Consider the following 68,940-nt stretch of genomic DNA (forward strand, 5'->3'; position numbering starts at 1 on the left):
CTTTCATGCCGCATCGCCGATGCTCTGGGTCTCTTTCAGATGTATTCCCTTTCGGAACGGTCCTGCATCTTTCAAAATAAAGCCCCGGTCGCTTGTAAATAAAATGGTTTGTTCATTTGTTTTCTGCTTTGCTCGGCTGAACTCCATTCGCCCGGCGGCAATCAAACAGACGGCCGAAACACGTCTGTGCACGAGCACTGCAAGGTTTTACGATGTTCTTACGCTGATTTTTGGTACAAGCTGCTAAAAGGGAAGATTGTTAGCGGTCTGCGAATCTTCCAGCGATCACCGTCAAGCATCAACTCGATGAATCACTCTGCTTGGGGCTTTGATCAACACAGTTTTATCATTCCGTTTTACCGGATCGAAAGAAAAGCAGTTTCGTCTCTCGGAGCCATGCAGTCAAACGCGTGGTCTCTCAGCGGGATTCTCCGCACTCGATGTTCCATATGCTGATGAACGAAGTTCCGTGGAGCTCATCTATTCCTGCCGATTAGTGTTTTCGTATATCGGGCTCAAATCGGTGAAGGGGGTGCGTTCATAGATACCGGGAAGGTGGGACGACGCTGGAAATGTTCCGTAGACCGAGTGGCGGCACGCCAGTCTTGGAAGATCGAAGCTCAAGGCTCTGCTCTTTATTGGAACGGAGAAAGGACGTACAGGAGAGCAGATGGGACGGAGACGAGCGAGAAGGGAAGAAATACGAAGTCCATGTGACGAGTTCTTTGGAATCTAGCCAGCCATGGCCTGGCACGACGTATTGATCAGATGCATTGGCGCTCGGCTTCTCCCGTCTGTCGATTTGTGGCTTGCTCGCTAAGTCCTGTGCTCGTTCGTGCTCTCGCAGTCGGCATGCAACGAGTTCTCCATTGCGCGGCACTCGCTGTCTTATCTGTCGGCGAAGAGGGAGAAGTATGGAGAAGGAAATGAGAAAAGTGCGTGACATCCGCTAGGAGTCAGCGACAATGCCAAAGGCACAATTCAGTGGAAGAGAGCTCCTAGATCAGGGGTTTCGGTTGCGAGAAATCGAGCGAGACCCCTTAGCGCCTCAAAAGCTTTTCGAACCATGTGGTTCCGGAGAGACAAATTCCAGTCTCCAAGCTTTCGGAGGACATATAAGTACATCATCTCACTATTCTGGATGGCTGGAAAGAAACATTCAGGCACTCTCACGGGTCGATTGAAGATGATCTCCTCAACGCGATATTTTGCTGAAGAATGGGAATCCGCTCGTCGTTACGGAGACGGCTTCCCGTTGTCGCTTTGAGGATGATGCGCTGCTGCAGAGAATAGACGCCCTCCACGAGGAGGGGGAGCCGAGGTGGTCGTAGCCATGCTCGGCGGAATTGAATGATAGGAAACACTGAAGCACTCCCTCTCTGGTAGCCGCAGACTCTACTTGGCCCCAAGATCAGCATAATCCCGAACCGCAGCAATGTTGTACTCGTGAGTCGTGCCTTCGACCGTCACTCTTGAGTGAACTTCGCTTGAACGAGAACAAATACGAATTTTGTTTGTTAGAGTTAATTTCGACGCTTTGTTTTTAGTCACAGTCGAGGCTGCTGCCCACTTCCTGTCTCCTTGTTCTATTTAAACACTTCATGAATGAAGAGAAAAAACGTTTCGTCGGCCGGGTGCGGCATCTCGATGACGTTCTCAAACATTGGATTGTGAATCAGGATGCTAGGGGTTCGATATATCCCGGACCTTCTCTGATCTGGAGTCGTGGACGCGCTAAGCCGTTTCAGGCGGGCTTGACTCTTGATGTGAGATAATTTCAAAATCATCAAACCGCTGTGCTCGCTGTTCTCCACGGCCGTATGACCGGCCTCAATCGAAACTAGTAACTTCCTCGACGATAATTATAGTGGTGATTATAATCATTCGATGAATCTTTTCGACAGTCACCCCCTTATCTTCCACCTTGTCGAGTCGGTGTAGTGCTCGGTACGGATACCTCATGGATGTTCCGTTAGGCACACCGGTTTCATCAGGGGAGACCACAAAGTGATAGAAATAACTGGCACCCAGTCCGGGTTCACACTACGCATGCAGCGCTCCAGTGACGCCCCTGGGGTTCCCCTCATCTGCTTTCGACGAGCAGAAGCAATCATTGCATCAGAATGATGGAAGGAGTCATCATCCATTCCCGAAAGCAGGCTGACCACAGTTTCCAGCTTCGGAATCGCTACACGGAATGTCGACCTGAGTAGAAAATCGGAAGTATTATCAGAGAAGAGCGGAGCCCTCATTCGGTGGTTATGATGAACATCTGATCATACCTCCGAGCATTCAATCAACTACATTTTGAATCTGGAGAAAAGCATGGATTCCGTCTCGACAAGATGGCAATCCGGCGGAAGGTCGACTTCAGAGAGGGACTACATTTTTCTGAGGCCCTTGAAATTTCGGGCATTCTTTCTGATCTTAATTTCTGACCGAATTTCCGATTCGGCTCATGCCTCGGCTGTGGAATCGAGATGCGGAACGTAACTTCTCAGGTCTCAGAGGAAGATTCCCTCAGCTTGACCAATCAAAACGTAACGGTCACAATTACAAGGCCCCGATACCATTTTCGAGAGAGAAGCTATAATAGGCCGAAACGATTGATTCGTCTTCTCAACCGATGGCTCTCGGCGAAACGCATCAGATGAAACTTGAATGGATCTCATCAGGCCAGCCGTTCTCCTGGAATCCTCCTGGAACCGCCTCGAAACCGCGGTTCTAAGGCGGATTATAGCGCTTCTCTGGTCATCAGATACCTTCAAAACCGCAAATTGCAAAGCCTAGTTGAGAGTCGACGATTGGAAGAAGCAGGAAGGGCCCCCAAAGAATTCTAAAACACGATCTTATCTAACGTTTCTCGCACCGTAGTCGCGGAAATACAAATTAAGCCGACTTGGGTGAGAAGGATGAAAGTTCTGCGGAGAACTCGGTGCCCACTCTCCCGGAGCTTAGCGAGTTGTTTCATTCTGTGGGAGTTATCTGCCGGAGGCTATCGTCTTCGACTATACCAAATCACAGTCCGTGGTGATCCTTGATATCGGCATTTTCAAATCGTTGATCTGATCGTCATCTGAAAACTCAGACGAACCTGGACGGATCACTGCCTGGAAACCGCTAGGTCGCCACTGACAGGGACTGCGTTCACCACGTTTTGTACGACGATGCGCCGTTCTACGAGCCGCCTCTCTGATCGTGGCGAACAACACTATTGACGCTTTAGTCAGGGAACATTTAGCTATCGGCGCGGTGATGTGAGAACAGTTCATAAATATAGAATAAAAAGTGTGATATGCGCGGTGACTTGAGAACAATCAATGTGTAGAAAATAAGAAGAAATGGGGGCGATTATTCGGTCGGGGAGGTGCTACCACGGAATCTCAAGAGGATTTCTCCGGCTTTCGAAGAGAGGCTCCGTGTGAGAATGAAAATGTGCGCTACATATGCTCACTCAAGCTTTAAGCGATAGTCATCATTTGGAGAATGAAGACGACGGGGTGCAGAATCACCCGCGACGGATGCATCAGTAGGTATATAAGTGAGCCTCGCACACGACCTAGAGCGGAGATTCTAAAGGAGCCGAGCTTGAGATTTTCTGGGGCATCCAAAAGATCTCCATGAGCCATAGATTGTCATTCTCATGTGAGCGACAATGATTCTGAGCGCTGACGGGTGAGTCCCCTACGAGAAGCAAAAACAGGAGAAAAAAGCCCAGCTTCAGCTCTTGAAACTACCAACACCATTTCCGAATTTCGGCCTGGCGAGAACCTTCCACTCTGGTTTTCTGGCCAGAAAAGTCTAACGGCGGGAATCCGTATGAGTTTTACGGAGAAGCAAAAAACGCGGCCCCGTTGCGTCCCGTTCCCTTCGTCGGCTTCGTCTAATAAAAGCCAAGATCCAACACGGAGTAGGAATCGGTTACAGGAAGGTTGGAGGATACGGCCTCGGTTACGGTCACGGCTACCACGGGAAAGTGTTCTGTGCCTGATTGAAGTCAATAAATGAGAACAAATTGTCTCATTGAAACAATTTCTCTTACGATTAGTAATTGCTCGTCTCATGTGAGCTTGGGGGTCCAGAACTCAAGACCATGAATAGATTGAGACGCTGTACTCAATTTATTCATCTTCATACCGGTAAAAATTACTCCCAAACAAACACCAGCGGAAATCTATTCTCGCAAATTAGTATATTACTATCATCTCGTTACATTAGAATCCCGCGATTTACATAATTAGTAATTAATTACATATCGACAAAAATGGGTTCTCCGAGGAGCGGCAGTTTTGGTTGCACCCCGTCGTCGAGTTCCTCTTTTTCTCGTTCGATGTGCGCGGACCAGACGAAGAACTCCCGATGGGAAACCCACGCGTCTGACGAACTACATCCTCCTATTCCCGTGAGAAGTCTAATCACTGAAGACGAAGGCTTCTCCATCATGAGTCGGACCTATAGCTGATTAAGAGTGGGATTCGGCTCACTCCTCACAGGGCGTACATTCTTACCAGTATGAGTCGACCCTCGATCATTATCAAAAGATTTTTTCCAAACGTAATAATCGCCATGACTGGAGGTACGGTATGTATTTAGAACGGAAAGGTACAAATTAACATGTATATGTATCTCTCCAAGAATCTCTCTCAAAATTGCATGGATACGGAGACTTACACTCTGTGAGTGATACCGTCGTTGCCTTTCGATTATCCGTCTATCAATTGGTTACTCTACAGCTTGCCTAATGAGATCGAGACAGGGCTTCAGGAGCTTCTCAAGAGGCATCTCGCCGTCGTTGTTCAAAATTATATCCCAACTTATGTACTCATCCAGAGCGCACTCAGTCTCCTGGTCATCTACTCCACTGACATACTCCCAGCCTCGCTGTCTCCGCACAGAATCGTCTGCGACGATTCTACAAAGCGCGGTTCGTCCAGGAAATTTTTTCACAAAATACTCGATGTCGGTCGGTCGCCTGGCATCGCTCACGATCCAGATGGGGACTTTGTCAGCCTGATACTTTTCTACGGCCAATTCACAGAAGAACGCCGGGTTTATCTGGCGTTGTTTCTCACCCCACGCGACCATATCGGAGCGATACTTTTCTTTGTACTCTGAGGCATCCAGGAGCCGTGAGAAGTCGAGCCCGTGCTCTTTGGCGTAAGCTTCCTTCAACGGTCCAGAGAGTCTGATGATGACCGCTGAGCTCTCCGGAGCTGATCTGAGCAGTACATCTGTGAGATGATCTTTCCCAGATTTTCGCTTGCCGCTGAACACCAGCACGAGCTTCGGAGCCGTCATTGCGACCAAGGGAACGGTCCGCGAACTTTGAACGCCTGGCAATCATGTGATGTACGGTTGAGGAGAATCGGGAACATTTGCTGACGTTGTATTGAGCGTTAGGCGCTTCCCTATTGATGACTTTCCGCGAAAGTTCATAACCTTCCTCCTCGCCAGAAAACATCATCTGCTCCACGAACCGCTCGCGCACCACCACCACGCATGGCTGAGATCGGCTGAAAGGAAGGAACTTCATCTTGGTATGGAATCATTGGAGCGAGGCAGGCACGTGGACTGCGGTCATAATCATTCCGTGGTATATGATTTCAATTCAGAAGCTGGATGCGAGTTTGAGAACTCTGAGCCTTTTTAGAGAATTGATCGTGGAGCTTCTCTGACGGATTGAAATAGAAATCCTGCGACTGTTCCCAGAAGTCGAATGAACGTTGCTCCATGTGCGCTTCACTCTCCATCTGACCAGAGTGTGCGGCAGTGTACGCAGTTTCTACACGTCCGACCGGTCCGCACAATACGCGCGAAATACGTTCGATCACTGTTCAAAACAATGACTCGGTCGTCTAGAGATCTCTGTATACCGTCAAGTACGAAGTACTCTATAGAGAAGTCCAGAGCACTCATTACCAGATCGGAAGTCGGGTACACGATGAACTGCATGAAGTTTTCGATCGCGTTCGACGTCACGAGAACTCCCATGTGTTCACTCGAGATTCGCTACCGGTCTGACATCGTTCGAATGAACTCCACAGGACCTCTACGAAAAAGCGCTCGACGGAGGCCGGTGTCACGGTTTAAGAGATGTGAATTCCGGCTCTCACGGCTGTACTGTTTGGAAAGTTCTCCCTCGAGAAATGGAACTTAAAGCGGAGTAGCAATTCACCGAGGCATTCCTCCACAGTCTACATCGACCGGAGCGAACGGTTCCGATGATCTCTGACTTCTTCCCCGCTTGGCAAGAGGCGGTAATTTCAGCGAGAGTCGCGCTTCAACTGTGATCTTCAATCCATCGGGCGACGATAAATCGGCGGCATACCTTGGAGAATATTTGCGGCCTGGCAGAGAATGAAGTTTTCCCCCACTGAATCGCTGCGGGGGAAATTCCACCCTACGGACATTGCGATTCGGCCTGTGTGACCTAATACGAATATTGTCCACTTTGTCGATAGCTTCGGCCGAATCGTGTTGCCGATAGAACGGGGGTTTTTGACAACTCAAAGAGGCAAAGACACAGACAGATCATCTCCGACGCGAAATTCATGAGCATGTCGCTTTATGGGGAACAGTGTAATCGCATTCGTTGAGAGCTCTAATACAGACCATGACGAAGAGTCGAACAACAAGCGATTGATGCCCGGATTTCTGCTCCTCGAGTTACAGAATATCATGTTTAGAAGCTCTCATGCGTGCAGAATGGCATACTGACTCAGGGACGTCAATTGCTCAGATCTTTGATGAGTCCAGCATCAGGCCCGGCTCACCGTGATCAAGAATCATGACCAGTAGCGTACCCAGTGGAAGGGGCCGAAGTGGCTATGCCCCCCCCCCCAAGTTTTTCGTACCCTATGCTAAGGAATAGGCCGCGGAGACGCGCGACATCATTTTCAGGTCTTGCCCCCCAACCCAAACTCCACGAGGCCCATCCCAGGGAAAAAGCTGGGCTCGCGTCTGATAATGGCTCTCGATAAGTAGGGGCAATATCAATGATAATAATTTTCAGTCCTTTCCGCAGATCCGGTTCTTTCCAAAGTAGTGAAACGTTCGAAATTCAGTTGGTCGTCTGCCGACAAGGAAGATCCTGTTGCGTCCTTTCGCGGTTCTTGCCGATGCTTTGCGCTGTTCGAAAGGCGTTGTTCTGTCTGGGGAGCGGGCGGTGGTCCCAGCCTCCCTCAGAGGAGTCATCCTATAAAAACTGCAAAAGACCCATCCCGGTATTCGGAAGATGAAAGCTCTCGCTCATTCGCTATTCTCCTAGCCGGGTATGACAGCAGACATCGGAAGTTGTGTCGAAGCTTGTCATCGGTGTCTCCAAATCCGCCCCTCTTAAAGTATCTCTTAGGCTTTTCCGCCGACGGCCATGGTCCAGGGTGCATCTAGACTTCGGTGAACCTCGGAATGGAAAGGCTTTCATAGTGGTCGTCGTCAGCGATTCAAAGTTCATAGATGCTCAGTGGATGCCCTTTCTGATATTGGAGGCTCTAGTCGGAAGCATGCAGCGGAAGCATGCACGCCGACAGGACTCTGATGCCGCGCCTCGGGAAGATATGAGATTCTTCAAATTACGGCCCATTGACGGGAGGTCTTGCTTTAACTCGCTGGAGCGAACCTGCTGCGACAATCTCTTTGACCAAGAGCTTCGCGAATTGCTGTAATTTATCTGGAAACCTATCCTCGTTGGACACGTTGGTGGGTCCGGTAGAATCCTTAGTAGATCTCGAAGTTTGTGTCACGTCACCTGAGCCTTCAGAACAACCCCCTCCCTGAGGGATGCCATCCAGGATTCTTAGAATCTCGGCGGACGGGACATTCACACGAAGTTCCCCTGCAGAAATCATATCTTCCGTTGTCTTTTTCGGAAGCTTACTCCTGACAAGAGTACTGAGCTCCATTTCGGGTGATTTTTCCAGAGTGGTCCACAATTCGTCACCATTGTAACGGATCGACCCCTCGAAACTACGATGAATGAAGACCAGAGCTTCGAAACTCAGGCAATATGCCCGAAATGCCTATAACGCCTGAGGTGCCTGAAGAGCCTGATGTGCCTTTTCTTGGCCTGAGAGGCCTTTTCTTGGCCTGAAATGCCTATTCGGGCCTAAGATGCCTATTCGTGCCTGAAATGTCTCTTTTTCTGCTCAGAATGCCTATTTTTGCTGCCTGGGACATATTTTTTCGCCTGATATCATTCCGTCCTGCTCAGAGGTCCATTCCGGCTGGAAATGTCGTGTATCGACTCGAAGGCTCCTATCTCGCTGCTGTCAATTTGTCATAATTCACATCCGTGAAAACTCCTCTCTGAGGCAGCCTCGCCCGGACAGAAGTGATCCCATCTTCGGACGTTCGTCTATCTCAGCTCGGAAATTCGAGCCAATTCAGAATTACCCACTCGGATGCAGATATTCGAGTCGAGAACTCCATCGAGAATCACTCTAGAGTCTAGGGAATATGCTGTCACATTCCTTGTTTTCCACGCCAGCCCAATGCGACACATCGAGTTCCCCGTCTGATTTTCTAAATCATTGATCATTCGGCTCCCGACGTTGACCGAGTACGCTGAGTGTCAGAAGCAATTAGAAGAATCCACTCCTACCCGAAATGCCGAGAAGTGCTGTTGAAGTGCAATATGTCACTGATTTCGGACCCGACTGCTTCAGCACCGATGGAGAAGTCTTGACATGTGAAGTGTGCGGGAAACCCGTTAACGCGACAAAGAAGTACTACGTGCAGCAGCACATCAACGGCTCGGGACACGCGCGTCGTCTCGAAGCCAGGCAGAGTCTCATCGAAGAACGAAGTTTGTCATTGAGTCTATCACAAAGAGAGAGCGGCTTTAGCTTCGATCTGTGCCGAATGATGGTCGAATCCAACATTCCCCTCTTCAAAGTCCAGCACTCGTCATTCGCAAACTTCATGCAAAAGTACTGCAAGAATGAGGTTCCCAATCACACGACCTTGCGGAAGACGTATCTCGTTAAGCTTTATCAAGAAACCATCGAGAAGATCAGGTCTTCCATCGGACAAGACAGGATCTGGATCTCAATTGATGAGACCACTGATGTGAAGGGTCAATTCGTCGTGAACACCGTCATCGGTTGTCTCAATGCACAGAGGCCGTCGTTTCCGTTCCTGATCAATTCCGAGATCGTGGACAGAACTAACCATACGACCGTTGCGCAAGCATTCATGAATGCTCTTGTTATCTTATGGCCTGACGGCGTGCACCACGACCGGGTGTTGCTCTGCGTCAGCGACGCTGCTTCCTATATGAAAAAAGCCGGGGAGGCTCTCAGGGTTCTATTTCCGAAGCTAATTCATGTTACGTGCCTCGCTCATGGTATTCACCGACTGTGTGAGGAGATCCGCGGCCTGTTTCCGAGAGTGGACAGCCTCATCGCGAACGTCAAGAAAGTGTTTCTGAAAGCTCCAGCCAGAATTCACACCTTCCGATCCATTGCTCCAAACGTAGCCCTACCTCCAGAGCCAGTGATTACTCGCTGGGGGACCTGGCTCACGGCGGCCCTATATTATGCAACGCACTTCGAAGTCGTTCGTGAGGTCGTCAACCAGCTCGACAGCTCGGGAGCGGTAGCGATTGCTGAATCCCAAAACATCATGCGCGACTCCAGACTCCCGTCGGATTTGGCGTTTATTGCAACTAACTTCGCGAATTTCCCGGTATTCATCAAAATGCTCGAGGACACGTCGCAGCCACTCCACGATACGGTGTCCTTGCTTAGAGACATAGAGCGTTGCGTTGGAGCCATCGCTGGGTCAAGAGCGTCTCCGATAAAAGAGAAGTTCCAACGAATCCTACATTCAAATCCGGGTTTGAGCATCATGTGCGAGATCGAGAGTTCGCACCAGGGCGGCCATATCAGCTTGACGGATTTCTCGATAGAGGAGCTAGCAAGTTTCAGATACGCTCCGATAGTGAGTGTAGATGTCGAAAGGTCATTCTCGACTTATAAAAACCTCCTATCAGATCGGAGACACTCTCTGACAGTTGAAAACGCGAAATTCCATTTGATCACGATGTGTAACAATTTCGGACGGGACTCTTAATCGATCCGTAACGATGATCAATACTAATATGTGCGGTCACGAGGGAATAAACGAGAGTCTTCCTATAATCTGAAAAGATTCGCGATTCCAGTTTTCCCAATACGAATGTTCTCCGAATGCTCTCGTCGGGATCCCTGATGTCTATCCTGTCCTCTGATCATACTTCCGATTCCCGTTTCGCCTATACTTTGCCGAAGTTCCCCACTGTTTCGCGAGCCTCCTCTTCCTAAACAGCGCCTATATCGAATGCCTCTTCTGCAAGATCGAATGCCTTTTCTGCCTGATTTCCGCCTATTTCGCCTATATTTTGCCTACTCTGCCTTAACCATCGCCTATTCTGTCTATTTCGAATGCCTATTTCGCCTATTTTCAGTGCCTATTTTGCCGTTTTTTAAATGCCTGAACTTCTAAGCTCTAATGAAGACACTGAAGTTCGGTTTCACAGATGCGCTTCGGAGAGGGTGTGACACGCAGGGCTTGAATGAACAAAATCCCTTTTCGAGTTTTCCGGTTCTTGGGAACGACCGGACCGAGGAGCAACTTGCAATGTTGTTATCTCTCTTCCCTCCTCTCCTGAACTCTGTTCCGCGTAACCCTCTCTGTGGCGCGAATTTATTCTCCAAAAGAATGATGCATACTACTATGATGCATGTACTAGTAGTCATATACACATTTCAATTAATTAGCTGGCTTCCCCGACTCGATCACCATACGGCTCGCTCGTATGTGACAACCATCCTGCTTGAGAGCGGATATCACGGCAAGCTTTGGATGCCCCGATTCGTCGAAAGGAACAATTCTCGCGACCAGCTCGAAGTTGCCTGGGGTCGCGGTAACTGTGGATGGCAATCGGATCGTACAGGCAGTGGTGGACTCCGGTGCCTCGGTTTCGACTGTGAATCCGAAGACGGTTGGGGAACGCAAGACCCGTATTGGGCACAGCATCGAGGTCGAGGACTACCGCAGGAGTGCGCGGAAATTTTCGGAATGGTGTGACATGCAGATTCGAGCGGGTAATGAGGCGAAAACGCTTCGTTTCCTGGTCGTTGAAGGTGCCAGGTATAAAATGCTTCTCTCCCGCAATGCCATGAAAGAATTCAAGATCAATTTGCATCATGATGACACGATATCTTTCTGGTGCAATTATGAGGAGAGGATTTCGTTGAGAGCGGAAGCTCGTGTCAAGCATCCTTTCGAGTCGTTCGAAATCCGAAGTATGGGGGATATACAAAAATATTCCCCGGGAGCGATATCTCAGAGTCCCTATCCGGAGCTAGCGAGGAAATTCGCTGTCCCATTCGTTTTGAGCGATCCTACTCCGGTATGCAGGAAACCCTATTCTCTATCCCGGGCAAAGCAAGAGTTGGTGCTGAAGGTGTTAAAGGAAAAAATGATCGAGCACGACACGGTTCGGGAACCGTCGTCTAGCTTTGGGAGTCCGTGTACAATGGTTCCGAAAGCAGATGCATCGTGGCGATCGGTTAGGTTGGGTTGGTGCCCGGGCGAGCGGTAGCGAGCAGTCTTGGAAACTGACTGAGTCACTGTGAGTGAATTGAACCCCATTCAGAATGCGTGGAGGCGGGCCTAGGTTAGGGCGCCGGGCACCCCAACCTCAGTAGAGCCTCAATTGGGTTCATAGCCGAACAACCCTCGGGAAGCAGCGCCTCAAAGAAGGTCATGGCATCGATTTGCCCAACATCGAGTTACCATGTACCGTTGAACTGCTTTCGAATCGCCTGACGCTCGCAGTCTCACAGTCATGCTTCATGGTCAACCAGAGTGCGCTCGAGGCGGAACTGCGCTCAGATCGACTGCGCTCAACTTGATCGCACTCAAATTGATCGCGCTCAAATTGATCGCGCGCAAATTGATCGCGCTCGAACTGGGTACGCTAAAATTGGATCTACGCCACAATTGGAGCTGCGCTCAAATCGGGGCGCACCGTGCCGGAAAATGACGGATTGGCGATCACAGTCTACTCGGCGAGAGGGAATCGGATCAAAACGCTCCGAAATGATCCAGAGTAGGCTCCGATGGCCGCTCTGATGGCGAAGCGGAGAAGGTATGTTGAGGAGGTCCTCGAAGGCCAGTTGCCGCTCAGATCGTGCCAACGAGGCACATATGCGCCGCGCAACGCCAAATCATGGCGATGAGCCCGCGGGAAGTAAAGAGCGTGGAGGAGCTACATCAGGTAGTCAGCTACTCGAAGTATATGTTGGGTCATTGCAGGATTTCACGACCTCGGCCTTCCATTGATGATATCTCGGCTCCCAGGAGTCATGGAGGAATTTCAATATATAAGTTTTGCGAGAAAAAAGTCTGCCTTTCTAATAAGCTCAACAGAATCGGGATCGGAACCACCGTTCCTGAAGAATCCGAGGAATAGTGAATGCATTGAGATTGCGTGAATCGAATTCATACAGAGACTCCTCGGAAGGGATCGTTTCCCTCCCACTCTCCCCAAGCACATGAAGATGGGACTGACATGCAGTCGATTGCCTTCTTTTCGAACGACTCTTTGAACCTTGCGAAGAACCCAAATCTAGCCAGGAGAATCGGCTCCCTCGGGAGATTCCGCCGACGTGAGTCAACTTCAATGTTCTCCGACTTCTTCCTTCCGGCACCGCTATCCACGCAGGCCGCTTGCGAGGAAGTCTGAAACTGGTGAAAATGTGGTAAACATAGAGCCTCACATCAGCCGTCTCTTCTTCGATATCGGGAAAATGAAGGTCCCTCTCTCCTTGTTTTGAATTTCTGTACACACACACAGACTGCGTAGTTGGCGCCATTTTACTTCCGCGCGTTGTCGTCTGCTCTTATGCCACCCGAAACGTTCGTGTAGTGTTCTAATGGGGTTGCCGTTCTCGCTCGATGTTAATTATGCGAAAACTGATTTGACGTAGGCTTTTTTCCCTTCGTACGAGTTCGCACTCGTCATGCCGAAAATCCGAGGCATAAGCCGGGCTCGAGCCAAGCGGGTGAGTTTCTCACATTGACCTAGTATGAAGGGATCTTCATACTCGCCATTTTGGCTTCGTTGTTGCTTAATATATCCCGATCCCTTACTCATCTGTGCATAGGTTGGAGCGGAAAACAGGGTGCTGGCGGCGAAGTTCCAGAATAAAAATCGCAGAAGTCGTTCGATTTTGAGCGAAGCATTCCATAACAAAACAAATCGGGTCTCAGCTGCTCCGTTTGGCGCCAACGTCTGACAGCCGCACCAACCGCAGGATGTTCTAGTGGAATAGCGTATTTCGTGGCATTAAGCAGAATAGAGCAGAATCGCGGGGGCTCAGACAGCTTGATAGATGGGTCAAGAGTCGTTATTCATGATGGAAATTTCGGGAATGTCACGAAGTGTTGGTCTTCGGATCCATTTGCCATTCACAGATCGAACTAGAAACTAGATCACTAGCCAATTACCTAAAATCGGGAGCAAACACTTAAGAAACTCATCGGATGAGCCCCTAGTACGGACGTGTACCTCTGGGCGGTCGGAGAAGGCGTCCCCGCTCGACAAGAAAAGGTTTCGCATGCTATGGAATAAAACTTTGAATTCTCTCTTTTCCAGCTATCGTCGGAGCGATGCACCAGTCCCGAGGACGAGCATGCGAGCTCTCTAAAATACATAGAGGCCGCATACTCTGGAGACATCAAACCCCTTAGAGACCTCACCCAGAACTTCCAGGTGAAACTGGATTCCCTTATCCAGTATGTCGAAAGACTCAAGCAGGCTGTGTCGGATCGCGTTAATTACTTTCATGCTGGACTCATTCTGCAGGTCAGTGTGAGACAGTCACGGGTCCGGAGAGATGAGGAGGCCGGTAGCGACGTCTCATTAATCCCCGAATGGGCATTTCGCAAGCTGCGTTTTGAATGCGTACAATGATGCAATGGCGTACGATGCGTATAATGCGGCAATGACGAGTTCACAAATTCGCCTTACAGTCCAGCCGGGAAGTTTACTCGCGCAAAGTTGATTATTTGGAGATGCTCCTCGACGCGTTAGTGAGAACGGCCAGCTCTGTCGAGCTAGTTTTGGAAAAGCCAGAGGCGGATGTTGAACAGAAGAAATGCAATAAGCGCCACAAACAGCTCTGGCCGAAGTAGGTCCTGGGTTCTACTGTCGGACCCTCGTCTGATCTTGAACTCCCTGACGAATGATGAGATCGGCATAATCAACAATCATCGAGACTTGTCGGGCCCATTCTAAGAGACATTCCTTCTCAGATTGGAAGAATTCAAGCGGGTGTCAAAAGAAGAGATAACAATTCTACCTGAATCTCAACGTGTAGTGAACTTCGATCTACCCAAGACCGTACGATTGCCTCCGATTCTGCCGATGCTGTTAATGCCCCCAATATGCAACCATGTATTCCTTCGAGACACGAAAGGAGATGTTATGGGTCGGAAAGCAGACTTTCGAGTCAACTGGCCGATAAATCGACAAGGAATGCCGATCGATCTCGCTAAACAACTTCAAAAAACATCGAAGGCTGGCGACGAAGCCGACGATCATGCGGGTGGGTCCCTAGTGTCTGATGCGGGAAGCCTCACAGGATCCCGTGCCGAGCGATTTCCCAAGCGATGAATCCTCACACGGGTTAGCCCTGCGGTACCTCCTCGATCATTAATCAGTCTCTCGGAATTTCACTTTCAGTTTTTCTGGCGAACCCAAAAATTGCCGATGTTGAATCAGATGCAGACCTTGATGACGCACCGATGCTCGACGACTCCAATTTGTCGGAACCAGACTGCGCCGTCGGAAACGGGTTCGCGGAAAACTTATTTGCACATGATATGTGTTCCACCCCTGCTCCGCATCCGGACCATGCCTATGAGTGAGTTTCCTCGGTCCTGATCAAATTTTCATCCGGGCTCCGCGACCCGCGCAGGAATTCCGAGAGACCCTACGCAAAGGGTGTTGCCAATCGGCACCCGAAGAGCTCTGCCATCGCGGGGCGCTCTCGCTGTCGAATCATCCCAAGTGTTTCTGACTATGACGAATCTCTCGATCCGCAGGATGCCTCCATCGCCAGGACCATCGAGACCCGACACCTCTGTATCCATGTAAGAGTCTCGGAAGTATCCTTGATTTTCTCCAGATCGTCTACTTCTTTCTGTAGAGACATATCTTCCTCGATCTTCTTGTTTCGCTTTTCCTGATCATACTCCAAAATTCGTCAGCATCTAAATGAAGCTGCCCATGGAGCATGTAGGCCGAGCTTGGGAGTGGGATCATGAGATTTCACGTTTATCTGGAGCATGTGCATTGACAAGATTGCGTACGTATTCAAGGACTTTGATCAACACCCCCTTCACGCCGATGTTGGATCCAAACACACGACCGAAGCGTAGTGCGAGAAAGCTTCCCGCAGCGATGACTCTATCGGAATTCATAACTGGAAAAAGGAAACCAGACAGCTCCGCTTCGAAGCGGAAAAGGAAGGCCAAGAAATCTTCGAAGGTGAGGCGCCAATGCGTTGCTCGGAAGTCTTAGGGGTCGAATCCATTCATGACGTGATCAGTGCATGGAGTACATAGGAATGCACGTCTCCGCTATTTCCGGCTGCAGCGTTCTCGGAGCATGGAATGCTTCGGCAACGATCGGAATGGAAAGTGATGATTCTTGGGAAGTCGATGAAGGCCTTGGCCGCGGGAGTGCTGAATCCAGAAGTGCTCCCTGGCCTCAACTTTCCCGCTCCACCTGGAGGAAAACCTCCGGGATGGCATCGATCGCAAGGTCAGAAAAGGAGCTCCCAGAGCCCTCTTCTTCCTTGTTGCGGGCTTCCAGAGGTTTTCTCGGAAGACGTCATATCGAGTCGCATTGTATGAATAAGGTGAGTTTGTTTACAGGATCCTAAGATTAACAAATCGAAGCGGGCAAAACTGGACTTCGAAGCAGAAGCCCCACTCCTCGAAAACTGCACGATTCATGGAGATGGCACCGCACATGGTGAAAATGTAGAAGAATCGCAGCCCCTGGCGCCTTCTGAAGATGTTTTGAATTCCCCGAGACCATCGTCTGCGACGCCTTCTCACGTGAGTTTGCTGCTCGAACAGAGACAGCGCTCGAGAGAAAAATGCCCCGAGAACACGATGCCGATGCCTCGTGGAAGCTGAATTTCTACGGTCGACGCTTCACGCCGGTCCAACTCTTGTGGTTTTCCCTTGCAGGCTCCCGATTGGGATCTTGGTCCACCCGATGACACAGATGATGAGGTCGCGGACATCATGAGCGAAACCAAAGGTCCGTATCAGTGAATCATGCCGAAGAATCGAGCCTTTATCGCTGACGATCCGAATGTATTTGCCTTCAACCTGCTCTCTTTCAGAATCTGAATTCTCGAAAGGCGTCACAGAGCTTTCACCCGTAGACGACTCCACTCCCACCCGACAGCAGGAGGAGGCAGACGATCGATATCAAACGTGGACGGAGAAAATAAGACCGATACTGCAGAGATTGGACGAGAAACCGAAATTCGATCTGCGAGACACTGCGCGAACTATAATTCAGGACATGAAAGTGGGAGAAAAGGTCTCCATGGGGGAAATTCTCCGTCATAGGAAACCCGAGCAGGTGTCAAGAAATTTCGTTGCGTTACTACAGCTGTGCAATACGCGAAATGTGGAAATCGGGAATGACAGCGTTCTTCTCTTGAGTGACGGTTTCAAGCTCGCTGCTGAAATACCGCTGGACGATTGTCCCGATCAGCCCTTGAGTCCTGCCGCGACAGAGTCCCAGAACCTCCGCCCGTCATAGCGAAGGCTCGGAGTTTTCGTTGAATTGTGGAAAGAGCTTTCTTTCGATAATGAGTGGTCGTCCCCCCCCCCCCCACCGTTCTCAGTTGACCATCCAAATTGTGATGTAAAGAAATTATGGATTGTCTAGACTCTAGACTCTCTGAGCCGATTCTGTGGCTCCCTAGAGCGACCAGACTATCTACCTTATATTATTTATTGATTCGTGTGAGAGTGCCTCTTTGAAACGATGTGGGAGTAATCCGAATGATTCTCCCATCGTCTAAAGAGAGTCGAGGCCGACTCTCCTTTCCTTTAATGTAAAAAATAAGGTTATTTATCCCAAAGTGGGACTCGCGACCAAGGGTTGTCGGTCGTGCGTTCCCAACCAGAGCTGATCGTATCCGAGAGACGATCGCTGAATCCCCGGTTGCCGTCATCGTGTGCATATGCAAAATTGTGTGACAAAGGTCGCGAAGCTACCGGCCACCGAATTTCACTTGTAAAATGTCATAACTTGTTCTCGACCCTCTTGGAGGCTTGGTAAGCTTACTGTAATTCAACGTTATATTTGTTGAATGGGTTATTCAGATGTTTGTATATTTGTGGAAATGGTGGAAAAGAAAGATAAAGCGACTCCGTGATGAAATCTCTCATGTGTACGAGGACTCTGAAAGTCGCCGAAAAAGACGGCGAAGGCAAGACGGGTGGTCTCCTGCAGGGCCGCAGAGAGAAATTCTGGGCTCGGGAGGGAATTCGGACATGAGCCCCTTCCGATCATGGTCTGTGATGTGTCACTAGAGAAGTGATGGAACGAATTGATCAGAGCAGCAGTTTCCTTTACATGCATTTCTTGGAAAGGGGAAAAATTCAGGGCTCTGACGAAGCTATTGAAGCCTGAGCTAGGGGCCCTTCTGGAAACTCTGGGCCCGGGGTAAAAGGTCACCGATACCCCCCCCCCTCCTCGTCGTACCTGGTCTCCTGACTCGTACAGTGAACGACGCATACACCCGATGCCGATGTCAGAACTCTTGGAGAATATGTCTAAGAGAATCTCTGCAAGCCTCGAGATCTTCCCGCGGTTAATTTCGGATGCGAGGCGCATCAGCTTTGGATGTACCGTATATCGAATGAGCTACTGAACGACGAGATGCGGCATTCGGTGCGATCGACACGGGGAAAGACTTTGGAAGATTCGAGAGAAGGGCTCTCAGTATGTCGACACGTCGTTGAAGGCGTCCCCGAGAAGGATGATCTTTCACCTCATTCGAAAACATTCTAACACATTAGCCCCCAGCTCCTTCAGCGCCGGGGACTAGACGGGAGCTTGAGAAGACGACAAAGGTAATCAGGGCGTGACGTATGTACATTTATTCGCTGTCGCTGCACAACATCTCGAATCTGCGGTAAATCATACAAGATACTCGTTGTACGCCACGAGTGCGGTCATGGTTGATCGATGACGTTTATACAAACACGAAATTTCAACGCCGGCTTCCGAGGACCTTGACCACAGCAAAGATTCGGGAAAGATTCGTCGAAGACTGAGCTTCCACCAAAAGCTCATCGAGAACAGGGGTCTCTCCCGACGAGCTCATCTGCATGCCTCGACTTCCACGCGTCGACTTCTCTACAAGATCTTCGATTTTTCAACAATGATTCTTCCTTTACAGAGTTTGAGTTTCGTAGGCTTTGCTGCCGCTGGGTGTCATCGCCATGGATGCGATATCCTGACTAGGGGTTGTTCTGCTGGAAGGGGGGCTGCCAGCCAGCAGAACGGCAAACTCAACGGATCAATGAACACACGGATGAATGTTTTCCGGATTTCCGTCGAACACAGGCAGTACACGTAGAAATTCGTGGCGAAATTGGTGATCTCCATGTCGTTCGCGAATGCCCGGAACACCTGAAACATGAGTCAGATGTGACCGAGAGTCAGCTGGCTTGAGTGACAACTTGTCTCAACGAGTCATTCTCGAGACATCGGGCTCTCCAAACGAGACACGGATTCCCGTGAACCGATAGGTTGTCACCGGGAACGATGCTTCTAGAATTAGCGTCCCCGCTGCCTCTGGACCTCGAAGAATGTTAGACTTACCTGATAGGTGTAATTATTATCGAGGCGGTCACCGTTGAGGAGAGTGTTTATCGCGGCCGGAGTCATACAAACACAGAACATGATGACAATCGACGCCAGGAGAATCACCAAACGCCGCTCTTCAGCGAAGCGCCGACTTTCGGACGAGCCCATCAGACTCTTTCGCTTCTTTTGCAGTTTTCTGAACGTGAGAATTATTGTTGTGTTCAGCACAGCGATCGCTATGACGGGACCGAAGCGCACGATCACTTCTTTCATTATGAGATACAAGCGATAGATTGGGTGCTGTGCCACCGCGGGTCTGTCACACGGGACCCACTCCTCTTGGCCATTGTACGGATTGATGATTCGAGTGGGTTCTTTTTGGAACGCCACCGGTATATAGAGGATCAGTGGCAGAAGAAACGACATGAAGATCGCGCGATGCGCGCATCTTTCTGTGTGGATGTCTTTGTAACGGCACGGCAGACAGACGGACCAGTATCGATCGAGAGTCACGGCTAGAACGATGTAGATGCTGCTGGTCATGGCTGAGTTCACAAGAGGCATTTCCAGGTGGGCGTAGAAGAATGCAGCCGTGTAGCTCTTTGGTTGTATTCCGTGAAGTCTCAAAACCGAAAACAGGGCGAAAATCAGAGACAGTAGGTCGAACGTTGCCAACCACGTGAGATAGACATAAGTTACTCCTTTGAGGTTGGGCCGTGTCAACACGATCAGGTTTATCACGTTACCGATGAAGCCCAGAACGATGATGAAGATCGCAACGACTCCGTACGCAAGAAATTTCACCGTAGCCAATCGTTCTTGGAGTTCGTGAAACGACTGTTGTCCGCTTCTGGCTTCCAATTCGAAGGAGGTCGGATCCTCGACCGACGGACAGAGACTCGCCGAGTCGAACGTCCAACGAGATTGGGAGCTCATCACTCCGGTCTGATATTCATGAGGTCGACACATTAATCAAGGTGGGGGATCGCATCCGTCCTTGCACCGAACGGCGTCCCGACGTCATCGTTTCTCCAGTGGTCCGTCAATCTGCGTACTCGACGCGCACAGGAGGCGTCCGACAGATCGCGGCACGATTTGCAACTGTAAGTGACGCAGGTGTTAGAGTGTTGCCTCAGCCGTTCCGGACGGTTCGGTCGCTGTCGAAAGTTGATGAGCGCTCATTGAGGCGTTGTCTGCAGCTTGGGGCTTTTCGGTCAGCCAGGAGCAATGATCAAAGGGGATTTACTGGATAAAGTACATATTTCGCCGAACGCGGTCTCTAGTTGAGAGGCTGTTCGAGCCCAACCCTTTCCAGTAGACAGATCTTTCGACACGTCAGGGAAGAAAAATCGAGAGAAACGCTCGATCGTCTCGAGATTTCTCATGACGCTCCGAGTGACTGCAGATGAACACGCGGATGCTCTGGAGGTCATCGATCAACGCAAAAAATAGGAAGAACATTCGCAGAGATCGACCATCGGGAGGATGAGCGGCTGTCGTTCTAGTCGGATGCGGTGCTTGCCCGCCAGACCTGTCTGATCAGTATCTCCCGTGGAAATTAAAATTTTTCGCTCAATTCCCTATAACATACGAACTCTCCCGAGTGTGTATGATGTCATCTGCAGAGGGTCAGAACGAGTTCGGATCGGATTCACACATATCATTCGCGATCGACGGATCTGCTAGGAGCACATCTGTTATTGGTGGAAGCAGAGACAGCCACGCAAGGTCGATGAAATGCTCACTCGGCGTATTTTTTTGTGCATCAGAACGATGACTTGCGAGTGCGAGGAAATGAGAATCCACGGCGTCGGCGGTCGAAATCTCCCAATTACCTGAGCGCCTCAGACTTGCGGGAAGGACTCGGTTGCCTTCGTGGTTGTTTCCGACGTATGTATATTTACAAAATGGCCGAAACTCTTGAAACTTTCGAGACCCACAACAGGTTGCGAATATAGCGGCAGCCAACCTTACCAACTCTTTGACCCTGGGTCCGGGCTAGTTTTCACTCGCCTTACACCTTGAACGAGCTGGACCACCCGATCAACAGAGCTGCATATTTGAAGCCATTCCATGAAATCTCGAATACTCGCGACTCATCCAATTTCTCCATTCCTTATGATAAGCTCCGAAGGGTCGTGTATCTCTTCTAAGGCTCTAATTGGAAAATGAAATCCCTCTAAGCTCGTGGATAGCCTATTGTGAGCAGCATCGGATTCGGCGAAACAATCAGATCAAATCCAGGATCGAATACCTGTTCCGCCGGGCGCATTTTCTCGCCCCCGACTGCAGCAGGGACAGCTCGATGCGGAGTATTCCTGAATGCAATTCAATTATTTCCCTCAGACGTTGGGCTAGAGTGAGTTGTGAAGCGGCTCGAGTGTCATGTCGCTAGATTTCCGATTCACATCTGGCATGCATCAAACATATCAGGTCAAGCGAGCTGGTTGCTGTCGGAGAGCGTGAAAGCGCGATCGGACTCTGCGCTTCGCAAGTCCGAGCCCGAGGAGCAGGCGGAACGATATCAAACGAGTTTGCTGAAGCTAAGCGGAGGACTCGAGAAGAAGGGGTGTCGACAGCAGAAGACAGCCCGCGATTGATCGCTTTCCTCTTCGAGATCACCATTTCAGAGTCATCCATCCTGAGAACCATCATCAAGATATTTCGTCCGGACATTCGAATGTTACACAATCATTCACAGACTCACTTCCTTATTCAAGCAATAGTAATGAAAACAAAGTTGCGCACCGTCGTAACTGACTGGCGAATTTCACTCCAACTTCGAATTGTAGCCACAAGTGGTCGCTCACCAAAAAATCTGTGTCAGCAGCAGCGCTGACGACAAACGCGTTCTGCGCAATGAGAACTCCAAAATCTAGTTTCGATTCGATTACGAATCGCTCCGAGCGAACCCTTAAGCTCTAGGTGTTGCTCGGTCGAACGAGTTCCAGCCCAACGTCCGAATGGATCACGAGAGCCGTGTCTCCGGAGACAACGATAGCGACGAGCTCGAGTTCTCCTCCACAAAAAATCGAAGGCACCGCACAACGCCCAATGCGTCTCCATCCTCGTGTTTCCTCGGAGGATATTGACTAGGGTGGGAGAGACTTACTCGTTTGTGGTCGGTCGGGTTCACAGCCGCCCTACCGTCTCTGTTAGTGTGTCCAGAGCTTTCCAGCTTCGAAGCAATCAAGTGTCAACTGAACGAACATAAAAACCCTGTCCGGCTTCTCTAAGGGCTTCTGGCTCAACCCTTTGATACCGCGACATCTGCGCTCTCGAAAAAAAGAGAAGCGCGGTAGACAGCCGTGAAAGTCTAAAGAATCATATCGAATGATATGATCAGTCAGTCGCTCTCACGCGTCAGTCGGAGACTGGGCTCGTCTCTTCGTTCCATCTACGCTGGGTAGCGAGAGCTGCCAGAGAGTCTGCCAAGCTTAACCATTGTATCCGTGCATATTCGCGATTCGGCATAAGAAACATCACTGACCAAAGGCTACTCCATCGCAAAAGTCTATCCCTGGGTCGGATGGATATTTAGGACAATCGGAAGAGGATCATCGGAGAAAAAAGCTCAACGGAGCATGATCGGAGTGTCGGACCGGTTCAAGTTGTCAAGCGGTGGGTGTATCCTTGACAACTCCCTCTCGACCGTGGGTCAGGCAAATCTTCCGAAATCGAATTGTATTCTTCGAGTTGATTACCGTGTTAGTGATGGGATCGCTCCGGAGTCATCACTCGAAGACGCACAGAACACGACACACACGGATGGTTTCCGGAGAGGCGATGTGACTACAGCCCGCTACCGATGAGAGTCGTTAGCGGAGTGCGAACTAGGTCTTTCGCCTGACTGCGACTTCCAGCAACTGTGACTAGCTACGCGACTCGCCAACGAGAGTGCCTTAGTGGCTGCTAGAACGATTAAGGTCCGCTATCCAGCCAGACGTTCCGTCTGTTTTTCCGCGCGCGCGCGCGTTATCCCGCCTACGCGACTACCTACTCACCGGCGATTCGGAATTTACGTCGCAAGCGCGCTCGTGCTCGCGGTCCATCGCGAACTGCTCGAGGAGGTGACGAGAACGATGTGGGGAAGTGAGCTGGAGCTCGGCGAGCGCTAAGGGTTCCGTCCGTGAGTTCCCTCCTGACCGTCGGGGACGACATGACTCGCTCTTAATGAGCGGAGAACAGGTTCGAGAGGGCGGGAGGAACTCGGTGGGCCGGCCACAAGGTCGAGCATTTTCCGTGGTTGATGGGGTGAGTCCACGTGAATTGCGACGTATTCGAAGATTGAGGAAAGAGTTCGGGTCCAGGACTCTGATCCGACCGGAGCATGTGGACTGAGTCTGACTGAGCAGTCTTTCTCCTCACCCAGCGAATGTGAATATCTCGAATGTAAATAGAGAGAAGACAGTCTCCAGATCCTGGGTAACGGGACGTTCGGGGAAGTAGGATCTTCCATTAGTCCCATGCGACACATTCGCGGTCGCGAGCGCTCCGCTGTGAACTGCGGGATACTGGACTTTATTGACTCACTTCGGTGTACAGGCTTCTTCTTACAGGCAAGCTCTTACTCCTACGGGCCATACGGCTTCAACACCAAAATGAGAGATAAATCCAAGACCCCCGCACTCCAGGCTTTACGGAGAGGAGCTGCAACGGTACCTCAATCGATTGTCGTCATTAGGTCCTGCACTCTTGTGACCCGGCTGTCTTTACCGCAGGTTTTACCCCAAACAAACTTCGGCGTCCCAGAATGGGAGCGCACACTGATCGGCTTGCGCCGTGGGGAGGCATTGGGAAAAGGAGCTCAAGCCTTTGCTGTTGATCATATTATAATCATCATTCCTCGCACGCAGCTCACTTCCAGGCGTAGCCAACGAACTGTTTCTCTTTGGGTCCTCATTCGTGATCTGAGCCGATGCTGCTCGGTGTGACGTGGAGCTATGTATACACTGGCACTCTCTCGATGGAGGAGTCGCCATGGTCGATGGAGAATGCATGGTTTCCAGACCACGAGTACGGTGTCGAAGCCTCACTCCGGCAGTGAAAATGGGGTGGTATCCCCATGACCATCCGGAATCCGTAATCGCTCGCTTCCTCAATCACCATATTACATTACATTACAATACATACATTATACATATGTATTTGGCTGCATCGTCGCGTCGCGATGAAGTCCGGAGGAGAGGAATCGTAGTTCGATACGTTCCTCAGGCACAGAATAACCAATTTTCGGCGGCACGAAATTTCGGCTATATTGCCTTAGTTGGAGCCAATCACTCCGGGGCGGAGGTCTAAGAGCGCTCCTTAACGACTCGAGGCGCGTATTTGCATTTTGTTTCACCTGCCAACGAGCGGTGCCAGCAGTTTTCCTTCCTCGGTACCGGGCAGACTCGGACAATAGATCCTCATTAGTGGTCATGGTTAGTCTCTTCTATTGAAGACCCGTGCCAGAGGGCCAGCGGGTCAAGTAGTCAAGCATGTCGTGAGAGCCCACGAATCGATTGGAGTTGGCAACACAGAAGGGTCCGGGAGGGACCTAAGAAGTTGGATCTCTCCGTGGAACAGAGGTGGAATTAAGATCCATCCTTCCCGAGGAGAGGCGGGTTGGACTCCTGTATATAACGTGGAGGATATCTCACATACATCACTCGAGACAAAAGGATACGAGATGTTCATCGTAAGTCCGGTCCCAACTGCAGACAGAGGGACACCGAAAAACTCTCAGACCCACAGACCCGCTCTCCCACAATTATTTGCATCATGATAAAGGTCTATGGGTTTTCCGCAGGAATTCGCCACCGTTGCCGCCTTCGCCGTCCTCGGCACCCAGGCAGGAGGACTCGGCGCCTACGAATACGCTGCCCCCGCCTATGGACTCGGATACGGAAATGGCTACGCTCACGGATACGGCTACGGTGGACATGGAATCGCCCCGATTGCGAAGATTGCCCCGGTTCTCTCATCGTCGTACACGACGGTGACAAAAACCGTCCCTGTCGCTGCACCGATCGTTGCAAAGGTTGTCACTCCGCTCTACCACGGTTATGCCCCTGCCTACGGCCCAGGCATTGCCGCCGCTCGAGTTGGCGCCTATGGCCACGCTCCTGTCGCCCTCGGATACTCGGGCGGTCTCGGACACGGTTACGGCCCGGGCTACGGACTTGGTCACAATGTTGGTTATGGCGCTCCGTTGGCAGCCTACGGTCACTTGAACGGGAAGTACCTCATCCGCAAATAAAGTAAGCTTCGGCTTTCGGCTCTCTGAAGTCCCCGGAGAAACTTATTTTCCGCGCAAGCTTGCTTTCCTCGGTCATCTGGACAGATGTTTCTCCGGCGTGGCTAGGTTGAGCCAACGCCACGATTCCTACGTCAGTTGATAATTATTTATCAGAGCTTCAGACAGAGGCATTACCACACATCAGCGCGACTCCTTCATGAGAGGCATTTCGTCGCTTTTTGCGAAAATTAATTTTGTCATTGGGGATTCCGGTCATTTCGCGAAATCACTGATAGGACGCGCGGTTTTTGTCGAAACACTCGTCTTGCTCGCCTCGGCTACAGCGAAAACACGGTGGACCCACCATCAGTGTTCCTAGTTCGATGCAATCGTTCATCTGATCGACAGTAGCGGATTCCCCGAAAAGAACTGTGGCCAGCCACAGAAAGCGTCAGATAAGACCCGCTGTCTGTACAGTGAAGTGAATGTTCCGGCTGTTGGAAATAATTGCAGAACCAATATATCTGTACGTGAATGACAAAGGAAGCGAATTTCGTCAGAAATCCGTTAGCCCGCCGGCGGCCACCGCTCAGGGCTATTCAAGCGCTGTTGTCGCCGTAGAGTCCAGATGGGCGTTGTAAACGATGTAAGGTCAGCAGAGCCATTTTGAATTCGACACTTCGGACCGATTTTTTCCAAATACGATCGGAGAGGATCGGATCTGGTACGACGACGGCTGAGCCCATCGTCGCGTCGTCGTGACGGTCATATTCGGGGTGGCCTTTGAGCGGAGCCGCGTCGCTGTCTTCATTAAGCGACTAGTTCTCATCCGAAGGAATCATTGTCTTTCGAAGACTGGAGAGCCTCCAGAAGAAAAACCTTTGATTTATTGCGTGGGCATTGGCGAAAACAGAAACGCACTTCTGGATGTCTCAACTCGATTAAAATGTTCCGCCTTGACGAGAGATCTTGGGCTTCACGCTAATCACTCGAACATAGCGAGAATAACAGTATTTCTCGCGCTTCGTGTAATCCCGGACGCATCGGTCAGCCGAAATGGACAGGCTCGTGATTCCAGTACAGCGGAACCATAAGCGGATCGAACTTCAGTAAAGCCATATAATCGACTATGTATCGTGTAGATGTAACGCTCAGAAGTTTTTATTCATCCAGTTCCGAGAGACCCGGCCGTACAGGGTGGATGTACAATGCCGAAATTTCTGAAAGGCCAGTCTCAGATGGAGCATATCCGGTTGAATGGCGTATCACCTTCGTTCTAACACGTCCCAAGTACCGGTGATCGATGTCGAGGTACCGTTTTATCAGTCATTCTCGACGGTCTGTCAGCTAGTCCAACCCAGTAAACAGAAAACAATGCAACGAACGCGACCGATCGCTAGAGGCGCGTTCCCACACACGGTGAAGTTGGCAAGACTAAAACCGAAGGGCGCTTATTTTTCTCCTTTCCAATGGATTTTCTTGATCTAAATTCATATAAAACGATATCGGTCAACGGAAATATACTCATACTCAAAACAAATCTGACAACATGTTCGCCGTGAGTTGCTCTCATTTGTGTTCAGAGTTGATTTGTGCTCTCTGTGGTTGAGGATTTTCTTTTTTCTTTTCCACGATTCGAATATTTGTCTAATCGTTCCCCCTCCAAAGATCGCTGTCGTCGCCGCCGCTGTCGCTGGAGCTTCTGCTGGAGCCGTCGGATACGGAGCAGCTGTCGCTGCCCCCGCCTATGGCGCTGCTTACGCCGCGCCCGCTTACGGAGCTGCTTACGCCGCCCCCGCCTACGGAGCTGCTTACGCTGCTCCCGCTTACGGATCTGCTTACGCCGCCCCGGCCTACGGTCTCGGATACGGTGCTGCCAAGGTAGCCGCTGCTCCTGTCTTCTCCTCGTACGCTGCCCCAGCCTACGGTCTCGGATACGGAGCGGCTCTTTCCGCTCCTGTTGCTAAGGTCGCCGCTGCTCCCGTTCTTTCCTCGTACGCCGCCCCGGCTTACGGTCTCGGCTACGGAGCCCCTGTGGCCAAGGTTGCTGCCGCTCCCGTCGTCTCTTCCTACTCCACCGTCACCAAGCACGTTGCTGCTGCTCCCATCGCTAAGGTTGCCGCCCCCGTTTATGGAGCTGCTTACGCCGCCCCCGCCTACGGAGCTGCTTACGCTGCCCCGCCTACGGAGCTGCTTACGCTGCCCCGCCTACGGACTCGGCTACGGCTCTCTCGCCGCCCCTGTCGCCAAAGTTGCTGCCTCTCCCGTCATCTCCTCGTACGGTGCTCCCGTGGCCTCTTACGGAGCCATCGGATACGGCAAAGTTTACTAGATACCGACTGTGATAAACCATAGATGTAAAAATATTTATGTGTTCGAATCAATCGTTGTAACGAAATAAAGCAGGCATGATCTAGAATCAAGAGCTATCGGTGCATTTCTCGTTGAATTACGCAAGGAGGAAACCGCTATTTGCATTGCGAATCCGATAGCGGCGTTCCGCGTCTAGCTCTCCGACCGATAGCCGAGAGGCCAAAGCAGTTTGCACATGATAGGCATGCATGTATTGACTGCAATCAAGTCGTACCGTGCGAGAACTTGCCGGTTGGCCAGCTGAGTCATGCGTAGAGCGAGGGGGATCCTGGAGGAACCCAGCACTTGTCTCGATGTCATCTCGCGTGCAGCGGGATAGATTTCCAAATCCATGGGTGACCAAAATCGGAGCCTAGCTCTCGACGAGGGAGCACATTGGGCGTCCTGAGTTGAGCCGGAGGGAGGCGAGTAGCGAGTAGAGGCACATTTGTATCGACAAGGGCATTTCTTAATCACACCTTGCGTTCAGTATGGGCACCGCACATTTTGACAGTTCGGGATCGAACTCTATCTACCACGCCGGGGTGCTTTGCCCTTATCCATTTTCTGGGACCGTGGCGTCTGTTGAGATCTATTTCCGCTAATCTCGCACTCGGCTTGCCAAATCTATCGTAGCCGGGAGCAGGAGCCGCCTGGAAGACGGGGAGCTCAGCGGTTAGGCCTTCTCTTCAGCTCTTCCGTATCCACGATCCAGGGAAACGTCGACTCCATGGGTGATTTTTCACTCGCTGCGAGGATTTATCTGGGTGGTGTCTGTGGCTGCTGGCGCAATCGCGCTCGTCCTACCGGCTGGCGAATATGTGTATCGGTGATACATGATACATGACACACATGAGAGGCTTCGAAGGAACGAGTACTTTGGGGCTCGTGTGAGAGAATTGAGGAGACAACATTAGGATCCATGTGTGGACTGCTGCCAACAACTCCATGAAGCAATCAAGACTGCTACAGAGTTCGTAATTTATTCTGTGAACGTCAGAAACGCCTCATTCAGCAGACACATTGTGGCCCCGGCCGCTGCTTCAGCCTCAGCCGTTCATGACAACGAATGACGGCATGTGTATCGAAAATTCAAACAGGCCCGCAGCGACAACCAACGATGCTCTCGATGGGGTGTCATAGAGTGATCGGTGGAGCTTATTTCTCACTCGACGCTGGGTTGAAAACTACGCACAGTGGGGATATGAGATGGGAACGGCGAATTCTCCGGGTTGGATGAGCTCGGCCAGTTGCCGACTCGTAAGGGGGGAAGTTCTCTACGAGTCGTCCTATATTGGATAAGCTCAAGTTCAATGACATCTCAGAACTTCTCATGGAGGTCCACATCGGAGCTGGTTTGACGAATGGAATGAACTCTCAAAGGCTTTCTCGACCCAGACACTTCCGATTGCGCCCGTATGTCGCTCCTTACAACCTTTGACCGACGGTGGCTGTCTCGTCATTGGTTCCGCTCGAAATCAGTGCCTACTTGGAAACTCGTTTGTCAATCGACTCCGTCGATCTTGAGCGAGTTCCTCGAAGACAGCTTGACAGAACGTCGAATAATTTCCTCCGAGTGATGCAGAAATATTCACAGCTCGATCCGATCTCAAATCGAAATCGGTTAATCCTATTTCGCGCTGCTCTGAGGTCCAGTGTTTCCGAAAGCACGTCCCACAGACTAGAGCTTGATCCTGATCGAAACGCATGACGGCTTCGGAGCGGAGGCGAGCCTAAGTATCGCGAGCACGCCGAGGTGGACTTTGGGATATGTATTCCGAACGGTCCCAAGTGCAGGGAATCCGAGTGCGCGAACTCGATGCTGAATGTTCCATCTAGTCAGGAACGATCAAGCATCGATACAGAAACCTCACGAGGAGCTTCCGTCGCTTTGCGGCATGTAAGGGTGGAGGCACACGGGGAAGCTCTCAGCTGACTGACGTTGGGGGTGGGGAACGTGGTGCAATGATTCTCTGGCAGCTCGCCTGTGAGTTGTTCAGATCATGCGATAGCGGCGGGGCACACAGTGATTTTTCTTTCTCCTCGTTCACTTCGGAATCAAGACTTCATTGTTAATAATCGCGCTGCAACACTTTTTGATCTGAAAGGCTGCCCAGAAGTATGAGCGAATGACGGACAGCAAAAACCATCAGATGGAAGTCTGTGTGAAACGTACCCCGGAAGCAGGGAGGAGAACGACCGGGGCCAATGCAGTATCCGCTCCTCATAGACAATGGGGGCCTGCTCATCAGAAAACCGTTCGATGCCCGCGGGTATGGCTGTGTTCATTCGAGGCTCATTAACAGAGATCGCATTGGGACAGGTTGGCGGAGTGTTCGCCGCCTGAAATCCTTAAACCAATCATATCGTCGGGATGCTGCCTCATTGCAGACGGTCGATCAGAGTCGCGCATCACCGTTCCAGCGACGAAGCTCTCCATCGTACACATCGATGGATACATCATCGTTACGGTCAATCGGGGTACCCTGCGTCGGGTGGGATGAATCGATCAAGCGGAAACTGAGGATCCCAGAGAAGAGCCGAGATGGCGTCAGGCTTTCCGGGAGATTCTGCAACTATGTACGCGACTTGTACGAACGACCGTGGGAGCTGAGCTACATATGAAGGAGGTCGAGAGTTTCATTCCAAATAGTGGCTTTCTGTGTTCGCTCGAAAAATGAATATCAAATCTCTCCGATCTTGAATTATTCCAAGAGGGAGACATCGCCGAACCCATTCAATCATTCACTCGTCCATGGCATGTACCAACATAAATAACAGGGCCTAGATCGCGGGGCGCCTTCATATACATCAGCAGTGAAGCGACGGTGACACGGGGCGGCATTCAAGTGCCTTCTCTCGCGTCCTTTTTTTTCCTTCGTTGGGGGATGCGACGATTTCACGTAGAATGGTGCAATTTGTCCGAGAAATACATTTGTTTCCACACAGGAGCCTATAACGGAATGTACGCTGTAGGTTATCGAATTCTTTGACTCCGCGGACTCCGTGCTTCCCGAGAAAATCGCAGAAGCAATCAATCTCGTGACTAAGGTAGTCAAAGTTGCTAGCCCCGTAGCTGCCTATGGCGGTATCGCTTACGGGAAGATATACTAAGCCTTGGATGTGATATGTGATGGACAATGAGCCTGAGACAAGGAGGGAATGCTGAATGTATGATGATGAATGAATTTTTCCGTGGAATCTGATTCTTGTCTTCGGTAGCCGTCCAGAATACACCTCAGGTCTGTGTCGATTCAGCCCCTTGCGCTTGGGGAACTCACCGTTTGCAATGAATTGCGTCTGACCGCAAACTTCTCAAAACCTTCCAACGGACTCCTCGTCGCACGGTTGCATCGCCCCTCCGCGAACTCAGGAGAGATTGAGGAGAGACTCGTCCATTCCAAGGGGGGACTTGAGGCGCAGCGCGGCGCCTACGAATCGAGGTACAAGGCTACCTTAGCCAGAGCCTCATCCCGGCATCTTGAGTTTAGGCGGACGAAATCTGGGAAGAGGGGATCATCCAAGCGTTCCTGCTTCTGGATCCTTCACTGCTAGGAGAATCCGTGGCGTACGACAGGATCCGGCTGCCTATTCACTCAGATGCGTTGAGTCTACGCTCCGAGAATATTCAAGCTCCAAAAAGTATAATTTCTCGCGTTTCTTGTCCTGAAGAGCGGACTCTCCAAACTCATAATATTTTTCGCATTCTTCGTCCCATGGTCGGACTCTCGATGTGGATTCAATCTGTCCGTGACTGTCAGTACCGCAGATTCGCTCACGATGTGGCCATTAAGAATCTGATGTAAGACAGTCTATGAGCTGAACGACGATGAGAATAGATGCGGAAATTACACTGAATTCGGCAGAAATGATTGCCCCACTCATTGAAGGAAGCAGAATAATTATTCTGTGGCGGCGAATCACTCTTCGATCCGGCATAGCGTACAGCATTCGTAATCGACGGTGGCGAAGCTAAGGGGGATGTGGGAAGGTGGGCGAACCAGGGCAGTCAACCTGGCGCAGGTTCCCGGGACCGCAAGGACTTCTGCACCAAAAAGAACGGCTATTTCTCGAGGAGATCCCCGTCGAGCGGCGTCATTTTGATGGAATTAATCGGAAAACCATGAATCCTCGGGGGATAAGGGTGCATACTTTGACGAACACGCTTCAGATACGGGGCGGAATCCTCACATCCTCCCTGGGCGCACTTCGGCTAGCTTCGCCAACGGCAGTCGAACATTGCAATTTTTCGGTAGAACTCTATGGGTTCTCGGCACGCTCTGCCTCGAGAGACTTCCATTTCCAGCTCCGTGGGTGAGTAGGAGTCCGGGTCTGGGACGAGGGTCACCCATGAAAAACAGAGCCCCGCTCCTTCGAGTCCCTTTCCTCCCCTGACGAAAAATTCTCGAAGGAGCTATGTCGAGCCGATTCCTTTCGAGTATTATACTAACAGTCCGGGCAGATGTTCCTCAAGACAAAGAGAAATTATTGGTGAAATACTGTGGAGTCATCTCCATTTCATGAATGAAGATTCGTTCATGGAACGGATTCGTTCGCCATAAGGTGTCGGGTATCAGTTTTGGTGCTGATTCCGTTCCAATCGCACAATCCGCGATGTTCATGATCGAAATCACCCATGAGGCGACTCCGGGGGTTGAAGCGATCAGAAAATGTCGCTCGCCTCCTCGTTCTAGAAGGGTTGTGTTTTTGATAAACGACGTTTTTCTGTGAACTCTCCCATAGCCGATTGGAGAAGGTGAAAGCCGCAGGGCAAACAGACGTCACATCACAGTATAAAAGAGCGGCAAGCTCGGAGCACGAGCAGACTTCGCTAAATACGCCAAAAATAACCATGTTCGCTGTAAGCATCACCGGAATATTCATAGCAATCCTCAAACTCCGGCCGAATCCACCCTCCTGAACTCCTGAGTCGTCCAAGATTCTCCAACAGCTATATAGATATCATTGTTTTACAGAAGGTCGCCGTTGTCGTCGCCGCCGTGGCTGGAGCTCACGCCGGAGCCGTCGGGTACGGAGCCGCTATCGCTGCTCCCGCTTACGGAGCTGCCCTCGCTGCCCCCGCTTACGGCGCACCTCTCGCCGCTCCCGCTTACGGTCTCGCATACGGAGCTCCAGTCGCCAAGGTCGCCGCCGCTCCGGTAGTGTCCTCCTACTCGACCGTCACGAAACACGTCGCTGCCGCTCCCATCGCTAAGGTTGCCGCTCCCGTTTACGGCCCCGCCATTGCTGCTCCCGCTTACGGTGCTGCCTTCGCTGCTCCCGCCTACGGTGCTGCCTTCGCTGCTCCCGTCGCTAAGGTCGTTGCTGCCCCCGTTCTCTCTTCCTATGCCGCCCCGGGCTACGGTCTCGGCTACGGAGCCGCTCTCGCCGCCCCCGTCGCTAAGGTTGCTGCTGCCCCCGTTGTCTCATCCTACTCCACTGTCACCAAGCACATCGCTGCTGCTCCAATCGCTAAGGTTGCCGCTCCCGTTTACGGTGCCGCCCTCGCTGCTCCCGTTGCCAAGGTAGCTGCCCCCGTCTATGGTGCCGCCTATGCCGCTCCCGCTTACGGTGCCGCCTATGCCGCTCCCGCTTACGGTGCCGCCTATGCCGCTCCCGCGTACGCTGGCGCCTATGCCGCCCCCGCGTACGGAATCAACAAGATCTACTAAGCAAAAACTGTGATAAAAGACTGCCCTATTTAAATGAAAGCCAAGAACAAAAGATATGAAGCCATGTGTTCTTTTACACCTTGCTCGAGACAGATACGACGTTATTCCCGGTCAGGCTCCGCTCTCGTTGCTCAGACCTGATACGGAATTAGCGACATTGCATTTTGAATTTTTTCTTTCCGACTTACACGCCCCAACATAGCAGAATCCAATGGTGCTGTTTAGAAAATCGCCCACCATCGAAGCCGGCACATAGGCCCATCGAATCGAGAAGTGACATAGACACGGCACCAACCTGCTAATTCTCCGCAACATTAAATGATTGCAAAACGAGGTGAAAAACATCGGAAGTCGAGACAAAATTCTAAACGAACCGAGCGGAACTGCCCTTGAGCAGTCTTAAAAACAGTGTTATTCCAATGAATGGTGGATGTATCGAGCCAGATTGGAATCCTTCGGTCAGTATGTTATCACGTTGTGAGATGACGGCATCGGGCGAGACACTGTCAGAAGCCGACAGGCTTTCGTGTGGGTTCCGTCCTTTCGGCGGCCCGCGTCGTGATTATCGAAGGAGGCGGACTACTGTGCAATCAGTGCAGAAATCATCCAGCATGCTACTTCAATTCTGCGATTTCCTCCCGCGCCCGAAACAAAGTCGGACGAAGTTTAAGTCACAGTGCTCGATGTGATACATGGAGTTGATACAATGAGCCATTCAAATTCATTCAAGTAATTCTGCGATCCCAGAAGATCTCTTCCAAGAATGATCACAGCACTTATCAGTCCGCGGCGGGTTGGCGACGGAAATCGAGGGAGATGTGAGAAATTCGAAAAGGCGGTATGGAGTTGAGATCTCCTCTGCTGTGGAAGATTCCGACGAGCTCACTTCCTGGTCTCGATCACCCAAGCGAGGAAACACTGCTCACCCTAAACTCGCAAGGACCGGAGCATTTCGCGCCGATCCTCCCTAAACTGGACCCTCGCGAATCGGAACTTCCTGCAGTTCATCCGATCGAGCACACGATACAATGGACCGATGCGACGCATCATTTCAATGGGCTTCATCATTCTTAGCGTGGAGATAATATTCTCGGATTTAATCGATGCATTTCCTATCCACCAGCTTGGAAGATCCTACGTTTCCTACCTGGCCAGTATTTTAGAATAGGCTCCGGGAATCGGGATGATCTGGACACTGGACTCGCTGTTGTATGTACATTCCGCGTACCGGATTGGAACGATCATTTGGAGATCAAATGCCGAACTGTCCATGTTCGATGCGCCAGTAGATGGCTGGACTTTGTAATCTTCGCGTAAGGGAGTGAGTCGCGCAAGCTTGATAAGCATTAGAATTACTTCCGGCCTCGAAGCGAGTCTCGAAAAGCTCGCCGAAAGCATTCAGATTGAACAGGACGAAAACCCCGCAGTCCATCCCAGTGCGGCGCCTCCATGTCACCCCTCTTGATTCTTCACAGGGCAAGCGTTATGCGATAGAATCCTAGGCAGGCAGCATGGCCTATTCCAGTGTGAGAAAAAAAGAGCATCATCAGGTGAAGCCACCATGCATCCACGGCTGATGTGTAAGCCAAGCTCGCCACGGCGATAAGGTGGCGGAGTTCTGCGAGAGGCGAAGAGCTCAAAGTTTCCGGCATCCCATCGAGACTGCTAATGGCTTCGCCTACACCGATAAGTCGACCAGATTGAAGTCTAGTTGTGGGGAATGCGTCACCTGATTAGACGGTCATGGGTAGGATTCCCTCAGGTGAAACCGCGAGACTTCTACATGGATAATTGGTGGATCTTGCTTAGGTTACGCATCAAGGGCATCCAGGTATTTGACATGTCAGCGCGAACTGTCAAGTCGACTGGAGCATCGGAAGCCTTGCCACAGGGGAATGATACGGTGGGAGGTGTCGGGACGAAGAGTTGTGATCAGTGTTTAATTAATAGATCGCACGGGGCGTGTAGGTCAGGCAGTCAGAAGTTTGGTCGTCAATCTTCTCGCTTGCTGCTCCAAGTCAACGACAGGGATCTGATTGAAAGGATTGATATTTTTGCAGGATTCGGAGGCAGACACAGTCGTCCGGTAGAACCGACAATCCGTCCGCAGCGGAGGGGTGCGGCCTAAAGGACAGCTCGACGCCGGCGCCTACGACTGCTTGATCGCTGGGCTCACTCGACAGGCATTCGCTGGTCAAGCGGAAACACCTGAAGGTTGTTCAGCGGGCGCCCGATTTAAATTCATATCCTCGCCCACTTGGGACTGACTCATGCCGTCATCGTTCCGATGGGCTGTCTTCTCTGACGCGATCAGAAAGACCAGCGAAGTCCACTGTCGTCATGTCGCGGCAGATGTCTATTTTACGTAATCATCGCTCGATTCTGTTAGTTTTCATTGAAGCGGCCGTAAAGCAATTTTGCTTTAAGGGAATGATTATGCAAATTATTTCCGTTCGATTTTCTTTGTTGTGTGTATGGAACAAAGCACCCCGTGTCTGGCGGTAACCAGACGGTGTTCTTTGGTCATGAAAAGAACTTCGGCTGGTTCGAGGTCGCAACGGATCCTGCGGCTTCACGTCGAGCAAGGCTTCGATCAAGCATCGGCGCTCCATGCGACGACTGCCGCGGTGGTCAGACAGGTCGAGCAATTAATGCGCGTGATTGATGGCGATATAAAGAAAGATTTTGACGGAATAAGTTCGACTGACCCATTCCTCTCGTCCGAGAATATTCTGAATGCCCGAATCCGCTTCTCCGGAGCACCTGAGTAAGATTTCAGGACTTACCGTGTGGTCTCTTGAAGACGACTAGGGTGGAGCGTTTAGAGTGGGGTTTCGAACTTTGATACATAATCTCGCCGCGAGTTTCGGAGAAGTTCCGAGATCCAGGCTTCGACGATTCTAGCTCCGAGAATTCATCCATGTGAGAGAACTACGAACATTCGTCCGGTCCAACACAAGGGAGATCGGACATCCGACGAAAATCAAATTCTCAGAGGCCAGAAAGGCGTGGGGAGGCTGCAGGAACGGCCAACTCATCTCTCAACCTCTGACCGGGAGGGACGCAGCGAAAGTCCGCAATTTGTCCCATTTCGCAGAATCCGTCTTCTCCAACGAGTCTGCATTGACAATATACGGCGCGAACCGATCAGAGCGGGTCGATAATGATCTTACGGAACGATCGAACACAGAAGTCACCGAATCCAGCTTTTAGAATGGAGTGGGGTCGCCCTTCCCTGATCCCGCAAAAGCTCTCACGGGAGCAATCCCCATCAATCGAAGTCATGGACAAGCTAAGAGCTTCTGCCTCCGAATTCTTCTCATCAACGCAGCTGTGATCGATCGATGGTGCGGGAGACAATCCTCCCGAGTCTGTCCAACGCCGAATGGAGAAATTAAGGGATTCGATTCACAGCAATCAACTTCACTCATTCGAAATGCTGCTCCCCGTCGGTTGGCAAGTCCAGCATTATCTAGCATCGGATAATCATCAGCCTCGATGAAAATATCAAATTTGGCACTTGAGAATGATGCGATGATCGTTTAATGAAAGACACTGATTCTCTCACTCGGAGTGATCTCACGGTCACGCTGAGTGTTGAGCGTTTCTGTGTGGATGTGTCCTGTTCCCAAGTACAATACGTTTTCTGTGAGCGCTCTATGACCAGTTGCTTTGGGCAAGGGGCAAGTGAACCGTATAAAAGGAAAGACAAGCTTCAGTCTCGTCACAGTAAGAAACTGAAAACATCAAACATGTTCGCTGTGAGTTCCCGGAATACGTCGAATCGTTGCCGTGAGGAGAAGGACTCGTAGGATCTAAGTTTGATTTTCTTCGCCTGTTGCAGAAGGTCGCCGTCCTCGTCGCCGCTGTTGCTGGAGCTCAGGCTGGAGCCATCGCCGCCCCCGCCTACGGAGCCGCCTACGCTGCCCCCGCTTACGGATACGGCTACGGAGCCGCTCTCGCCGCCCCTGCTTATGGAGCCGCCATCGCTGCTCCCGCTTACGGATACGGCTACGCTGCCCCCATCGCTAAGGTCGCTGCCGCCCCCGTTGTCTCCTCGTACTCTACCGTGACCAAGCACCTCGCTGCCCCCGTTGCTGTCGCTGCCCCCATCGCTAAGACCGTCGTCGCCGCTCCCGCTTACGGACACGCCATCGCCGCTCCCGCTTACGGACACGCTCTCGCTGCCCCCGCTTACGGACACGCCATCGCTGCTCCCGCTTACGGACACGCCATCGCTGCTCCCGCTTACGGATACGGCTACGGAGCCGCCCCGGTCGCCAAGGCCTACTACTAAACTGATGTATTTATGAGACACCCTAAGTAGGGTTGTAAATTCGAGAAAATGTCTACGTCGAAAATAAAACTCGGGCGGCTGGAAGTGCCTTAGTGAAAAAAGAATTTTGACTTGCACAGGCTCAGCGTGAGGATCAGACAGACCACTAGCACTCGGAAGGTCCGGCCCTCCATTCCGGAAGAGCTTGGAGGCTGCTCACATCTCTCTTCAGCCTCACACGGACCGATCTATTTCATCGAACTACAGCGAATCCTGCCAGACTACTGGAGCTGGATTTCGTTTCCCCAAGAAGTAGGCAGGGTCTGCTCCGCGATCAAATCCGAAATTCCCAATAGATGACGGAGCGAGAGGTCATCCGCAGAGATCGACGAGTATGATATCAATACCTCTAGAAATCAGTGTGTTCTCGACCGGTATGGTAATATTGATATTATTCCCTCGGAACCCTTGACTAGGCGCGGTCGATGTGAGCCTGCCGGAAGGCTCCCGAGCATCACCATTGCCGCGTCCGTACGAGAAGCATCGCTCAAGGAGCGAGGGAAAGAAGAGGCATAAAATCTCCCGAAAACCCGACCTGTGTGGCTTCTCCTCGGGCAGCGAGTCTCGGTGCCGCTTGGGAGGAGGTCCGGCGTTGGAGCTTTTGCCTGACGATCTGGTGAGGTCCATGACTCTCTCAACGACTGCACCATTCATGCAGCTAGAGTCCATCGAACAGCCCCAAGCACACAGGGAGTCGGCTGAAACGCATAGCGAGTAGATATTCTCCTTCCGGGTCCCATTCCGGGCTGGCTCCTCGGAGCCCAAGAGTTCCCATTCTCCCGATGAGCGGGGCGGTCGCTGAAGGCTAGTACCGGGATACATAGAGTATCTGTCCTTCTTTCATTGTGTGATATGACCGCATAGGAGGAAGAGGGTGCCTCAGCTCCACCTCTCCGCCACATTCAGCACTCAACCTTGAACTTACTCAGATATTAAAGAAGTACCGAACTGGTCTAACCTTGACAGTCCTGATCGATCTTAGAGCTGCCAAGGGTCGAGATTCGATACATCCCAGCACACTTCTCAAATACGGAAGGGTCCCAGGTGTCGAGGTCAGCGAGTGGATCCGTTCTGCGATGGGATTACATCGGAAGCAGATGCAGTTTGGGTGGACCAGCAGAAGCCGCGACGGTGACAACCCCCATCGCTTACACTGTCTTAAGGTTGAGCACCTGTAGGACAACGGGGAGGGGGAGCGGTGATCTTCATTGGCGGTATCATCCTCAGTGCTGTGGGAGTGTCGTGCCCCTTGGACTTAACCGGCGCTGTACATTTCCGCGGATCTATCGAAACCGTAGCGAATGTTCTGGGGGATGGCCTCGTAGATCTCGGTAGGGGCAGAAACTCACACCCGCAATATAGAGCGTACACACCCCTCTAGGACTCCAATATCTTTCCGTGTTCTGTGAACGGTCAACTTCGGGCTGGTGTAAGATTTGCTTTTTTGCCGAGTTCCCGCAGCGTGGAATGAGCAAAACTCTAGGATCTTCGCATCCTGAAAACTCCACGAGTTCCGGAGAAAAAAATCCACGAGTTCTGAGCGTCGATCTGCGATATACCGTATAGTCATCATGGAATCTATGGGGGCCGGGAACAAAACGTGAGAGGTAGCGGCCCCGACGAACAGAATCGAGCGAGAGACCGCAAAGAGCCGAAAGCCCACAGGAACACTGGAATTGTATTTGTGGTGTGGGACTCCCTTTCGAAACATCAAGGAAGAAGTTCGCTGTGGGTTCTCTTTGCATCTGATGGGCTCCGAGCTCTTGAGACTTTCCCTTGAGGTTACTGCATATTCTTCCAGAAAGCCGCCCTCCTCGTCGTTTCCGCTGTCGCGGCTGACGCCGGGCTATCGGAGGCCTCGGAGCTATCGCTGCCCCTGCTATCGCTTTCGAAGACGTAGCCGCTCCCGTCGCCGAGGCGGAGCTGCCCCCATCGTTGGTCTTGGATATGGTGCTCCCGTGGGCAAGGTGTTTCCTCCCCCCGTCGTGGCCTCCCAAGTAGCTCCCGTTTATGGTGCGCCGATCGCTGCTACTGCTTCCGGACTTGCTTACGGATCCGCCTTCGCCGCCTCGTCGGTGTCGCTGAGGGTGCTGCCGCTCCCGTTGTCGGACCTGGGGACAGAGCTTACCTTGGCGCCCTCGACGGAATCGCCAAGGTCGCCGCTGCTCTCGTTCTCTCCTCATGCGCAAACTTTATTCGCTAAGACATGCGAGCCGGGAACCGATATTGGAATCGCAGTCGAGGGAAACTTACTTACGACCATGCCAGGATCGCGGATTATGCACGGTCGATTCCTGGTCGTGAATGTCCAGCAACGAGCGAGTCACCACATGGGGCCGACTCTTGTAGTAAGACTCCCTGTGTATCGTGCATCGATTTGGACTGAAACTCAATTAAATTGGCAATCCTGTGAAGTACCTTGATGAGCCGTAGAGAAACCATCGCTTCCAGTATTATACAGGAGTCCCTTCCGCTGAGAAAGCGCCAACGGTGGGACGATGAAACGTGCAATTACGCCCAGAATGACCAAATGTCTTGAATTTCGGCAAGCATGGGAGTCAAGTGGATTCTGCACAGAACAAAGCGCAAGGCATCCGCCATTGTTTGCGGAACTCCAGAAAATCGGTGAAGGTCGTCTCCGGCAACAGTATTCTTTGCAGTCTTTTTCCTCCACCAAGCGCTCCCGTGTACCCTAGAAATCTCCCTCGGAATATTCTGTGCGAAGTAATCATGCCTCGTGCCATGTCTTGATGAAAGCCAATCGCTTATTCATTAAAGCGAAGACACCGCGAGCCATGTCCGTGATTGATAGGAGCATTCGAGACTAGTACTATCTCCTCATTGCCGAATTCTTAGTCTTCGATGGCTATAAACGCCCTGCTTATTAGCTCAGGAACTTATTCGGAGACAAACTCGGCAGAAAGTTACGAATCGTCTCCTTCCTTGCTTTTCGGGATCGTTCTTGACCCCTCTAAGACACTCGCTTTGCCTTTCTCCAGCCTCCTCAACCTTCAAGCGATCGTTCAGCTCACGGGAGACCAAGAACTCGGAGGAATATTGACGTTGAAGTGCACACGGATCCGGCCCTCGGTACCTCCGAGTGACCGAAACGAACGAATCGACTTTCGCCCGATAGATGCGTGGTTTATTCTTCGGGCGCAAATAGTAGCGTTCGTATTGGCTATCGGCAATAACGCTCGTGATAACAGCCGACTGACGCAATTCTGACCAGGGATTCTGTCAAAGTCAAGGTGGGCCACAGAAAACGGAAGCAAATGCGTTCAGAGCCTCTGTCTCAACTTCTCGAACAGGAAGCATCCGATACCGTCCTGTACGGAACGAAAATCGAGGAAGGTTCTGACATCTCATTCCGAGTTTGCCTTTTTCGTCCTTATGGAAACGATTCTGAGCATCGATTAGGGCTTCGCACGATCGGAGGAGAGGGGAGACGTCTCTCCGGGAGGAGCTCTTAGTCCGACTCATTCATCGGCTTGGCACCCGGTGAGCTTCCGATAGTGTTCTCAAGCCCATCGGACACCTCAGTCCGGTAAGTGATCGCTGCCAGTATCGCGCTCCTGAAATGGCCGACATGACGCGACGATCCGACGTGTTTAGCTGTGAAAGTTCAATCGAGGGACGTCAGCGAAACAATGAATCAGACGGATAACAATGGTCGAATCTGACCACGGGCTGGAACAATACCTATCCAGAAAGCATCTTTGAGCGCTTGTCTGATCTTCGATGAGGGGTTCCGTTAGTCTCCGAAGGACATTCCTTTCATGTAGGCGGGACTCCGTCTGTGTGGACATCTTTATTCAAATGTGCGCTCCACGAATCAAATAAGCGGCGGAGCGAGTCTGGGAGGAGGATAAGCGAGGGATTATCAAGCGCATCGGCAGCATGATCGAAACGATAATTATACAACACTGCATCCACCACTCTGCTGGACTTGGGGAGCCCGACAATGAAAATTCCATGTTGTCCATACGCTCGTTTATATTAAGGAATTCCTTGATGCGTGAGTGATTCCAGAAAGGACGAATTTCCACGGTCGCTGACGAAACCCGCCTGAAACGCCGTGTTTTAAAACTTCTTGCCCTTAATAATTGGCTCCCCCCTTGACGATCGGACAGACCTATGATTCTTCTGTTCGCGACCGTCCCGTGAAACTCTATTGAAAGCAGTTGAACTGCCATTGATGAAATGTACGTGTTTGAGAACATGTGTGATCCATGCTTGGAACACGACCCCTTCCGAGGAGAGTCCGCTCCGACAAGAGTAGGTTTACCTGGGAAACATATAATGAGGGAGATAGCGATTGAAGCTGACGACTCCGAAATCACAGGGCTGCGTGGAGAAATCGGGAGCCCTATCCCGACACCAGAGGTCCCATCAGGACAGAGCCCGAGTGAGCGGGGCAAGGGAATCCGTGACATGATTATCCGACCCGGGATGCTCTCCCGTGGAGGAACATTCTACAGCCGTCTGGAGCAGCGGCCACGGTTGGGCCAGGATAAGCGGAATTCATGCGGTGGAAGACATCGTACGAAGAAGCATCAACAGGCGCAGACTCCAGGGTTGAGATAGTTTTCCACGGGCCGAGATTATTCCCCACTCTATTCCATTATTCCCGTCGGTCGGGGCGGGAGAGTATACCGAGGGCGTGATCGCTGACTGTCCCGGTACAGAATCGCCAGACGGAAGCAGGCCTCTTCTCTCGTTTCGTGGCGCGGAGCGCTAAGCGCGCTCGCAGTGCTTGATTCGTTCTGTTACCGAACGATTCACAGCATCTCTGAGCTGTTCTAGTTCCGAATTCATGAGCACGCCCCTCTGATGTGTCTCCGAGACCGAGTTCGAGTCCGAGAAGAACGGCTCCGCTCGCGAAGATTTGTGTTGTTTATTGAGTCGCAGATTGACTGACGTGAGTCGTCAGGAAGAGGGAGGGATGAGCCACACATATTGATCCAGCTCATGCAATCGGTCTCTCGACGTCGAATACCTCGAGTCGGAAAAAATCGGATGGAGACTCGCCCAGATTGTTGGCATCGGGTTGCGTGAAAAGTCACGGAAGGGGGAGCGATCTGTATTCAGAGTGATTTCCCCCAAATGAATGGACAACAGTGGCTACCGTGATATCGAACCCTCAATTCGGCCTCTAACCTGCCCTCCTTATTCAAATTTGCAGTGCTTCTCCTCGAGAAGTTCCCCACCGCGCACCTGCAAACGCACGGAAGCCCCTTCGGTGGAAGAATGAGACAACGGATTTAGGAGGAATGTTTTCGTTTTTATTATACGTTGAGAGTTCCGCACACCTCTGGTTATCGTATCCGTAGTTCTCGAGCTGTAGAATCCTCCGTTCTAAACGGATATACGACGTCAACAGTACACCGTCTACAGTTTAGCCTTCTCCTGGAAAACGGAAGAGCTTTTTTAGATGTACTCGCGAAGGTTCTCCCATCGGAATCGAAGAGGACGCAAGCTCCACGCGAGTAGAAGCCTGCGCTCTAATAAGTCACTGCGCTGTATCATCAAGCCCTGTGGAGCATTGAATTGACATCGGTTGCTAAATCGAGGAGGGAACGTATACTTGTAGCGGGCTTTGCTTTATAGCGAGCCGGCGAAGCCGCTGATGAGATCTTCCGCCAATTCACGATTCTCCATCCGATAAATACGACGCTTGCCTTCACCGAAGCCGGACGTGAAACAGACAGTTGGGAACAAAGAAACCGCAAACCGATCCGCGAAATTTCAGAGAGGAGTCCATCACGGAGACCCAAGATCCAAGTTACCAAGGGTACATGGTGCTTTAACAGGCGGGATTAACTCAGGTCTGGGAATAAGTTTATCCACAGAGACGAATAAGCAGCAAATGAAAGAGCCAGGTCGCGCTCTTCCGGCCGGTAGCTCATTCACCCAGAAAGCTCCCGAATGGGTCAGGGACGTACCTGCAGACCGTTGTCGAAGGACGTTACGTGGACGGTCGAGCCCACATTCACACAGAGGACGGAGCACACAGAACGGAGTACACAGAGGATCACAGTGCATTTGTTGCGACGCTTCGAACCAACCGGTTTCATATCGTGAATGTTAGCTTTGAATCGCACAACTTCCTTAAAGTTCCCAATCTACCACATCGACTGATCATTATTATCACAAAGGGGCGGACCACCGCTCATCGGAAAGGCCAAAGAGGGGAACATAGAGACGACACAACGTTCGGTGTGCATAGAGATTGCGATTGGACGCGCGAAGCGCTCTGCTGATTCGCAGCGCTGGACTTTTCACGAGCGGAACGGTCAGCTAGTGAGGCTTTCTCACCAACGGCGAGCGATTCGATCGGAGGTGGAGACATGGAAGTAGCCTCCAGATGTACAGGAACCATTTGGTCTGTGTCCATCGGGGACCCTTCGGAATCTTCGAGCGAGCCGTTCTCCGAATGCAGCGCGACCGAACCGATGGAGCTGTTAACAGGACGCGAGGGAAGGCTTCGAGGAGCGGAATGGAGGGAGGAGGAATTCAAGTGTGGGGAACCGGGGGTGGTGTGCGGGGAAGGGAACTCTCCGAATATCAAATCTTGTTGGCCTAAGGAACGGGACAAAACTACTGTTAGATTAGCAGCACGTACGCACACAGCATGCAACGTGTCATCGACAATATTGAATTTTCGGATTTCTTGAATTTTCCGGATATTCAGCAAGTTGTTAGTTCGGCAACCCCATGACGTCGATATCTGAGGGGAATTCGCATCGACCCCAGCTCTGGTTCTAGGCACACCCAACCGTGAGAGCCATCGAGAGTCAGATGCGATAAGCGACTCAAACGCGGGACGTCGCGAAATACCTTCACCTTGAACCATGACCGGTCACCCTGAACCTTTCGATATTAGGAGAAGATATCCCAAACAGGAGAAGAAATCCATCGTTCCGATAAAGAATTGGTTCCACTTACGAAAGCCTTGACCTTGGCCTGAACGGCGGCCCCGAGCTCAGGATGAGCCGATGTGAAGTTCTTGATGGCACGTTGTTGAATGAACTCCTGGGCGTCCTTCAGCGAACCCGCAATGTTGGACGAGAGACGATCCCGCTCGGCTTCGGACAACATCTTGTAGAAAATTCCGGGCTGGGTGAAGTTGTCTTCATCCTCGGAATTCCAACGGTCGATATCAGCCGAGACGAACTTGTTGCTGAAGTGTTCCTTGTACTGGGGATCGCAGGCGAGGCTGCCGAACGAGTTCGGGTGGTAGTTGGGGGCGGCGCCCTGGTTTCCGTTGATGCACATCGGACCGTCACGCTGAGTGTTACGCACGCGGGTGGCGTAGGGGCAGTTGACGGGGATCTGGAGGTAGTTGGCTCCGAGACGATGACGGTGGGTGTCGTTGTACGAGAACAGACGTCCTTGGAGGACCTTGTCGGGGCTGGTCTCGATCCCGGGAACCAGATTGGCCGGAGAGAAAGCGATCTGCTCGACTTCGGCAAAGTAGTTCGTGGGGTTGCGGTCGAGGACGATCTTACCCACGGGGATGAGAGGGTACTGGGCGTGGGACCAGACCTTCGTCAAGTCGAAGGGATTGAACTCGTACTTCTCGGCCTGCTCAGGGGTCATGATCTGCACGTAAAGAGTCCATGACGGAGGCTTGCCGCCCTCGATGGCGTTGTAGAGGTCCCTGATCGAGTAGTCGGGATCGTTGCCGGCGAGGTCAGCGGCTTTGTCGACGGGCAAGTTCTTGATTCCTTGGTCGGTCTTGTAGTGGAACTTGCAGTAGAAGAACTCGTCCTTGTCGTTGACGAACTTGAACGTGTGCGAGCCGTAGCCGTTCATGTGACGGTATCCGTCGGGGATGCCCCGGTCGGAGAACAGAATCAGGACCTGGTGGGTGGTCTCGGGTCGGAGGGCGATGAAGTCCCAGAACATGTCGGGGTCCTTGCAGTGGGTGCGGGGGTTCCTCTTCTGCGTGTGGATGAAGTTAGGGAAGAGGAACGGATCCCGGATGAAGAAGACGGGCGTGTTGTTCCCGACGATATCCCAGTTCCCTTCTTCGGTGTAGAACTTCACAGCGTATCCTCGAGGATCACGGACGGTGTCGGCCGAGCCGGATTCACCCCCGACGGTGGAGAATCGTACGGCGAGGGGAGTTCTCTTTCCGACTTTCGAGAACACCTTGGCCTTAGTGTACTTCGTGATATCGTGAGTGACCTCGAAGTAACCGAAAGCGCCGGCTCCCTTAGCGTGTACCACGCGCTCGGGGATGCGTTCCCTGGAAAAATCGAGATTACCTAAGTCCAGATGATTTTCCCCTTCCCCCATTCTCAAATATGTGACGGATCCGTTTGCGAAATGTTGGAAAGAGCCACTGTGTTCGTGACTTGTATGTGACTCTTCGTCCCTCACCTGTCAAAATGAGCGATTTCATCGATGAAATGGTTGTCCTGGAGCAGAGCCGGGCCACGCTTTCCAGCCGTTTGGATGTTGAGTTTGTCGCCGATGGGACAACCGTGACCGGTGGTCAACTGGCATTCTTTCTGCAATCGGGAAGCTTCGTTTGAAAATACGTGGAGAAGATAGAGCTCTGGGACAGAGACGTGACGCAAGTGGGAGCTTCACGCTCTCACGAACTCCCATCGGATGAGGGTGCGGCTCTCGCAGATAAGTCTCAATTAGGAAGAGATCACGGCATGTAGCGTGGTTGTTGTCTAGCGTCTGGCTCGCCGTGCGGGAAGAGACACGGACAAAGAGGTCGAGCTCGAGAGAACGGGCCACCATTCAATAACGATTGCATTGAATGCAGTACTCGCACAATTGGGGCTGTTCCTCATTGAAGCCACGGCAAGAGCTCGTCCCCCGATGGCCGACTGAAAGCAGTCCTCGCCGGAGTCCTTGCCAGGACACTTGGCTCGTCACTAAGGACGACAGCAGCCAACAACGCCAAGCCTACTCTCTGGGCAAGAGGCAACCCATACATCTTTCGATGCACCCACTGTTTGCTGTCTATGTCGGTCTATTTGCCATGTTCCGACGATATCATCCGACACGATATTGCGATCCGACTGCAAAGCTCTGCGAGGCGCAACATCCTTCCGTCCTTCCGTCTCTTTTTCCTCCTATTTTCGGGGCTCTCGTCAACGACTCCGTCGACAGCGAGTCCTCGTGCGGAATCTCCCGCATTCCCTGACCCAAACAGTGCGAACAGCCGCCGCTCCCCGAGACGGGTCCCGCGCGGTTCCTCTGAATTCCGACTGATATCGACGCGCGAATCCTGATTCCCAGAATCCTCTCGAACCTCGGACAGAATTTTCATATGTTGCATCTGGCTCCAAGAGGACTCCGTCGAAGGGGCTAGGAAGTATCCAGAACGCTCGGAATGGAGCGGGGAGCAGATTGAAAGCTATAAAATCATGCACTCGGCATCCAGCTGTCTAGGCCGTATAATGTATAAGAAAAATAATCACCTCGCTGGAGGGACAAGCCTTGAATTCCTTAAGCTGATCCGTGCACTTGTCTCGGGAGGCCATCTGGAAAGAGAAAAGGAAATTCCATTAAACCAGGGGTCGCTCGGAATATCCCAGGTCGGGGGAAGAATGGGCACAGCTCGTAAACTCGGCATCGCACGAGCAGATCCTGAAGAAGATTCTCTCGTCAGTCTCCACGTCGGGATCTCGAGAAATTACGAATCCTCCCCGGTACGGCAGCCGGAGCCCGGACGCTTCCGATGGCAGGATCGCTCCCATTATAGTAGTAGTTGTCGGAGCCTCGAGGAATCGCGATGATAAATCACGCGGAACCGCACACTGATTTAGCGTAAGTTGGCTCCGATTCAAAATTCGGCGATCGGTGGTATCACAAAATATCGTCGTCGACGCCTCTGAGGACGTTCGACATCCGGAGTCCAACCCAGAATCGAATAGATGCAGAGATTCTTCTCGGCCGTATATGTACTATAGAAAGCCGGAGAATGTCAGAGAGAGCGGGGGTTCGTCTCGAAGAGCTGCTTAGTGGAAACGAGCATCCCGGTCAAGCCATTCGGCACGGCCAAACTCTCACATTGTTCCGTGACGTCTTATCTCACAACGCGTCGAGAGATCAATTACGTAGGTTGCGACAGAGCCCTCCGGAACGTCCTAGACCCTCTTCAAGAATTGGGTCAAACGTGCCAGCCTGAACGAAACCGGCTCCCCCTTTCCCCTCCCAGAACCCCCCGATCGTCCGGCAGCTCGTCCTTCCAGCGGCTACGTGTACCCGCTAGAGCATCGCAGGTTACGTGACAAATATCAGACATGAGCCAGGCGAACGCCTCCCATTGACCTCGAGCATTTAATATTCGGGAATGTCTATGACAATATCGAAAAGAGGGAGAATCGCGGAACGACTCCCCATCGAGTGGATCTATTCCACTCCAGACGTGTCGATATCAATCGGAAGCTCAGGATTCTCTCGAGTCATTCTCACACCGCGGGCGAACCGGCGCTCCCGACTCAATGGAAGCACTTCGGAGACAATTCCGTGGTGTGCCTTTCGATCGTGTTTTCCCCGTCCTCATTTCCCGACTGGCTCCCATGCGATTTGCTCTTGGCGAAGATAAGTTCCCTCGTCTGTTTTGCGTGACGATAAACGAGTCGAGAAATTCTGCATGGCGCGAAGCCAACGCTCACGAACAGAAGAAAATATTCAACGAATCTAAATGAATCGAGCGCTCACAGAATTATCCTCACTGCTCTGAGTCGACCCATTACCGAATCCGAAGTGAAACAACATCCTGCTCTTCTGGCTCAGTATCAAACATTGCAGCTCGATCCGGCTGACAGCGCAGACGACATTGCTTCGACAAAGCGTCTCGATGGGATTGAGAGATGTGATTCGATATTCTATCGATGATTGGCATCGGAGACCCGATTGAAACAACGGCTTATCTTCGGAAGGCTTTGGAATTCCTTGGAGGAACACTCGCTCACCTATGCATGGAGCTAGGACGCTCTGTGAGCGAATTCGACAGCTTCACGATTATTGATAATGAATGATCATCAAAATCTCGAATGATGCCTTCCCTGGGAGCTCGACAAGTCATCCTTGCTGCACAAAAACGACGAAAATAGCTCGATCCCGAATTCTCAACTATTTCTTCACTGGTGGTGCTAGAGCTAATGAAAATCATGGTCTTGGATCTCAAAAACGAGTCTGCGATCCTCCTTAGAAGCCACATATCCGACAACATGAGGAATCTTCCAGGAGAGGTCACCTCGTGATGTCAATTCGACGCTTACAGAGCACGCTGATGTCGCATTGCTCAGAAGGTGGCTCGGTGATGAGTTATTCAAAACTTGAATCAAAAGCCACCCATATTCTCCGTAATCCGTTCGGAAGGATTTGATACCGTGAAGAAACAGAGATTCCCGTCAGGGAATTCGTACTCTCGGGAGTCAGGGCCGACCGAGCGCCGGTACGTAACTCCCGAACCGAAAGCCCTCCAAACAGGTCGGGGGCGAGGAGCATTTGAGGCCGAGCTTGGGAATGCGGACGCGGACCCACCATCTCCTGCTCTTGCGAAATCCTTCCACCGATCGAGAGCTGCTCATCACGAAGGAGAGGAACGTTGGCACTAGAGTTGCTGAACGCTTCTCTCGTTCGGGAAATGGCTTCAGCATTCCGCTTCGATCCGGAGAGCAAAACTCGGAGATCGTTGCCAGAATGACAAATTGAGCCGAAATGATATAGACACAATTTCAGCTCCAGACGAGCGCAAACGTTTCCCATGTACCGAAAAAGACTATCGCAGTCGCTCCAATCGAGTGCTGCCCCAAACCAACTGTTTCCTTCATGCATTGAGTGACTCGTGTTCCTCTCCGGTTTTCTGTATGAACGCTCGCATGACTCCCCGCCAATTGTGCATTGTGAGTCACTAGTCGTTGCCCAAGCGACACGCTGGCCGGTCCGGCGTATTGCCAGGCAAGTCGACGAGCACTGAATATTCCGTTTCACCCAAAGGCCATATCCGGCGCTGCTACTAGTACTTATAAAGTTCTCGAAACCAAATATTTACTCCACGGCTCTCATTCCGGGGAGAAGTACGGCGCGGAATCCAAGATTTGAGAGTGGTCGCATGAACTTTACGCAGTCGTAAGCCGAGCGATCCATTTAGAGCTAAAGAGCAGTCACGAGCCGGAATACTTTCTCAGCTAGAGTAACAGAGCGCCTGGAGGGAAAATTCCGTCTCTCAGAAGAAAAAGTGGGCTTCTGAAAACTATCGATAGCGGTGATAGACTGCTTCGGTGTCGATTCCTCCGAGAAGCTCGACGGTAATATCCCGTCCATTCATCGACGGAAAAACTGCTGCGTCATTTTTTGTCATCCTAGGGATCCGACCGGTATTCCACGATACCGGTCCGAGGATACGCCGACTGGGGTACAGCTTCAAGTTTTCCCAGAATTACCCAGATTCCTGTCGATGCCGCTGGATACCTGCGTAGGTCGTACTCCTCGGCACCGTGGGAGTTAGAGATGAATCCCCATCCTAAGCTCCGATGGAAGAACTTTTCAAGTGGGCCGAGTATACGATGCAGCTGACGGTCGGAATCCAGCTTCAACCAAGCTCGATGTGATTTTTCCGCCACATTTCTGGCGGTTTGATCGGCTCGCTCGCTGGTCTAGTTGCCACGTACTGTCGCTCGGCAGAACCAGTTTCATGAGGCCTCTGCTTCAGAAAAACGCGACGCACCCCGGCACCCGACGCCGAACCATCCATACAAGTGAGAAGTGGAGTACGGTATCGATTGATTCCGGGGGACTCTCAATTCGACCCAACTCCTCGACTCCCCTCACGACGACGTCGCGAAAATCGACGTGGGCGGAAGAGCCCGCAGCCGATCTGACATACCGGTGAAGGTTGATATCAATTTTCTGAGCAACGTCTTTGAGCCTCGTGATAAGCGAAACTATTTCACGGAATCACTTTTCGGCGCGGAGCATTGCTATTCAATTTTTCTTGCCGATCAGCGCTCTGCTCCCTCCCATATCTCATCAACGAGAGACGGTGACCTGAAGTTGACAGAGTGCGCTCGTCGGAGTCAGCTTCTGCCCCCACTGCCGAACAGAGGACTGGTCTGGAAATTGCTGTCCTATGTCCGAGACTCTATGCTACCGCAAGAAAAAGAAGCAGTCGCGAACCCGAACGCTCTCTCAGATACACTGAAACCAGCAAGGAGGAAAAGCATGCTTGCAATGGAACCGTCAAGCCACGAGTCCGAGCACGTCGTTGACAGAAGAGCCGAACAGCGATTGCACCGTACGACATTACAGTGGAAAAACCTCGGAAGTCTTGACAAGGTCTAGTCCCCGAATCGTGTCGCAGGCCATCGATAAGTCTCTCGAGTGTACAGCTCTGTCGTTGTCTTCCGAATAAAGAGGAGGAATCCAGATTCCCCCACGCGTGAGAGAGTTCGTCTCCCACGTCGCAATGTATTTTTGTTCTCCGATCGAACTCTTGTAGTTTACCTCGTCAGTGAGCTTCGGAGCATCGTATGCCATTCTAATTCAAATTGAAGGAAACCTCGAGCACGTATTATCGAAATTTCCCTCAGTATAAGATGAGTTTTCCAATAGCATGAGGATTTTCGTTCGCGGAACAATCCCCGAATGCTAATGAGCCCACCATGAGAATTCTCAGTTCTCAAGGTGACGTCATGAGGGCAGGATCAGGCAGAACAAATATGGACCGTACCCCCTTCCCGACGAGTACGATGGCGTCATATGACGACGTGGTCTGTCACTTTCTTCATCTCTCATCACTCCGAAAGTGAAGCTCACGTCCAACCGGACGATGGTTGGCTCTCTCCGTCAATCGGCGGGCTTGAATAACCTTGGATTCGTATGAAAACCAGAAACGTTGATCATCGCGTACACTAGATTTAGATACGCGGATCCTTCGGATCGAGCCAACGGGTTTGTTGGCCGAAAATCAAGCGCCGAATAATGATTCCATCAGTTTCGATGTTTTATCTCCGTGAGCTCTCACCGACCTGTTAGCGATACGTTTGATCCACTCTCGCGGGAAAAAATATGCTGTGTCACTCGAAGCTGCCAGCCGGCGAATTTCAGCGGTCAAACTGGTTGACGATCGACCGGAGCCGAAGCGAATGCCGCAACGTCGGCTGCATTGCTCATTCGGATAGCAGTGCTTCAATCGCTCACTCGAATGGACTATTATCCCGAATTGTCAACAGGCTAGCAAATCGACTGAGAAGAAATGGCTGGCCACGCCCACCGTTCGCCGTTTCTTGCGTCTCCATTCGCTTTCCGTCTCTACGATACTAGTGTTTCAATCTCATCGCGGACCATACCAAAAGCATGGGGTAGCTTCTAAGAGCTCCGCTCAAAACGAGACGCTTCCTCGAGTTTTTGAAACATCCTCCACCCCACGATACGTTCCATGCTTACACCCCAGGTAGCCCATTTGGGGAGACAAAGTATCCAAGAATCTTGGGAACGCACAAAATTTGACGCCCCATCTGGCATCGATTCGAGGTGAGGAAACAGACCTCTCGGCAGACGGGTATTCACTCATCGTCGTTGCGATTATTTTCGATAAACAAGAAAGTTATCTATCAATGTAGAGGAGGCCGCGGAAATTTCGTTCGCACCATGCAAATGTTCAGGTTTTCCTTCCTTGAAGACGTCAAACGACTTTCCCGCTTCGATCACATCGAATGCCTAACATTGTGACTCCGATGTTGCCCCATTCACCTGCGGGATCGAACCATGGACGGATGGGGACGTCTGGGAAGAGTTCAGAAACTCTGGTATACGGTCAAACCGGCAAGGGTCCCAGACAGTCAGAAAGTAGTGGCATACATTCGCGGAGACTTTGTTATCTGTGCGCCGTCCGGGAAAAAGCAACGCAGGGTCGATGAACCAGAGCTCTCGTCCGCGAATCTTCATTTTCTCTTTCTGGGTACGCCTCGAACGAAGTACACAGCGCGACCAGTGTTCGCGGCACACAGACGGACTTTCTTTTCTGGCAGCCCGGGAAATATCTGACGAGCACTCATAGCGGAATGGAATGAGAATGCAAAGTTCGCCTAAGGTAGGACTCCTCCATAGATGAACGCTCGCAAACGAACGAGACATTTCAAAATCTAATCGTCCGCTGATTCTTCTGCCCAGTGATTCGTTCGGGATCGGCAGACCCGTCAGCCGCTCTTCGCCGGCCGGTGGAAACGATGCCGTCGCCGCCGTCGTAGTTTTGAGGGTTTTCCTCGTCCGTAGAGGAACGAGCCTTATGCTGGAAGGCTGCCAGCCAGCCAGCTCTGGGGGCCGTGGCATGCACGATCAGCAACAGACCGATATCGGGAGCGAGGGAGATTTACTTCACCACCGACACGCGGATCAATGCTTCTTGAAAAGCTGAATTATTTACGCGAAGCATCCACCGCTGTTGTTGTTTTCCAAGCGGTGCCGCCGCAGCGGCGCAGCAGATCCATCGTTCGACTCCGCGGCGAGAGATTAGATTTTGATTTTGGCCGATGGAAGGCTCTCGAGCGGCGGCGAGAAAGTTGCTGAGCAACTCACCTTTCTTTCGTCGGAGTAGTCGCTGCACTTGCTTGCCGCTTCGATGACGCGAACGTTATAGCGCCGAATATCGTGCGCCCGCAGACACGGCACTGCTTTGACAGCGTTGTCACAGGCAAGAGAGAGGGACTGCGCCCCTCTCTCCGGAATCACGACGTGATAGCCGTGGCGCGGCGGTAGCGAGCGGTCACCCAGACAATAATACTGACTGAGTGAGCACTCGGTGATTCTCACTGGCCAGCGATCGAAAAAAAACCTCTCGCATGTCCTGACATAGTTAGCCAGAAGAACAATCGGGGCGGTTGCTCGAGTAATTGAGAGGGAGCATTGCTCCTAGTCTGTCGGTGATGTCGGAATCGGGAGGAAGGGATATTCTAAATTCCAGGAAATTCACTCAAGGATCAAGAAATCACGATGGAAGCATCAGCTGCCTGGGTCGGAGTCCAGACTGCTGATTATGACGTCGAAATCACGTCGTTTTAACGTTCTAGCCGTAGTGGCTCTCATGACAAAGCGGACCGACGATGGGATGAGGGTATATTTGTGGTCCGGCTGAGACCCTCAGCAGCAGCTGATTTCCGATCCGGAGTCTCCCAGCTCCACACACCTCTGAAGCCATGGAGCGGAGGATCAAATTGGGAGTCCCTCTTCCGGAAACTCGTAACCTCCAAATTCACCCCGAATTTCGCAATTTTCTAGTCGTATACGATTTTATGAAATCTCGACGTCCTCTTCCCTGCTCACTTTTGAGTAGATTGGGGCACCTAGTAAAGTACCCTTGAAGAGGGCTTGGAGTTCAAGCCTTGGACCCTTCTTCACCCCTCTCCCCCCGCCGACAAGGACCTCTCTCGGAAACCCTCGCGGAAAGCTCCGGAGGAATCCGTATGAAACGTGGAGGGGAGGTTGTCTCCGGTCAGGCAAGGTCTCGACATGGGAGTGAAACTACGGAACAGACTTTGCAGGACTGGGTTCACGGACTCCGGTTGCTTGAAGGCGCGTTTGTCCAGGACGTTCCACGCGCGGTAGGCTTTGAATAGGTGTTACCCGTCGCGTGGGTCAGAATCTGAGTACGGTATGCCTCTCACTCCTCATATTCGGCATACTGGATCGGGGGCAGTGAGTGCCATTTATCCGCGGCACCATCCGCACCGATCGAAGCTCCCCGCGGTTCTGAGCGGAGTCTCCATTCCGATGAATCTCGATTGGATCGGGAACCATTGTGGGAGCCTGGCGGCCTCCCCACGAGAACCTCCTCACCAGATTGAACTTTTAAAATATGAATTTCTTTTGGCTCGGAAGTTCCTCATCGCGACGGGTACGAACGGCAAGAAATGGAGACTACGGATGAGAGTTCCAAAAAAGCCTACGCGCGCGACTCCTCACTCTGACTCCGAAACGGTATCTGAATCGGAATGTGAGAACTTATGCCTTTGATAGATAACGATCGGAATCGGGCTTCGAGTCCGAAAACAGGGAACTAGTTCCCGCTTCGGCGAATAAGGCTCAAGTAGAAGCTGTATCTACATACATACGTACGTAAATAACTATATGAGTCACTGACCTTGCTGATGACTAATGAGGATGGCTGAACTCCAGCTCCTTGATCTCAAACATTGCTAGAAGTAGGACGATTCTTTCTGCCGATCATGACCCCGGAGAAGCAATCGAGAAGCCACCGGAAGATGACGAAAACCACAGACAAGGACCAGGGATTGCAAGCTATGCGGAAACACCCTATCCCATGCGAAAGCTAGCTTCCATGTCACGATCATCGCTTGAACGGGCTCCAGGGAGGAGGGAGACACCGATGCGTTTGGAAGACTGTTTCCGCCTTGGAGCCGGCGATGGAGGAAACAACTGAGGACTTCCAAGGCCAGGCGGTCGGCACCTTTCTCTCTACCACAAGTATTCCGCCGAACACTTCCGAGAACGAAACGGTGAAGCTCGTATTCCTGAGGGCCGGCTTCGGGTGCTTGAACCGAAAGAATGTCGTCCATGCAGCGGAGAGAGAAGCGAAACGCAAAGAGAAGATCTTGACGGAAGATTTCGATGCTCTGAAGGGGTCGAAAGCCACCTTCAGTCTGACAGCTGACGGATGGTCATCGAACTCTGGATCGTATCTCGGGGAAAAGATTCGTACTCCACAAACGATCCCGACTTTCAGCACGAATCAATTTGATCTCATCAGGCAGGTGAAGGACACAACAGCAATCGATCTGCTTGAAGCTCTGCAAGCTACCCTGGAAGTTCCTGGTCTTCGCTTAGAAGACATCACGGCGATTAACCTCTGACGGTAAGTCTCTGCTGAGCATACAAGCTCGCCGCGCGCGCTCGTATAACATAGGAGTGCCTCACAATGTAATTAGAATCAAGAATTCGAACTTATGAATCGATCTCGTTTCGGGAGCTTTGGTGATGCGTGATGCGGCTTCTAGGAAAATTGATTAATGGCATCGTCTGGCCCAAGCCTCTTCACCATCAGTTATGTTTTCCTCATGCGTTGCAAGTGGCCGTCTACGGGACCCTAGATGACGCAAGCTTGATCAGGATTCAGGGTCCCCGCGGCCCGGAAGCAGGCATTCGGGACAGACGTATCGCAACCGTAGTCGAGCAGATCAGGATGAGTTCCAAGGAATTCAGATCTCCGAAACAAGTAAACTGTTCAATTGAGCTTTGCGGGCTGAAGATCAAGATTCACCCATCAACAAGGGAAGAACCTTCGAAATGATGAATTGTCTCCTCTTATTGAGAGGAAGTCTTCGGATACTCTACAGGCAGGACTTCAAGAAATCAGATTTGCTTCAGAGGCCTCTCACGGAATTCGGTATAGCTCCGCCACTCGAGTCGCGAGTCCTCAGGTCTTCATCGCAGGACAACCGGAGCGGGTCTATCGTGTATTCGAAATTCATGGATATCGATCTGGAGAACGAGCGAAATATCGACAAATATCGGAGCCAGATATACGAGAGAATCCATGAGGATCATAACGACGACAGAACTCAAACAGGACTCTCTTTATTTTCAGATTTGTGGCTCCATTTCGTGGAGGCCGTCTCCAAGAGGATTAACATCGTCCAAACCACGGAAAAAGCGATACTTCCAGGATATACACTTCGGCTCACAATGGCTGGAGCTGTCGGATACGGTACTTTTGCATCAAAAGTGATCATTAAAAGTTAGAAGTGATCATTAAAAGTGAGAAGGGATCATCAAAGAGGGAGAGGGTCAGGGGCAGACCTCTGGTTCAAACCTCGAGTTCCGAGCAAGAATACGCTGCGAAGATTCTCACCGGCTGGGTAGAAAAGCATCGGAGTGAGGATCACCGCTATCATCAGTTGATAGTTCGAGTCAGCTTCCGGTTGGAAGTGTTTGACACATCGCACTAGAAGCTCTACGACCACCAAGGTGACCGTACCAAGGCCGAAAAAGAGTAGCGTCTCAGTGAGGATGGGATCGGTTAATTGGTTAGCTGCAGAAGAAGGAGTCACGTAGAGGTACAGCCGAGTGCATCGAGATTTTCAAGCATCGAGGATCGCCAAACTCAGAAGAGGATCCTGGAGACATACGGTGGAAGAAATGGAGCACTCACACAAGAAAATTATTGAACATCCCAAGAGCGACAGTAGAACGATGTCTCCCAAACGTAATTCGAGATCATAGCTTTCCGCGTCGAACATCCCACCTATGAGGGAGTGGATTCGGAAGTGATTGGATTCACGTCGATTGTGTCATTCTTCACGTGGATGGAACATTCTATCTTCCCCGTCGATATATTTTGCGACCCGTTTCTCCCGAAGCTGCAGGTGACCCACATGTATTCCGATCTTTGACTTGCGATACACTCGAGACTCCTCATGAGGATCAGTGCGACGGCTGTCGAATACGGACCAGGGGGAATGCCTGGTTTCAAGGAGGACAGAAAACTCACTGTGGCAGTCCACTCATCTGAACTTCGTCGTCGATTTGTGCTCCTGGAATGACACATACACGCAGGGCGCTTCCAGTCGCTCACTCGAATGCATTCGATACATATGCATACCAACTCCTAACACCATACTCCTATCTCATCGAGCTTCGCTTGCTCTGTCCATGATGCCAGAGATTCTTAAATCCTTAGAATCAACATCAGACATCAGGTGTACAAAATCTAGCCCCCGTCATGAATCATCAAGTCATGATTAACTCGACGGTTGTGTCTAACCCTCCGATGTATTATCGACGTATATGTTGATTCTCTCTACAAGAATATACCGATCCGGGGTATCGACGCCTCGTAGGTGCGGATAACCTTGATTCAAGCCCTTTGAGATAACGCAAACTTGCGGCTCCATGGCGAGATTCCAGTACAGAAGCTACAAGCTACCCACCCCTTTACTGATTGAGAACCCCAAATGCACGTGTGGATTCGCATAGTCACATTGAGGTGGACTGATTCACTAGGAAGCAAGTATATGGTCGGCCAGGATATTTTCACTTCCCCCCCTTGCGAATCGCAGAAATCTGATGGTTCGATTTCGGGCGTTGTGTTCTAGTCGCCCTCAGAGCGTTAAGACGTAGGAGCTCAGACAGCTGAATAGCAGCGCCGGATCTGATCGTACGAGTTGCTTATCCATAGTCCGGACACTTTGGGCATTTATAGAATTCCCGATTATTCCTTCAGCTCGTCATTGTTTTCGATGATGAGACCGTCGAGGTATCGGGACTACATATATCTCGACCTTCTGGTTTGGAACAAATTTCCTGTATCAATCGAACCCTCTTCGATGAACTATATCTGTGAATGAGGTAAAAGACCGACAGAGGGATCTGTCGAGGGAGAGCGCTTGATTGATCCCAATCGCAGCATCGATTCCTCCACCATCACTTCTGAAGCCTCTGTTTGTCCCACCACAAGTCGAAGACCCAAAGAACAGCAAAGCCGAAACTTCCGAGGAACATCCTCTTGCCTCCACAGATGGGCGCTGTCAGACAGATGGATTGAATCTTTAATCGATCGAAATTCGCACTCATCAACTCAAAACATTAGAATATCAGCGTCTGGAGCAATCGATCGGCAGCAGGTTCCTGGCGCATCAATAAATCATAAGAGATCCCGAGCATAGGGCGAAGTTAGGGAGAACTTACAGGCGAGGAAGAATAGTAGAGGAGAAATTAGGACGGCGGCTATGGCTTGCATTGAGGTGTCAGCGGTCGGAGTTAGATTCCTAATGCGACGGAAGATGAGCCTCACAAGCACAAACATCACCATACCGAGCCCAGTGAAGTAGATCGTCACAGATAGGAATTCATTACAGACTTGAAAAGCTGGAAGGTCGATCGACTCCTGAGAGACGACTCGAGTCCCGCAGAAATCGAGCGCTGACCGTGATTGAGACCCGGCCGCGTCTGTAGCTTCTATCAAAAGAGGAAGACTCGCCAACTGAATATTCACCCACAGAGAAGGAAGATGCAGACTCCGAGGAGAACCATGAATAATTCGACATCGGGTCGCAACGAAACGTCGAGGTTATAGAGCTTGGACATCTCGCTGGCGAAAAGAAGCGTCAGAATACAAACGATTTATCCTGTCTGTATCGTAGCTGTCGTTCCTTTCGGATAATTCCCCTCGACTGGCTGAAAAGAATCGATCCTCTCTGACGTGAGCAAGATCGTTCACTGAGCATGCTGAAGGCAGAGGAACCTTTATATTGACGACATTCGACGAGAAGATCGATGATCGAGACTACGAAGCAGCTGCCCTACGGTTCGCGTCGGCTCGACCATATCACACATATATGACTGATCTACGGATCTTGCCCGAGCAGCTACACATCCGATAAATAGGGCTTCGTTATCATTTGCAGGCTCGGGTTCCTGTTTCGAAACCACTGAGCGGAGCCCGAGCCTCGGACTCTCTTGTTTGAGGTCTGTCAGCGATTCCGTACGCGGCGCCGGCTAAGCGGATTGAGCCACCTGCCGACACAGATCAGACACAATAAAAACCGGAAAGTCAGATGGCAGGGATGCGTGGGCAGCTCTGCTAACTTGCAATTCATTGAGGTCTTCCCCCTTGCCCTATCGAGGAGACCTAACCCCAGTCGGATTCCAGCATCGTTAATCCTCCTGCTTAATCCTCTGAGAAACCAACTTCCGGAACCGAGTACCACCGACAGGGCGTTTCCTACACGATTCATCGATCGGATCCAGAGCGCAAACGTAGAGTAATGCCTCGAAGTGCCGACTCGTATGCTGGTACGCCGCGCGGGTACCAAGGTCAGACCGTCTTCACCAGAGGTCCTCTCGTATTTTGCTGGGCATTGGAGGGCTAAGGACGCGCCGGCCTAATTACTATTGTTGAGGTTTAGATTGAAACTGAAAACTACTAGTCCTCGATCTGTGCTGGGACTATGACTTATGACTTATACCAACCCCACGGGGCCATGTACCCGTGACAGTAGCATATAATACGCGAGTCACCGGGGTTGCAGCCCGATTTGAAGGCTCTAGCATGGTATCCTTCGGGTGACATGAAATTGGGTTTGCATCCCACATGTTGGGTAGATCCAATAGCAGACTGGGACGCTACTCATGATGGGGCAAGGTAGCCTTATCCTATGTTTATGTATACGGATCAGGACATCAAAGGAGCAGCTAAAACTCCTGCCTAGGTATAAAAGACCTAAGATTTCGAATAGAATTCACTGCGGTATCTCCCTCTCGTGAGATTGCATCACTGTGTATTTCTGAACAGGCTGCCCTCCTACTCCGTACCAGAGCTAAGAATCTTGTCCTCCAACAAATTTGGATCACAGCTTGCGTACAGTACCCCCTATCATCTTCCGGGGTTCTTATAGTCTCGGCCTTCAACCCAGTTTATCTTCCCCTCCCATGCTCTGAATTCCCATGTCATTGCTATGGAATGCCCTCTAGCATCTGTTTCCGTGTCCTCTAGACTCAGCGCGGAACTGACACGATACTTTATCTCTCGGTGCGAGAGAACGACCGGAGAACCTCGGATGACCGCTAAGCGTTTAAATCGATTCGACTCGACCGGTGTCGGGGTCAGCACGAGAATGTTTGGCCGGTTCTTCCTTCAACCACAGGATTAGTGCCGGTCGTTTGCGTTGAGGATTTATGGTGAGAAGCCTCCAAGGTTTGTGAAATCGGCCTGTTCGGTCAGCTCGGTGCTACGTGGAACCGACTCGAGGAACATGCGACGGAGAAGTCATCGACTTAGATCTTAGGATTCTAGAAGCCGCGCTAAGCGGAGACATCGCGTTGTGCAGGGCAGAAAATTGTATATTCATGAGGTGGAAGCTGGCAGTGAGCGTGGTATATTATTCGCCCAAGCGGACTTTAGGTCAGAGAGAAACTGTATTCGGAAGTCTGATGCTGCTCCTGGAGCTCTCGGGACAGGAGCTGGAGAGGGGAAGTTTTCCGGTGAGGCTCAGGATTACGCTACTGATAGTCGGGGGAGCCCCCAAGCAAACGCTCCGGAGCAACGCGGAGCATCCCTTCGAGAGATGGTAAACTCCCGATTTCGAGTCGATCGAAGGCGTTCAGCGCGAAAAGCCGCCTATGGTGCCTGAGAGATATGGTCGTGTTTGCTCCCACCGCTCCGCAGTCCCGTCACGCTGAGCTCGATCGAAAGCTCAAAGATACCTCGTGCGCTGCTGTAATCAGGTAGATAAGGCGCTCGCATCCCCTCTTGTTTTTGACCGGGTACGGGAGGGTCCCGCGCGTTCAACGAAATTCCTTAATTCCCGACATTCTCGACGTAATCTAATCGGCGAGCTCTGGAATACCGGATCCATGATTCGATCAAGCGACGGGACCCATAAGCAATATAGAGTGGGTTCAAAGCTGTGAGGTCGCTTCAGAATCACGATAAGCCGCAGAGATAATCATGGAGAGGAAGCTTACGAATCACCACTACTATCGCGGTGTCATTCAGAGGATCAACTGCAGCTCCGAATCGAGCAGACGGCATATCTTTCGCGGCGATTTCCCAAGTGCGGTGAGGCAGGGCTCATGGAGGATTTCAAAAAACCCGGTATAGAGCCTCAATGAGCGTTTACGGAGAAGGGCTTCCGTAGACGGAGACGGCAGCGCATATAATTGCGGTTTCTTCAACAGCCTACTGGAAAATGCAATGATATCTTGGTGCCGGCGCCGGGAGCAGCTGCCGGAGCCCCCTATCTCGGAGGGACTTCGGCGACGACAGAGCTTTCGGACGAGCATCTACAAGGAGGAACGTTGCAAACGGAGAACATCGTCGAGCGGCACGCCCCTTCGGAACTTTTACTTCCCTGCTTCATTTGCGTGGAGCGCGGACTTCGTTCACGTTTTGAGCTATCCGCCATCATTTCAGTCGCCAGACGGACAGCAGACGGATCAACTCGCTTGGAAGAGATGACAGGTGAGACGTCTCTCGGAGAGACTGCACGACATGTGGAAGGGGGCCTAATTACGCAAGCGTGTCCCGACGCTCGAAAAATAGGGATCTCCAGAAGCAAACCTATAGTGTGACCCGGAGGGGTCGTGCTCGTCTGAAAGAGGGGCGACGGGAAACGAAGGCGGGGGAGGTTCTAGAACAATTCATTCCGGAAGACATCGAGATCTAATCTTTGGATATAATTTTGGCTCTTCCAAGAAGTGAACTCCTATTTGTCTCTAACCAGAACCAGTGAAACTCCCGAGAAAAGATCTCCGAAGAAAAAAGTCAGATTTCTGACTTTCTGAAATTCCCGATGAATTTTGTCGGAGGCTCGATTGCGAAAACCCCGTGAAGGAGATATCGCTCTCCGAAGAACTCGACGGCCGCGCTGATCAGGAGGAAAATTTCCTCTTTACGTAGACGGTCCTGCAGGCATATATGTTCAATCTACTCTGTCCCCAGAGAGTCCCCAGAAAGGAGCCTCGTGCGATGATCTCTGGCTCCAGAAGGTCAATCCAGGGAAGCAACCCGTCTTTGCCTGATCCCGGCAGAATCGTTCTATCCGTCTCACAGTAGATTTCGCGTGACGAAGATAGGAATGTGCGTAAGATTTGCACAAGATGAACCCGGCTCCAAAATATGGATAAAAAGAAAGATATTACTTTTTCGAGATTTTTTTCGGAAGTTTTGCTTGCAGAGACCGTGGTCGTACTCTACAGTGGAGCGAGCCACTCGTCGAAGATAGGGAAATCAAAATCGGAGATTGGCGTGCTCATGATATTCACGAGATGCGTGCTTGTCGGGGCTACAAGCTTCCATTCTCGTCGTCTGATCTTGACCGGAACCGATTCCGCCTAGTATTTCCACCACACGTCAAGGAGGCTACTGTCGGGTATCGAGTGCAGATTCCACGAGAGTAGTCATGAGGAGCACTAGCGGAACAAAAACACCAGGAATGACAAAAGCCCGATGGGCGCTGAGAAGGACGAGAAACCGGTGGGAGAAGAGTCAACCCATTGTTCAATGGTCGGCCATGTAGTGATCAGAGAGACCAGTGCTCTCCGCGAGGAGGCTAATCGGCTTTAACAACCTACTCGAGCGATCATTGAAGCGTCCCCCCGCTTTTCCGCGTCCACAAAAACGATCACAGGAACAAAAGCTGACGTTTGCGGGAACGGCATTTAGTGTCAAGATGAGAGTTGACGATTCGAATCCGGATCTGGTGTCGATACTTCTTCCTAGCAGTGTGTGCTACCCAGCGCTCGTCATTCTCACCCATCGAGAGTGTTCGAACCAGCAGCTCGAGCGCGATCTGGGTTCAACAATGGCCATTACCGGGACCGCTGAGCTTCAGGCACTCCAGCTTGGACCCTCTCCGGGCCCGCGGTGATCGACCACTCCCTGTCATGACTGTCCACTTCTAATCGTGAATCGTGACGGCCCACCTAGTTGGTCCTCAATCGTTTTCCTCTCCCGCGACGACCTGTCCGTCGAGAGAAGCGAGCTCGCAATATGAAAAGGAAACTGTATCGAACATCGTCCAGCGCCGCCGACGCTCCATCATTACACGTGAGTTGCATAGATGGTGTATGGGGGCAGCCAGTCTGCGAATCAGAGCGGGGAGTTTGCCGCTGCTACTGCCGCGACAGCTGGCGGGGGAACGTGCCGTTGGGGGCGTAGGTTATTTATGCGTTTTTTGGGCCCGTTCCACTACCGGCCGAAGCGTCAGCCGTCGCCTTCTAGGTGCTACGCAAGTACCGCTGGGGCCGTTCCGGGATCCGTCTCACCGAATGTATTTACGACGAAAGAGCTACTGGAGGATAACAAAACGCTGCAGGTGCACCGAACACCGTCGATTCAAACCGCGGTTTGTGGGAAGCCTCTGAATGCTACGTAGATTCATAGCCGGCTAACGCTCTCGGGAGCCTGCCACGCTCTGACCGAGACCACCACTAACGAAAGTGACGTCCGGCCCGGAGGATTGCGAGGCTCCAATATAATGAAATCTCGGCAACCCCGAGCTGTTTCGTAACGTTATTAGAATGTGTCGAGCTACACAGAATAGCCCTTCGAGACAGCGTCACCGCATCGGGGACGTTTTCAAGGGAGCTGCACTTGGACTTCGGAGTTTGAAGGCTCACATCTGATTCGATTACAATTACCAGACGTCCAAGTTTCCAGAGTAGTCAGTAGAGTTCTCAGGGAGATATGACTCGGACCACGATGTTTATTCACTCCCCGAGCCTGGTTTCTCTCCCAGTCTTACAGTGAGAAGCATTCAAGCTAGAAATCGTAACCGGCTTCGATCAGAAGAATGATGTCGATGTGTTCCAGCTGAACCGTGAGCCTAGAGCGTCTCTCGGAGGAGATTGTCCGGGCAGACCGACAGCCATTGTTCCAGCTCGAGAAGCGCTTAGGTTTCTCGTGAAAGCAGTCGAGCGTCAGAGCCGCTCTCCCCGACAACAGATCCGTTGGCCAGCATCCCTCACCACCTAGGAATTCTCGCGATAGAGATTCATACGTCGATGCGAAAGAAGCTCAGTACTCGGCGAGGAGTGTCTCGCGACGTTCGGTGAATTGTATTTTACAGTGCGTCTCGATAATTTCTCTATAGGGGCTAGGATGCATCGGTCGAGGCCCCCGACTCCTCACCGTGATGCCTCGAGACTTTTGAACGAGCTGCTTCTCTCTTCAAAACTCACAAGAGAACTCCTATGACCGTCATGGGCATTTCGCAGACTGAGCTTGATATCAATCTCCTCCATCGACGCTCACCCGGTTCCGACGGCTCACTCACTGAGCATCACTCTTCACAGATCATCTTTCCTAGTCCTCCCCCGGGTTTCGGTGATGGAGGATGGATCTCGGGAAAAATTGCTGAGAGGATGATCCGCGAGTGTACGACACCGTCCGCCGTGATGCGAGCTTCGGCTCCGACGTCCCTGATCCTTCGCAACGAGTCGTTGGCTTGCTCGGTCGACGAGTAGGTGAGGATGCGAGTGGCTTGCAGCTACGGACCCGAGCTGGATCAACTCCAATTTTCCGACACCTTGCGATGGCACCTGTCCCCGAAAATTGTTTAGCAATCGTTTTGGCTCCGCTCCAAGGGCGACAGCGAATTGAGAGCAGATACCCCTCAGCACACGGAGTCAAACCACTCCCGGCGGTTGCAAACTGAACGAGAATCTTTCCAAGCGGACCTTAATCCTCTCCCATGGCTTCCTACGGCCGCGGCGCGAGGAATCTCACGGACAGTCGGTGCCAGGCTCGGACTCTGGAGGAGAATGGGAGCCACCCTACAATACGCAGGGAAAGCTCGAGATATAGCTGGTAGCAAGATCCGATCGTGCTCGCTTCCTCGCGACGCACCGTCAATGTGCTTAAAGCCGCATATGACGCGCAATACGCTCTGACCGCCTGGCAATCTCAGGAATCCGACACCTGGTGATCAGTGAAATCTCCCGCCGGTGTGGATCCGCCCGAAACTGGAAAACTACAGAATCGAAGATTGTAGACTCCAGTATCCCTCGATTTTCCGCTTCGGGCAATCGGCACACAGAATGGAGGAATCCCGGCTCCCCGATAAACTCGAATGTCGAGAGCGGTTGATCATCCACGTGCGGGGCTGTCTTCCTATTATTTACTATTTAACCTTCAGATCCGCCTCCGAGCTTGGAGTCTTCGCTAGGTTTCTGCGTGGAATTTTTCCCCACTCACTCGGCGCGAATCCAGCCCTGACCGATCCCTCGCTCTGTAGCTCGAGATCCCCGCTTTCCCCGTTGACAAGCCGCGTCAGCGTCTACGGTCGCTCCCTCCGTGTCTCGTCGGCGCAGGTTGAAGACTTCGCTCCGACCAATGGTGTCGGGTCAGGTGATGAGAGGGTCGACGGTCGCAACTATCACAGCCCTGGGGCACATCAAGCGGAGCGATTAAATTGCAAGCGGTCTTCTCGCGCCTCTCTCGAACGAGCTCTGCTCAGACTTCATCATCGATGAAAAACGTCTTCCATGCGACGAGTTGGGCCTCGATACTCCGGAACGGCCAGGCAATAGAGGACGTGATTTATTGAGGAATGCATACGTGGGAGCTCTTCCCAGGGCTTCCTGTTGATCTTATCGCTTTCAGGAAGAGAAAGCGATTTTTTTACACATGTGTATTTTTATTCTGCCTGGAATAGCTTTTTCGTCTCCTATTCTGATATTAGAGGAATAATAAATAATTTCCCGTCTCGACCTCTGCTCAATGAGGAATCGGCTTCGTAGTTCCTTCTAAGGCTCTGTTTAGAGCCGGTCTCCCTTCGCTGGTCGAGAGAAGCTGGGGGCGGGTGAATGTGAAGCCCCTTCTCGGCCTGGAAGCCCCCGACCGTGGCTCCGGTGGGCCCTCTCCCATCCGCTCTCCGGCTCCCCGTAGCAAAACAAGCCGATCTGCCGAACCGCCCGGAGTTTCTCCCGGACAGTCGGACGGAACAAAGCCGTTGTTTGAGCGTTCGTGTCGGAGTCAGTGCGTGTCTCCATGCGAAGTCCCCTACCTCTCGGAACTTACCGTTATGTGAACTCTGGGAATAAATCGTCGGATATCTCGGTAAGGTCAGCTAGATGCGCACAATGTCCGGTGGCGACGCATGTTCCGTCGCCCCGCTCCCAACAAGTGTTTCTTCCTTCCCATCGAGGGAGGGAGTTGTTGACTTCTTAGAAAATCATCAGCTGCACATCTTGGTGTAGAAGCCGCCCTCAGTCGTAAAAATGACCTTGTTCTGCAGCTGGCGTGAGCTCGAGAAGACGAGAAAAGGAGAGAGGTTCCTTGCCTTAGCTATTCTTTACATTCTGTCGGTCTGTCAGTCATTCCGGACGTCAATTCGTGTCGCTGTCTATCTGGATGTTCGGGAAATCTTCCGTAGAGCGCAATTCGAGAAGAGAATGCCCCCGGAGCATTTCGGAGACGGGTTGCTCTCTTCTAGCTCGTGCCGATATCTATCGTCCACAGACCAGCCGAACACTCTATCGAACCGCTGTACGTCTCATGAAAGAGTCGGTTGCGTGCAGGCCCTGCAACATGTCACTTCTCCGACCGCATTGTCTGGGCCTGCTTGTCTGTCTCTTTCCATTCGTCTCTTAGGCATCGCCAGTTTTTCTGTCTTAGCCCGGTCGAGACACGCAGAGCGGATCTCTCCGAAGGGAATCGACGGGCAGTTACGTCGGTCGCGACAACCACGCGCAATTCGACGAACCGTCCCGCTTTTTCGGGCCAGGCCCATCCCGGAGAGGGTTCTCATCGAAAACCATCTGCAGGAAGTCGGACGTTTTCTCGAATTTCCGCGCATGCGAGGAAATTCGTGGAACGAGTCTACCAGGACGCTCGCGCAGATCGGGAGGCTTTCCCGGACAACTCGAGTCGTGCGACGGAGAGCTCCGAACGATGGTCACGCCGATGGTCGGCGTTCTCCGATACTGGAATCGCGGCTGTTCCTTCCGACGATTTTCCTGACTCAAACCGGGAGCAAAGTTTCGTCTCCGCGTCAAGCCAGGTCCGCAGCCCTAGATTCTGCGATCTCAGGGTCTGATGAGGACTCCGATGAGTAGCCGGGTCCTGATCGCGGGCTGAGAACGTTACACAGACTCCAGCAATAATTCTCGAAGAAAAGCTAGTCGAAAAAGGTCGTGAGTCGAGGGCGATGGTCTGATGCAGGGCTTCCTCCGGAGGGCTCAGCAGGGAGGCGTACGCTTGTACCGTTGTGCGATCGCCTACCTGCTGTCGAATCACTCAGATCATCCGTCCGAATTGTAGGCGTTCCGCAAGGGTCAGGACCAAGGCTCCGATGCTGCTCCTGCGAGCACGGTGGCGCTCCAGTCCGGAGAAACAATTTTCTCCGGCTACCACGGGGACAGCTCCATCGGTCGACCGGAAGGCACACACACACCGGCGAGGAATATAGAGGAAAAACACAGAGCCGGACCCGACCACTGTTGATTCGTGTCTCATGTGGCGGCACGTACACCTGCCCCATCAGTCGCGTGATCTGGCCCGCTTGCGAGATCATCTGCCGTAAGGGCCGCCAGCTTTCCTGGCAGCCATGAGCGACGCCGTTCGATAGGCAGCCTGAAAGGTCGTCTCTTTTTCTTCTCCGCCTGATTCGGTTTGTTCACCCGCTTGCGTTCTACGTAGTACAATGATCGTCGAACGAGTAGCCCTTGAAACGCAAAAACTCCGCACGACCTCAAATCGAAAAATTCAACCGGCAGGCTCACGGTTGCCGTACACGTCTCCGCTGTCCTTGGACCCCGACCAGGGTTTATTTTCATCATGGGCTCGATCTCTGAGTGATTGGCTTTTTTTTTATTGTTCGACTTCGGCTCTCCTCTCGTTAGCGCCCTGGCCGGCCGGTGGGCGCTTCCTCTGTCGCCGATGTACCCCTCTACCGGGGTCGCAGATGTGTCTCGGAAGACGCAAGCCCACGGCGCACCGTGCGCCTCCTTCATTTCTCGGCCCGGGGTATGTTGTAGAGGAGCAAGCGGCGAAAAGAAAGAGTTCATCGGGAAATTATTTAACACTCCACTGCTTCGTCTCCGCTGCCGTCGGCTGTCGGCGTAAGTCCGACGGTGCGCGACGTCGGAGCAGCTTGTGAGGAAGAAGATATTCGCCCGATGAAAGACAGCCTGCGCTCACAGGCTCTGCCGCCCTCCCTAGGGTGCTTTATTCCTTGTTCGGTGACTAGACAGTCGCATTGCGTCGGCCGGCTAGCCCGTCTGCTCGCCTGCTCGCCGAATTAGGACGAAACAAGCGAGAATTACTGATTGGTCTGTTGATTGTCCCCGGGCGTCCCGAAGAGATTGCCACTGGGAGAAGTAATATCAATCAGCTGCGAGATGCAGTCGCGGCTTCTGCTTCCGACATCTCTTCGTTCTCTTCTGCGAGTAACGAGCGCTAATTTTGATGATTGACGTTCCCGATCTTTGCGACCGCCGCGCCGGAGCGTCGCTCCGACGTTGCTCTGAATTGCGAAATCCGAACCAAGAGAGCGTCGCTTACCTGCGCTCGACATCTCCCTTCCAACCCTAACAAAATCTTTACGATCTCTGAGCCTTAGTCGGTTTCCTCGTACCTCTGAGCTCCACGACCCCAGAAAGGCGTTCCGTCGACCGACGATTTAATTGCGGCGCTTCAGAGCCGCTCTTGTGACGTCGCGGTTTCGGCAGTGCTATCAGAATACGGCCGCTTCTGGGAGGCTCTCCTAAACCGAGAGTAAAGCAAGCGCATTCTCTGGTCGGAAGAGAACTTTCGTGTCTGCCGACGACGGAACTCGACTAGTCGACGAGCCCAGTGATAACAGCGAACTTGATGTTTGGAGCTCACCGACGTTGACAGAGACAGCTCGCCACGTGCGGGGGAGGATGATCTATTGTTTCGCCGCTCGAAATTCCGCCGGCGGGAAAATTCGTCCCGAAGCAGAAAATCCTCTTTTTGAGGCGGATGGATCGCCGATGTCGTCGAGGCTGC

The 68,940-nt window shown here is 51.8% G+C and overlaps 8 protein-coding genes across 9 annotated transcripts; 5 read left to right on the top strand and 3 right to left on the bottom strand.

Moving 5' to 3' along the window:
- Positions 1–4,346: 4,346 nt before the first annotated feature.
- Positions 4,347–5,445, bottom strand: LOC100901979 (phosphomevalonate kinase). Its single transcript, XM_003743915.2, has one exon. It carries the CDS (start codon positions 5,296–5,298, stop codon positions 4,723–4,725), a length of 576 nt encoding a protein of 191 aa, XP_003743963.1. The 5' UTR covers positions 5,299–5,445; the 3' UTR covers positions 4,347–4,722.
- Positions 5,446–8,604: 3,159 nt separating this feature from the next.
- Positions 8,605–10,071, top strand: LOC100907991 (uncharacterized). Its single transcript, XM_003743957.1, has one exon. It carries the CDS (start codon positions 8,605–8,607, stop codon positions 10,069–10,071), a length of 1,467 nt encoding a protein of 488 aa, XP_003744005.1.
- A 2,936-nt stretch (positions 10,072–13,007) lies between these two features.
- Positions 13,008–16,834, top strand: LOC100908130 (uncharacterized). The gene is made up of 10 exons (XM_003743958.1): positions 13,008–13,049; positions 13,643–13,852; positions 14,020–14,177; positions 14,302–14,594; positions 14,732–14,912; positions 15,094–15,141; positions 15,370–15,538; positions 15,928–16,113; positions 16,249–16,321; positions 16,407–16,834. The coding sequence occupies exons 1-10, from the start codon at positions 13,008–13,010 to the stop codon at positions 16,832–16,834; spliced, it is 1,788 nt and encodes a 595-aa protein (XP_003744006.1).
- Positions 16,835–18,195: 1,361 nt separating this feature from the next.
- On the bottom strand, positions 18,196–22,170 carry LOC100902130 (probable G-protein coupled receptor B0563.6). The gene is made up of 3 exons (XM_003743916.2): positions 22,008–22,170; positions 18,911–19,996; positions 18,196–18,718 (listed from the first exon to the last, which is right to left on the bottom strand). The coding sequence occupies exons 2-3, from the start codon at positions 19,862–19,864 to the stop codon at positions 18,521–18,523; spliced, it is 1,152 nt and encodes a 383-aa protein (XP_003743964.1). The 5' UTR covers positions 19,865–19,996; positions 22,008–22,170; the 3' UTR covers positions 18,196–18,520.
- A 2,396-nt stretch (positions 22,171–24,566) lies between these two features.
- LOC108864331 (keratin-associated protein 6-2-like) lies at positions 24,567–25,136 on the top strand. The gene is made up of 2 exons (XM_018639752.1): positions 24,567–24,575; positions 24,687–25,136. The coding sequence occupies exons 1-2, from the start codon at positions 24,567–24,569 to the stop codon at positions 25,134–25,136; spliced, it is 459 nt and encodes a 152-aa protein (XP_018495268.1).
- Positions 25,137–26,643: 1,507 nt separating this feature from the next.
- On the top strand, positions 26,644–33,139 carry LOC100908274 (probable nucleoporin Nup58). The gene is made up of 5 exons (XM_029111630.1): positions 26,644–26,673; positions 26,784–27,316; positions 32,419–32,676; positions 32,761–32,890; positions 32,945–33,139. Exons 1-5 carry the CDS (start codon positions 26,665–26,667, stop codon positions 33,137–33,139), a joined length of 1,125 nt encoding a protein of 374 aa, XP_028967463.1. The 5' UTR covers positions 26,644–26,664.
- A 3,752-nt stretch (positions 33,140–36,891) lies between these two features.
- On the top strand, positions 36,892–37,436 carry LOC108864332 (cuticle protein 10.6-like). The gene is made up of 2 exons (XM_018639754.1): positions 36,892–36,900; positions 36,984–37,436. The coding sequence occupies exons 1-2, from the start codon at positions 36,892–36,894 to the stop codon at positions 37,434–37,436; spliced, it is 462 nt and encodes a 153-aa protein (XP_018495270.1).
- A 5,303-nt stretch (positions 37,437–42,739) lies between these two features.
- Positions 42,740–53,127, bottom strand: Cat (Catalase). Of its 2 annotated transcripts, XM_018639767.1 has the most exons (5): positions 53,031–53,127; positions 46,922–46,984; positions 45,864–45,994; positions 44,424–45,729; positions 42,740–42,884 (listed from the first exon to the last, which is right to left on the bottom strand). In XM_018639767.1, the coding sequence occupies exons 2-5, from the start codon at positions 46,982–46,984 to the stop codon at positions 42,867–42,869; spliced, it is 1,518 nt and encodes a 505-aa protein (XP_018495283.1). In that variant the 5' UTR covers positions 53,031–53,127; the 3' UTR covers positions 42,740–42,866. The 2 variants fall into 2 exon arrangements, with proteins under 2 accessions (XP_018495283.1, XP_018495282.1); XM_018639766.1 differs by lacking the exon at positions 42,740–42,884 and having other exon boundaries at positions 44,304–45,729.
- Between the last annotated feature and the right edge of the window lie 15,813 nt (positions 53,128–68,940).

The sequence above is a fragment of the Galendromus occidentalis genome, unplaced genomic scaffold (assembly GCF_000255335.2).
Source record: "Galendromus occidentalis unplaced genomic scaffold, Mocc_1.1 scf7180000077453, whole genome shotgun sequence".
Classification (NCBI taxonomy): Eukaryota; Metazoa; Arthropoda; class Arachnida; order Mesostigmata; family Phytoseiidae; genus Galendromus; species Galendromus occidentalis.

What these genes read in the sequence shown, in the direction of transcription:
- LOC100901979 (XM_003743915.2), bottom strand. Translation starts at nt 5,298, where the DNA reads ATGACGGCTCCGAAGCTCGTGCTGGTGTTCAGCGGCAAGCGAAAATCT.
- LOC100907991 (XM_003743957.1), top strand. Translation starts at nt 8,605, where the DNA reads ATGCCGAGAAGTGCTGTTGAAGTGCAATATGTCACTGATTTCGGACCC.
- LOC100908130 (XM_003743958.1), top strand. Translation starts at nt 13,008, where the DNA reads ATGCCGAAAATCCGAGGCATAAGCCGGGCTCGAGCCAAGCGG. An exon ending in CACAAACAGCTCTGGCCGAA is followed by an intron (nt 14,178 to 14,301) that starts GTAGGTCCTGGG and finishes ATTCCTTCTCAG; the next exon opens with ATTGGAAGAATTCAAGCGGG. An exon ending in CCCGACACCTCTGTATCCAT is followed by an intron (nt 15,142 to 15,369) that starts GTAAGAGTCTCG and finishes TACGTATTCAAG; the next exon opens with GACTTTGATCAACACCCCCT.
- LOC100902130 (XM_003743916.2), bottom strand. Translation starts at nt 19,864, where the DNA reads ATGTGTCGACCTCATGAATATCAGACCGGAGTGATGAGCTCCCAATCT. An exon ending in ATAATAATTACACCTATCAG is followed by an intron (nt 18,719 to 18,910) that starts GTAAGTCTAACA and finishes CTCATGTTTCAG; the next exon opens with GTGTTCCGGGCATTCGCGAA.
- LOC100908274 (XM_029111630.1), top strand. An exon ending in CACGTCGCTGCCGCTCCCAT is followed by an intron (nt 32,677 to 32,760) that starts CGCTAAGGTTGC and finishes CGCCTACGGTGC; the next exon opens with TGCCTTCGCTGCTCCCGTCG. An exon ending in AGGTTGCTGCTGCCCCCGTT is followed by an intron (nt 32,891 to 32,944) that starts GTCTCATCCTAC and finishes CCAATCGCTAAG; the next exon opens with GTTGCCGCTCCCGTTTACGG.
- Cat (XM_018639766.1), bottom strand. Translation starts at nt 46,984, where the DNA reads ATGGCCTCCCGAGACAAGTGCACGGATCAGCTTAAGGAATTCAAGGCT. An exon ending in AGGCTTGTCCCTCCAGCGAG is followed by an intron (nt 45,995 to 46,921) that starts GTGATTATTTTT and finishes TCCCGATTGCAG; the next exon opens with AAAGAATGCCAGTTGACCAC. An exon ending in GAAATCGCTCATTTTGACAG is followed by an intron (nt 45,730 to 45,863) that starts GTGAGGGACGAA and finishes CGATTTTTCCAG; the next exon opens with GGAACGCATCCCCGAGCGCG.